This window comes from Pygocentrus nattereri, chromosome 14 (genome assembly GCF_015220715.1).
Source record: "Pygocentrus nattereri isolate fPygNat1 chromosome 14, fPygNat1.pri, whole genome shotgun sequence".
Taxonomy (NCBI): Eukaryota; Metazoa; Chordata; class Actinopteri; order Characiformes; family Serrasalmidae; genus Pygocentrus; species Pygocentrus nattereri.
In genome coordinates, this window is record NC_051224.1 from 10,123,226 (window position 1) to 10,184,339 (window position 61,114).

Consider the following 61,114-nt stretch of genomic DNA (forward strand, 5'->3'; position numbering starts at 1 on the left):
CAGAGAGAGAATTCAGTGTGTGTGTGTATATATGAGAGAGTGTGCGTGTGACAGTTGTACAGAGAGAGAATTCAGTGTGTGTGTGTATATATGAGAGAGAGTGTGCGTGTGACAGTTGTACAGAGAGAGAATTCAGTGTGTGTGTGTATATATATGAGAGAGAGTGTGCGTGTGAGAGTTGTACAGAGAGAGAATTCAGTGTGTGTGTGTGTGTAAATATGAGAGAGAGTGTGTGTGTGAGAGTTGTACAGAGAGAGAATTCATTGTGTGTGTGTATATATATGAGAGAGAGTGTGTGTGTGAGAGTTGTACAGAGAGAGAATTCAGTGTGTGTATATATGAGAGAGAGTGTGCGTGTGAAAGTTGTACAGAGAGAGAATTCAGTGTGTGTGTGTATATATATGAGAGAGAGTGTGCGTGTGACAGTTGTACATAGAGAGAATTCAGTGTGTGTGTGTGTGTATATATGAGAGAGAGTGTGCGTGTGACGGTTGTACAGAGAGAGAATTCAGTGTGTGTGTGTATATATATGAGAGAGAGTGTGCGTGTGACAGTTGTACAGAGAGAGAATTCAGTGTGTGTGTGTATATATATGAGAGAGAGTGTGCGTGTGACAGTTGTACATAGAGAGAATTCAGTGTGTGTGTGTGTGTATATATGAGAGAGAGTGTGCGTGTGACAGTTGTACAGAGAGAGAATTCAGTGTGTGTGTGTATATATATGAGAGAGAGTGTGCGTGTGACAGTTGTACAGAGAGAGAATTCAGTGTGTGTGTGTGTATATATGAGAGAGAGTGTGTGTGTGAGAGTTGTACAGAGAGAGAATTCAGTGTGTGTATATATGAGAGAGAGTGTGCGTGTGACAGTTGTACATAGAGAGAATTCAGTGTGTGTGTGTGTATATATGAGAGAGAGTGTGCGTGTGACAGTTGTACAGAGAGAGAATTCAGTGTGTATATATATGAGAGAGAGTGTGCGTGTGACAGTTGTACAGAGAGAGAATTCAGTGTGTGTATATATGAGAGAGAGTGTGCGTGTGAAAGTTGTACAGAGAGAGAATTCAGTGTGTATATATATGAGAGAGAGTGTGCGTGTGAAAGTTGTACAGAGAGAGAATTCAGTGTGTGTATATATGAGAGAGAGTGTGCGTGTGAAAGTTGTACAGAGAGAGAATTCAGTGTGTGTGTGTATATATGAGAGAGAGTGTGCGTGTGACAGTTGTACAGAGAGAGAATTCAGTGTGTGTGTGTATATATATATGAGAGAGAGTGTGCGTGTGACAGTTGTACATAGAGAGAATTCAGTGTGTGTATATATGAGAGAGAGTGTGCGTGTGAAAGTTGTACAGAGAGAGAATTCAGTGTGTGTGTGTATATATATATGAGAGAGAGTGTGCGTGTGACAGTTGTACAGAGAGAGAATTCAGTGTGTGTGTGTATATATATATGAGAGAGAGTGTGCGTGTGACAGTTGTACATAGAGAGAATTCAGTGTGTGTATATATGAGAGAGAGTGTGCGTGTGAAAGTTGTACAGAGAGAGAATTCAGTGTGTGTGTGTATATATATATGAGAGAGAGTGTGCGTGTGACAGTTGTACAGAGAGAGAATTCAGTGTGTGTGTGTATATATATATGAGAGAGAGTGTGCGTGTGACAGTTGTACATAGAGAGAATTCAGTGTGTGTATATATATGAGAGAGAGTGTGCGTGTGACAGTTGTACAGAGAGAGAATTCAGTGTGTGTATATATGAGAGAGAGTGCGTGTGACAGTTGTACAGAGAGAGAATTCAGTGTGTGTGTGTGTATGAGAGAGATAGAAAGTGCGCATGTGAGAGTTATATAGAGATAGAATTCAGTGTGTGTGTGTGTGTGAGAGAGAGAGATAGAGAGAAAGTGCGCATGTGAGAGTTATATAGAGATAGAATTCTGTGTGTGTGTGTGTGTGTGTGTGTGTGTATGAGAGAGATAGAAAGTGTGCGTGTGAGAGTTGTATAGAGATAGAATTCAGTGTGTGTGTGTGTGTGTGTGTGTGTGTGTGAGAGAGAGATAGTGTGCGTGTGAGAGTTATACAGAGATAGAATTCAGTGTGTGTGTGTATGTGTATGAGAGAGAGAGTGTGTGTGTGAGTTGTACAGAGATAGAATTCAGCGTGTGTGTGTGTGTGTGTTTGAGAGAGAGAGAGTGTGTGTGTGAGTTGTACAGAGATAGAATTCAGTGTGTGTGTGTGTGTGTATGAGAGAGAGAGTGTGTGTGTGAGTTGTACAGAGATAGAATTCAGCGTGTGTGTGTGTGTGTGTGTTTGAGAGAGAGAGTGTGTGTGTGTGAGTTGTACAGAGATAGAATTCAGTGTGTGTGTGTGTGTATGAGAGAGAGAGTGTGTGTGTGAGTTGTACAGAGATAGAATTCAGCGTGTGTGTGTGTGTTTGAGAGAGAGAGAGTGTGTGTGTGAGTTGTACAGAGATAGAATTCAGCGTGTGTATGTTTGAGAGAGAGTGCGTGTGAGATAAAGAAGGTTTTTTTATGTATAGAGTAGTTTGGAACTGGGTGTTTGATCTCAGTACACAAGCTTCTCCAGTGAAGCTGATACAGTGAGACTTACTGTTGTACAAATTTCCTGACTGGTATCCAGATCAAGTCATACTGCGTGTTTTGTGTTTGATGGAAGCAGGTATTGTTTCATAGATATATGATCCATTAGTGAATTTGTGAGTGTGAGGTGAGTGACAGTCATGGTGTTTTTTGACATTCCAGTTCATGAGGAAGGTTTTCTTGGCGATGGTCAGGGCTGGGAGCAGGGTGATGGAGCTTTCCTTTGTCATATTGATTGCTGATGTGTCTGGGGATAGCAAAACGTAAGTTTAGGTAAGTTTTAGCTAGAATAAGTATTGTTTATCATATATATCTGGTTTTCCATGCGTCTGTCATATTTAAAGTAACCAAACATCACATTTTCATGTACCAAAATAAAGCCTGAATAGATTCTTACAATAATGTGCATGGTGACATTTTGCCTCAATTGTTTAGTATAATCACAGTGACAGAAAACACACGTCAGTTTCTAGTGATGTGCAAACGGAACAATTCAACAATTCACAGCAATATCATCTTTGAATTTAGCCAAAAAATTTTTAAAAAAGGTTTTCAGGATTGGACCAAGTCTTTAAAAAAAAGTGATTTTTAATATAGAATATTACAATTATTCAAGACATACTAGCATTGAGGGGATGAATTGTGTTTGTAAATTGGTTTCCATGCCAAAAACTGCTTATGGACAGCTGACAATTTTATTCTTTTATTTATCTATTTTGTAGTTACACATTTAAAGAAACGGAAGACCTTCCAGCTGATCAAAAATAAATTTAGAGATTTAATGAATCCGCTCTGGTTAAATATCCCAGTGGCTGAATGAATAATGTTAAATCTGCTAAATGTAACTGTAACTGAGATAAATCTGCCGGTGGCTGAGTGAAATAACTGTTTTTAAACTATACTTGGGCTTCAAGTGACTTGAAAATGTTGTCTTCCTTAGCAAATCTAGCTGCAGTAAGTGTTGTGGGCTTGGTCATTTAAACCGTCAATGTGTGGATATTCATTATATTGCAGCGCTTACTGCTTTTAAAAGAGACCCAATTTCCACACAAGTCATGGTGCTTTATTTTCCAGCTGTCATTGGCCACAGCCACACCATACATAGACAGAGTTTTTCCTCTAGCAGCTTGCTGTCTAACCAGCTCACCCCTCTCTCTCTCTCTCTCTCTCTCTCTCAGCTCTGCATGTTTGAAAAATCTCCAGGCCTTTGAGGTTTGTAACAAACACTTTGAATGTCTAAATGAAAATACAAGGAGTAAAAAGTTAATGTAACTGAGTAAAAGTACACATTTTCAACTTCAGTAGTACAAATCTTCCATAATAATACTTAAAGGGGAATTCCACCTCTGCATAATTAAACTGTTAAAATGTAAACAAAGTCTGATGTGAAATACTCTGGAAAGTTACTATGGAATACTCTGGAATCAGAATCAGAATTGCTAAAAGCTACATCACAGAAAGCTATTACATGAAGTTAAGAATACGCCATCTGATGCCTGATACATGCTTTACAATAGGTTTGAGATAAAGTTTCAGCCTAAAATGTATTTTTAAACCCAGGGTGGAGCTGTGCATGCAAAGAAAACCTCTCTATTTTATCACCAACACCTTTACATATAGTAACATTAGACATGTGTAGATTCACTGGTTGTTTTGGATAGCAAAAAACATGGCTATATCTGCCCTATAGACATCGTCACCCCTGAATCCTAACACCATCACCGTAGAGACATTTGAGTCGCTAAGTTTCTCTACAATGAACAACTTCACATGAAAACACATTAACTTTCACATCTCAACAACTGAATTCTGAAAAAAATATCCTCTTTAAGAACAATTAGTCATTTTTAGCCCTTGCTAACAAGTATGTATTTAAAACCAAAACCTGTTAAAACCACAAGTGGGATGGCAACAGGGGGTCCCTGTCATGATTAGGACACATAATTGGCAAAACAGATGCAATTACCTCCAGTGATCTGATTTTTGTATTGTGTACATCACATATTCTGCAAATTGTTCCAACAATCAAAAAAGTGTTATCTGAAATAGCTTACAAGACAGATCAAGTTTGAAAGAGTTAGAATGCCAAAAACACTAACATTTTGACTGGTCAGCCTACAATGTCAATGTGAATCAGACATCATGCATTCCTTTTGTATTGTGATGCATCTCCGAGTGAAAAACAGTATCAGGGAGGGTCTCTGAGCTTTTCACTTAATAAAGTACAAATTGCTTAATAATTGCAAACTGTGCTTAACAAGACACAAACTAACGATGTAAACAAGGTAACAAAAAAAGGTTAGTTTTGGTTTCAAGTTGACTTCAAGTACAGTGCCCTCCACAAATTCTACTAAACTGGTAAATATGGGCGAAACGCGCAGTAAAAAACAAGCTGTACAAAATATTCCTAATTCCTAATTCCTAACCTGTCCTTTTGATCTTTCATTCAAAATATTAGCAGATATCAAACATTTATTTGAAGTACAATGACTGAAAAAACCTAGATCAAATTTATCTGTGCCACAATTGTTGACACCCTTTCATTTACCACTTTGTGCAAAGATAACAGGTCTGAGTCTTATCCTGTAATGCTTAATGAGACTGGAGACCACATGGCAAAAGATCTAAAACCATCTCTCCACACAGAATCTGTCTCTGTCAGCTTCTGAGGTCCACACTATGGACTCTCCTCTTCAGCTCAATCCATGGGTTTCCTATGGAGTTTAGGTCAGGGGACTGGGATGGCTATGGCAAAAAAACTAAATTCTATGGTCAGTTACCCAAATTTCTGCTAAAATAAACTTGACGGAGTCTGTAATACCATATATCCTAATAATCATAATACCTCAAAAGGTAAAGAAAGTTCCAGTAATATCTGGTAAGCTGTAGGCACTTGAGTTTGTTGGTCCTTGACAATAGAGGCCTCTTTCTGGGCAATTCCCCAAACAAAATATAGTTATATAGACGGTCTTTAATTGTGGACTGGGAGATGTTCTGACCCCAAGAACTAACAAATATTTTATTTTCCATCTGTGAGCAGTGGAAGTCCTATGTCCACTTAAACTATCCTCTTCACTGTGCATCCTCTTCCTGGCAGATTCTTAACATTTCCAGTGGTTTTAAACTTCTTAATTAGTTTTGATAGTGGAAATGGGCATTTTCAACTGTTTATCTACTTCCTTGTAGCCATTTCCTGATTTGTGCAGCTCAGCAACCTTTTGTCTCACATCATTGCAGTTTTCTCTGGTCTGTCTCATAGTGATGGATGACTAAGGAAATTTTTATCTCATATATATTACACAGTGAAATAAGGATAAATGGGAAGATACCTCAGTTACATTTCACTCTTAAGAATTTTTAGGGGTGCCGACAATTGTGGCACACATAGCTTTAAGAATAATGACATCATTTAGTTTTTTTCTTTCAATCATCATACCTTGAATAAAGGTTAGGTTTTTAAATATATTTTGAATATATTTTTTAATATTTTGAATTAATTACTGAATATTTTTTACTGTTCATTTTCCTAATGATTACCAGGGGTGCCAATGTTTGTGAAGGGCACTGTACACTCACCGGCCACTTTATTAGGTACAAAAGGTTGGACCCCCTTTTGCCTTCAGAACTGCCTTAATTCTTCATGGCATACTTTCAACAAGGTGTTGGAAACTTTCCTCAGAGATTTTGGTTGGTTATTTGAGCTACTGTTGCCTTTCTATCATCTGGAACCAGTCTGCCCATTCTCCTCTGACCTCTCACATCAATAAGGCATTTTTGTCCACACAACTGCCGCTCACTGGATATTTCCTCTTTTTCGGACCATTCTCTGTAAACCCTAGAAATGGTTGTGTGTGAAAATCCCGTCTGGCACCAACAACCACGCCACGTTCAAAGTCACTTAAATCCCCTTTCTTCCCCATTCTGATGCTCAGACTGCACTTCAGCAAGTGTCTTGACCACCTCTACATGCCTAAATGCATTGAGTTGCGGCCATGTGATTGGCAGATAAGCAATTTGTGTTAACAAGCAATTGAACTACCTAATAATAGTGTACCTAATAAAGTGGCCAGTGAGTGTATATAACTAACTAATATTGGAGTAACAATGCAGCTGTGATATTGCAGTACAAAAATGTAACAATGTGAATCACAGAGAAGGGACATACTAATTATGACATATAATGCAACTGTATTGTTTAAACACTGAATTAACAGCACAAGTCAACAATCCCACTGTTGTCAGTAAGCTGCCAGTAAGTCATTTAAATTACAAAAATATTGTGAGAATCCCGAATCCAGTGAATCCAGTGTGGTGAATTTAATCAAACTGGGGGATGAGCATATTATACCCCTACTGAATGCTCAACTAAGTGAATAAGTAAATGATTCAGCCGTTGTTTGAATTTAATTTGATTATGCAACACATTTCCATCAGACTGGATTGAGCATGTGTGGACTCTATCACAATTAATATTTCAGTTTGTCAGTCAAACTACCCCCTTGGTTCATTTTCTGGCTAAGTAGAGTGTAATACTGGAGTGGGGGGGTGCTCCAACCCCCAGCTGAGGCTCTACCTGCTGCTTTTTGTGGAATCTGAAAGGTTGTCATGATCAGCTTGGTGGATCAATAGAGGATGTGTGACTGGGAGCATGGTGAAGCACTCAACTCACTGAGCATTTAGAGGAGAACTCTTTCTTTCTCTCTCTCTCTCTGTCTGTCTGATAGATAGGAACAAGTGTTCAGCAGGCATTTTCAGCTGCCTCTGTTCTCCGTTGTAGAAAGTAGCTTTATTTGAAGTGTCATTGAGATGCTTTTTTCTAAGACATACCCAAGTATTAGGATTGTTACTGTGGAGTTCAGCTTTGCTAAGCGTTATGTAACATTTGTGCGTTTGCTTTTACTAAACTGCTTTGCACAGATGTGCCAAGAGCTTTCTGGTTGTCTTTTAAAAAGTCTAATTTCACTCTAGTTTAGTTTGAAGTTTGAAAAGAAAATATTTCATCAGATCTTGCATAGATGATTTTTTAGGTTTTAATTAGACAACCAATAGCTTTGGAAATGTTTAGTAACTGAGTAAAACATGTTGCAACTTTTTTGGAATTCAGGTTTGAATTAAAACTGACTGTACTTAATAAACTATTCAGTGGTCATTTAGCCAGCCTTATCCACCAACACCAACACCATCGTCGTTAATCGCCAATTAGCATTGCACACGGCTGAGAGAGAGAAATCTGCATTGCATGACAGGCTGTATAAGCCAGCGCCGTGCCCTTTATATTGCATTATTTTTAGAGAGGTTTGTTAAATGAAGCACTTCATATTTGTTCAAACGCAGCTCCAGAAACTGTGTTGGATGTATGGATGTAACTGTCCACTATGTTAGGTCACTGTATGTTCTCCAGATACTTGCCAGCATGCATATCCAGATGTTCAGAGTCCAGATGTTCAGATATTTTGAAGGACGAAAAGCATTTTCTGACTTTTGCTGAGATACTGTACAATTAACCCCTTATTCGCTGATGTAAAAGGAAAGGTCAGCACTCACCCGCAGATCTGTCCCCTTCTTCAGAAACTCCATAATTAGCTGTTTATGCATTCTACCACATTAACTACCAAAAGCAGTGTCTTGTACCCACTGAAATAAAGGGTACTTTCAGGAGTGGATTTAGTGATTCTGGGGAAACTATGCAAAAATGATGAATAAACAATACATGTAATATTTCTCATTTGTAGATTGTTGTAAAAAAATATTACTTAAAGGGCACATCGATTTTTTTCTTATCACTGCTCATCACTTTTATTTATTTTCATGTGGCAAAAATAAAAAAGTCATAATTAATTTTTACATTACCATTTTCTGACCTCTACCTGTCCCTTAGAATTCACCAGGCTATTTTTTGTTACATTTAGAGCTGATATACACTCACCGGCCTTGCTAGTAAAAAGGTTGGACCCCCTTTTGCCTTCAGAACTGCTTTAATTCTCTGTGGCATACTTTCAACAAGGTGATGGAAACATTCCTCAGAGATTTTGGTTGGTTATTTGAGTTACTGTTGCCTTTCTATCATCTCTAACCAGTCTGCCCATTCTCCTCTGACCTCTCACATCAACAAGGCATTTTTGTCCACACAACTGCCGCTCACTGGATATTTTCTCTTTTTCAGACCGTTCTCTGTAAACCCTAGAGATGGTTGTGTGTGAAAATCCCAGTAGATCAGCAGTTTCTGAAATACTCAGACCAGCCCGTCTGGCACCAACAACCACACCACGTTCAAAGTCACTTAAATCCCCTTTCTTCCCCATTCTGATGCTCGGTCTGCACTTCAGCAGGTTGTCTTGACCACCTCTACATGCCTAAATGCATTGAGTTGCGGCCATGTGATTGGCTGATTAGCTATTTGTGTTAACAAACAATTGAACAGGTGTACCTAATAAAGTGGCCGGTGAGTGTATGTTGATTATACAAGCAGATGATTTGTAACCATATTTAAAAAGAGAAAGGTTTGAAGAATTGAAGAATACTATCCTGTAGAGGATATGGACAATTCTGAATCAATTCACAAATGTCAAAAATTGATTTTCTAAATTTTAATTGATGACGTAATGTTGACAGAACGCAAAAGGTGGAACTTTGCAAAGTGCGGAGGTGCAGCGCCCGGACAGTCTGTGGTGTGCATGCTACATTAAATGCTAGGTCAGGGGACGGCAACCCAAATGTAATAAGAGTCATTTTGTCCTTTCAACAAAAATCAAACCACCTTAGGACCTACGACATTTTGAGTACATTTTACCATCTTGGCTGCACATGTGTACATGCTAATATCCTAGTGTAGTCTAAAAATATAATACAAACAAAAGCACAGACTGACTTTGCTCTGCTTTAAGCTTTAGCTCATCTCTAATGGCTTTTCTTGCATCACCAGGTAGTGAAAATAGAATAGTTTCTTGTAAAATGTCTCTCAATGTTCAACTTTTCACGAGGCTGAAGTCAGCGTCTCATTTACCAGCTTCACATTTTTCCATTTGACCCTAAATTGTGCCTGAGCTGCCAGAATGTAACTGCTGTACCTTTTAAGGTGGAAAGGGACAATTCAAACAAGAAGCTGGAAAATGAGATACTGCCTTCAGTTTCACAAGGTTTTTAATGTTTGAAAGTTTCTCATTGCCGATGAAATGTATCAGGAAACCAGCTGGATTGATTTTAAATGCAAATAAGTCTGTTTGTCTCCAATCATCCATGTTCCTCTTAAATCTTTGTCCTTGCCTTTTTGTTAGCTACTAGGTGAACTAGCAGTTATAGGCTACAGTAACTCCAGCATTTAAGACAATTTAGTGTTAAAACTGTGTTTGAATAATCAGCAGAGCTTTATTTTCCTGTAAAGGAGCATTATTTTATTTTTTACCTATAAATCTATTTCTGCTGTGGAGCCGTGACAGGCCTTGAGCTAGCAAATGGAAGCACTTTGGCTTCTATGGAGTTGAAGGTTGTCTGGTTGTAGATGTTGCCAATAAGAGGACCATCAATCAAGCGATGTCAAAGCTTCCACCCAAGTAGGAAAGGACAAAGTGAGCTACAAACTCTATCACAACTTGTATTGCCAAGGATTTGCGTCCGTACTCAGCACTCTGAGAACCAGGGCTTTCGTGCTATGTTGCCCACTTTGGAGCCGAGATGCAGCGTCCCAGCGTTTTTGACACGGCAACCCCCCACTCTCTACTCTCTCTCAACGACACTAGCTGTAATCTGCTGTGTGAGCACCCATTGATACACAATCTTATTTCACCATAACTGTGCATTTATCACAGATGAGTGGCAGCAGTGTCTTATGTGCTCCTAACAGCACAAGCAGTGAATAAGAGCCTTCCAGTTCACTTGCCACATCACTTCCATTTGAGTTATTAATTAAAGATATGGGAAGCACATTCATAATGGATCATTGCAAACACTGTGCTTTATAAGTTCCAAATTGTCACACAAAAAGAAATTCTGTATAGAAAAAAGTTGCATCAAGATGCATTGATAATCTTTTTGTAATCGCATCGCAGCCCCCTGAATCGGAATCAATTCAAATCGCGAGGTGCCTAGAGATTCCCACCCCTACTTTCCTCCCGATGGAATATCTGCTTACATTAGCCCTATACATCTTGCACATTGCCTGGGTAATGAACACTCCTCTCCTTAACACTCCTCCCCTTAACACACGCTCCACACATGTGCAGGTGTGGTTGAAATAATGAGGCATGGTTAACGAAAGATGCCTTTGCTGCTCGCTGTTTCTCTGTTTGAGTGAAAATGGAAGCAAACAAACAACAGGTTGGGACTGTAATGCCGTCCATTCTGGCTGATTAGTAAAATAATCCACCTCTGAATAACGTTTTGCTCCCAGGAGAGTGTGAGTAGCCTCTCCATGGGCCTGGCAAGAACAGATTAATAGGCTGATTCATTAGCTTGATGCAGGCGGGGATTCAGTAAACAATGGAATTTTAATGCTTCCCAATGAGGGATCTGCTTAATTATTCTCCAGACAACAGTGCCAAGGCATCAAATAATCTGAAGAGATACATTCAGTCAGAAGCAGTCAAGAAGCAAACGGTCACTGTAATCAGTTAATAATGCTTTGTTTTGGATCAGTGTTTTAATTCAATGCAGATTTCGCAAAACGATCACTGGTATCATATATGAATTCACATGAAAGGAGATACTTTAACCAAGTATACTGTACATTAGCTACATGCCCCTTCTCTGTTTGGTTATTATTGGTTACTATGTTGTTATCTGTTGTAAAATAAGCAAATAGATTCTGCATTTATACCCAAAGAAACTGAAAGTAATCGCCTAACATATCTTCTGTAAGGCTCTGGGCCAGCAGGATTTTCCCAATATGCCTCTCTGGTGAAAGATGTTCAGAATTTTTCTACATAACTAATGTGACAATTATTGTTCTTGTGAGCATTTTACACAAAAAAAGAAAACAGGCTTTCTTAACTAACCAGATAAGAAAGCATAATTCCTTAGTTAACTAGATAACAAAACAGAATTCCACAATTAACCAGATAATAAAGCACAATTCCTCAGGTTAACCAGATAACTAAGTACAATTCCTCAGTTAGCTAGATAAAAAAAGCATGATTCCTCAGTTATTAACTAGATAACAAAACAAAATTGCACAGTTAACCAGATAATAAAGCACAATTCCTCAGTCGACCAGACAACAAAGCACAATTCCTTAGTTAACCAGATAATGAAACACAATTGCACAGTTAACTAGATAACAAAACATGATTCCTCAGTTAACCAGATAACAAAGTTTAATTCCTCAGTTAACTAGATAAAAAAGCACGATTCCTTAGTTAACCAGATAACAAAGCACAATTCTTCAGTTAACTAGATAACAAAGCACGATTCCTCAGTTAACCAGATAACAAAGCACGATTCCTCAGTTAACTATATAACAAAACATGATTCCTCAGTTAACCAGATAACAAAGCACGATTCCTCAGTTAACTAGATAACAAAGCATGATTCCTCAGTTAACCAGATAACAAAGCACGATTCCTCAGTTAACCAGATAACAAAGCACGATTCCTCAGTTAACTAGATAACAAAGCACGATTCCTCAGTCAACGAGATAACAAAGCACGATTCCTCAGTTAACCAGATAACAAAGCACGATTCCTCAGTTAACTAGATAACAAAGCACGATTCCTCAGTTAGATAACAAAGCACGATTCCTCAGATAACTAGATAACAAAGCACGATTCCTCAGTTAACTAGATATCAAAGCACGACTCCTCAGTTAACTAGATAACAAAGCATGATTCTTCAGTTAACTAAGTAACAAAGCACGACTCTTCAGTTAACCAGATAACAAAGCACGATTCCTCAGTTAACCAGATAACAAAGCACGATTCCTCAGTTAACCAGATAACAAAGCACGATTCCTCAGATAACTAGATAACAAAGCACGATTCCTCAGATAACTAGATAACAAAGCACGATTCCTCAGATAACTAGATAACAAAGCACGATTCCTCAGTTAACTAGATAACAAAGCACGATTCCTCAGTTAGATAACAAAGCACGATTCCTCAGTTAGATAACAAAGCACGATTCCTCAGATAACTAGATAACAAAGCACGATTCCTCAGATAACTATATAACAAAGCACGATTCCTCAGTTAACCAGATAACAAAGCACGATTCCTCAGATAACTAGATAACAAAGCACGATTCCTCAGTTAACCAGATAACAAAGCACGATTCCTCAGTTAACTAGATAACAAAGCACGATTCCTCAATTAACTAGATAACAAAGCACGATTCCTCAATTAGATAACAAAGCACGATTCCTCAGATAACTAGATAACAAAGCACGATTCCTCAGTTAGATAACAAAGCACGACTCCTCAGTTAACTAGATAACAAAGCACGATTCTTCAGTTAACTAAGTAACAAAGCACGATTCCTCAGTTAGATAACAAAGCACGACTCCTCAGTTAACTAGATAACAAAGCACGATTCTTCAGTTAACTAGATAACAAAGCACGATTCCTCAGTTAACCAGATAACAAAGCACGATTCCTCAGATAACTAGATAACAAAGCACGATTCCTCAGTTAACTAGATAACAAAGCACGATTCCTCAGTTAACCAGATAACAAAGCACGATTCCTCAGTTAACTAGATAACAAAGCACGATTCCTCAGTTAACCAGATAACAAAGCACGATTCCTCAGTTAACTAGATAACAAAGCACGATTCCTCAGTTAGATAACAAAGCACGATTCCTCAGATAACTAGATAACAAAGCACGATTCCTCAGTTAACCAGATAACAAAGCACGATTCCACAGTTAACTAGATAACAAAGCACGATTCTTCAGTTAACTAAGTAACAAAGCACGACTCCTCAGTTAACTAGGTAACAAAGCATGATTCCTCCATTAACCACACAAAGCACAACCTCTCAGTGAACCACATAACAAAGCAAGATTTCTCAAAATGTCTTATTCCTAACCAGATGGGAGCCAAGCCCATGCAACAGGAAAAGAGCCAAAGATCATTCCTACTGCAGAATCCTCAAATTCTGTCTTATGTTATTCGGCTTACTGAGAAATCCTACTTTATGAAATATGACTCAGGGCGGGTTTGGGCGTCCTGCCGTGTTGTGCTCCTCTGTGTGGTTGTGAGTTATATGAACAGAAGTGTTTCGTTAATTGTTTGGCCACTCGAGGCTGCCAGTCACGGCAGATGAAGTCATTTCTGGGATATCAGCCTCGATTCAGCTGTACCATTAACAGCCCACCTCTCCCATCACTAAAGCTTTCGAGGGGCTTATCAAAGCTGCTCTCCTGCCATTGGCTCAGTGGGCTGAAGGTGGGGTTTGGGTCCGCGCCGTCAAGAAGCCGATAGCGACGAGGTGGCGAGCCTGAGTTTGGACAACGACAAAACGGCCAAAACTGGGAGAAGCCCGACCAGCTGCTGCTTTAATAGAGAAGGAAAAAAATGAGGAAACACACCGGCCATGTCTGAAGCCGAGTTTAGAGAGTGCGCGCGCCCCGCCCACCCCCTCACCGTGGCCGCGAGCGCGCCGCGTTACCTGAAGCCGTAAGAGCGACGGGAACAAAAGCGGAGCGCGAGGAGGCAGCAACAAGAGGGAGAGGAATGCGCGCGCCGCTCTCGCGTGCCCCCCAAGACGCGCCACGCGCAGCGTTATGAGGCGCGATGGCCCGGTGCGACCGCGCGCTCCAGACGCTGCTGGCCACGGCGGGCGCGTTCGTGGCGTTTAGCCTCATGAGCATCGCCGTGGGCACGGACTACTGGCTGTACTCTCGCGCGCACATCTGCAACGCGACCAACATCACGACGGACGAGACGCAGACGCAGGCGAGGAAGAGCCGCGGCGACCTGACGCACTCCGGGCTCTGGAGGATCTGCTGTATAGAAGGTACTGAGCGCTTCCGTGCTGAGGTTAAACCGCGCTGACGGGGCTGGAGAACTTACCGGCTTTGTTTCACAGCTCATGACGCGCTCGGTGGGCTTTTGGTCCTCGCTCGTTCTGACCGCTGGCAGTGAAATGAGTGAATACAGGGTGGTTGGTTTTAGACAGATGACCTCAGAGGCTTCAGGACGCTGGAACCAAACTCTCTGTGTATTTTATTATGGCCATCTAAACATACAGAGTCAGTCCCGAGAACTCCGAGCCGTTAGTCTGCGTGCGTAACTGTAGCTTTCACGGCGAACTCATGATCTCCTCTCCTCCTTCCTCTCATCTTTCTTTTTCTGATCCACTGTTTTTCTCGCTCCTCTCTCCCTGCCCCGTTCTGTCTCTCATCTTTTTCCCTCTCTCATTGTCTCATTTCTTTCTCTCTGATTATCTTTCTTTTTCTCCCTCTTTCTCTTTCGTTACCTGCCTTTCTTCTGTCTTCTACTTTTTCTTCCCCTTTCTCTCTCTCTCTCTCTCTCTCTCTCTCTCTCTCTCTCTCTCTCTCTCTCTCTCTGTCGCTCACATGATCTTTTTTCTCTTTTGCTTTTGTCATCCTCTTTTCCTCTCTGAAAATCTTCCTCTACTTTCTTTTTGTATCTCATCTTTTTTCTCCCTCTTCTTGTTCCCTCTTTTCTCCTCTTTCTCTCTGATGATCTTTTCTTCTGTTTATTTTTGAGTGTTCTGTCTCTCATTACCTTTTTTGCCCCTTTCCCACTTCTCTCCTCTTCCTTTTTATATCACGCCCTCTCTTTACTTTCCTTAACTCCCTCTTCCTTTGTATGTCTCATTATCTCGTTTTCTCTCGCTCCTCTCACTTTCTCTCTGATTAACTCTCTCTTTATTCGTTTTTTCTTCCCCTCATTCTCTTTCTTGTATGTTCTTTTCTTTCTTGATTTTCTGTCTCTTTTTCTCCCTCTTTTCTCTCATTATCTATTTGTCCCTCCCAGTCTCTTTTTCTTTCTCTCTTACATCATTCTCTCTCACCGTCTCTCTTACATCGTTCTCTCCTTTTCTCTCAGTCTCTTCTCTTTCTCTCAGTCCCCCCCCCCCCCCCCCCCCCTCTCTCCTGAATGGACTGCAAAGCGTATGCAGTCAAGAGTCTCCTCTTAAGTATCTGCCTTCATTCATGTCTTTATTGTATTTGATGCTGTTGCTTGGCAACAACATGTCTGAAATCGCTATGGTAACATGGCCAAGGTTTAAAAATAGATGAATCTGTTGCTTCTTGTCATTGTCCACCAAAAATGAGACACGTTCTACTTTTTTCCACTTTTTTACTTGATGCAACGTGAGTCTTTGCCTGACCCTCAGCCAGGAGGACTTGTGTCCCACTCATCGTCTCAGATGTGAACACACAAGTGCCATTCTGTCACGAAACCATGCATAAGCTCTCAAAACTAAACTACCCAATACAATGCAAATGACAAATCTGAAAACTGTCTGAGAGCAGCTGCCTCTCACGACTGAAAAATTGATGCCTGTTGTTCTAGCAGACATGAGCACTAAAGGTAGGAGATTAGATCTGTCCTGGTGGAGTGGTACAGTGCCATTTTGATATAATGGTGCTTTTATCAGGCCTGGGAGCTTGAGGTTAGCAGATAGCGATGCTGTCCACTCCTCATGGTGCTGAAATGTTGAGGCAAGAATTCAAATAAGTGAGTAGACATATTCCAGTTAACAATATCCCTGTATAGATCTCAGTATGACCTGTGAATACTAGCACTATCATGAATAAAACATTGTAGCTGCTTTTATTTTTTACTCATTTGAAAAAGCTACCTGCCCTTTACACTTTACACAGGACATATGACAATGAAAGGACCAACATAAAAGGCCCAAAGTTAGTTGGAATAAAATCTTGTTCTGTCAACAGTCATTAAAGATCAGAATGTTTTGACCACTTTAGAGATATGAGGTGGACAATCTAGTATTTCAAGAAGCCCTTGACGATGATCTGCCATCATGCCTAATTTGTGCAACATCATCAAAAACATTGTACTGACCCTTAAAGGTCACTCATCAACCAACAAAGGACAAAACGCCCAAAGCATCAATATGTTTTCCATCAACTGAATAGATCACAGCCCCGTGAGGTAACATTTGCTTTAGTTCTGTATGGATCTGAATCTTGAGCGTTTGAGTTTATATTCCACTGGTGGCATCGTTCCCTTCGCCAGGCTGGGGAGGTTTCGAGGGGGGGGGGTGCTGTCACTTTGCCACTCCCAGCGTGCACCACAGATCTGTAATTAAAATGCAGCTCTAAAAGGCCACGCAGTCTCTAATTAGCCACCAGGCTTGAATTCTGCCACCATACCACACTGAAGAGTGTACTGATAACAAGCCAGGACCAGGTGCAGGCCCTCGACCTCTTGACCCTACCGATGCAGGATATCATCACATAGTGTTCATTCTCAGCTCATGTGGGGCTTGCAGCATTATAGCCCAAGAAGAATTCTGGCTGTCATCCCTACAAGCACTCTCAAAAAAGATGGTTGTTCAAATGTTCCTCAGTAAAGACAATGGATCTGTATGGAACTCAAAGAACACTTTGCATGCTGAAATGGTTCTTTGCATCATGAAATGGTTCCTCAGATTGATAGACATTGTAGTATTTATGGTTCAGTATAAAACCTTTTTGAAAAGGGTGAAGCTATTGTTCTGAAGCTTGTAACAATAGAAGAACCCTTATTGGTGCTACATAGAACCCTTTTCAAAAAGGTTCTATATATAACCATATGTAACACATTCTCAACCAATCTAAAGAACAATTTCACAATGCAAAGAATACTTTAAGCATGCAAGTGGTTCTTTTGGACATACAGCTCATGGAAAACCTCTATTTCTATCATTTATATCTATTTATATCAAATATACCATTGCTTTTTTTCCTTGGTGAGGACATTAAGGGTTAAGGATCATCCATTAAGTCCCATGTCATGCATTTCTCCTGCGTTGATATTTTTTTCCTCCTGAAGTCTGCATGTGAAATTTGTGTGGTTTTATGTACCAAATACAGCAATAATATATTTTAGCATGACCATTTTCCAAACTGTTTTTATCTTCAAATTCAACAGGCTATTTTTGTTACTGTGTACTGAATTATGTAATTTATCTCTGTTCTGATTGGCTGCCCTTTATTGAGTTATATTTAGAAAGTAGTCCAGGCTGAAACATTCCTTATAACATTCCGTGGTGCTAAACTGCTGTTGGCTGAATAGGCAGACGTATGTATATACTTTGGTTTTTGTTACATCATAAAAACAGTGATAACAAATTGGGCTGTTTTTGCTGCTAAGTTCCCATATATGGACTTTATGGACTGGGAGTGATAGCTACATTTTGAAACTATAACTTTTACATACTATATCAACCATTCTCTATGATATGGACCTTTTCAAGAACTGAAAGTAGCTCTTCTATGCCATCTTTCCAAGGACCCCTTTATGACTGGAATGGCTGATGTTCATAATTTTTTGATAAACCATTGCAATATCGATTGCACCAATTAGATAAAAATGTTTGCCTGTTTTTTTTTTTACCAAATGCATCACTTTAATTCAACAAGGCCTACAAGAGCAAAACAAAAATGAGCTGCTGTTCTTTGATTAGTGTTGCTGTCATTCCATTGTCTCCATTTTAAGTTAGTGAAAGCTGTACTTGCCTATTACATTGTGTGAACGTTTCATGACCAATGGAACAATGAAAATGGTCCTCAGTTCCTTTTTTATTTAAATCTCACTACATTACCTACAAGTCAAAGGGGTATTTCAGCCTAAAATGAGTGTTTTAATGTCATTTGCCATGTTACGTGTTATTTTGTAGTGCAGCATTGCAGCTTGACAGAGTGTAATTTTTGTGTTTTTGTATGTCAATATGCACTTGCCACAGTACCCAGCGTGCATTATGCAAATATGTCAATCAACAGTAGGCCCTTTTCACATTTCTGGACTTTTCCTGTGGTTGGGTTAAGCTGCTTCTACCGAAACAAGAAGTTTCCAAGAGTCTAAGATGTAAAAGCTAAGTAAGTGTTTGAGCTTGAAGTAAAAACAACATGTCCTCTTTTTGGCTTCTAAGCTGATGAGAAATAGCAAAAATGAGTTTGTGCAATTAAGAGGGAGGATGGAATAAACTTTGTCATATGGACAGAAGGTAACGTTACCTTTATTTCAACACTTCGCCCCTGCTGACTAAACATACATGGCAGTTTGCGTTTTAAAGTTTGGGCTGTTCCCAGCTGCTTTCAGCGGAGGAGTTTTCACATTCCCCATCAAATGCTGTTTGCATTTGAGAGCGCCAGTCATTCATTGGAGCTGGCGGTTGTGGAAAACGTCTAAAGTGGTGCTACAGACCGTAACTAGGCGGCACTCCCCTCTGTCGGTATGTGTGCCTTTTTGCCAACTAGTTTCTTGTTAGCAAGCTGTTTAAACACCTCCAGCTAAGATGGCTAATCTAGCTTTTTGGTTGTAGTTATTTTCACATATCCAACATTTTATCATGCTGTACATGTTAGCTGAGGTTAACGTACTCTGATAGCTATGAAGGTATTCTTCCATGAAAAATGTATGTCCTTTGTTCAGCTTAGACTAACACATTGTTATGTGTTTGGTGTTCTCCAACAATTCTGGATACAACTTGAAATTTCAGGCTTGGCAACTATAAGACAGACTAAGTGATACTTTTCCATGGTGAGTGAACAGTAGTATTACTGAGGTTAATAACATACAGATACAACCCACCCACGTGATGTATCTGCCCCCAAGAGCTCTAAAGCTCTTGTCATTTTTCAGAAGTTCCTCCTACCTTTGAAATACATCATCTGAAGGGAGTTTTCCTAGCCTTTAAACAAGAAAATCTCATATTTATGACTATTGTGGTTGTGCTGTAGGTCAGGAGGCCTGTTTACAAGAACAATTTGTTTTTTATTCACTTTGGCCAGAGCGCCCCTTTCAGAGCATTGTGTCTCTTCTCCTGTGAAGATGCCATTGTGGGGATGTGTGATTTTGTAATAACAACAAAAACATGAATACATCTTGTGCTACCAAACAAGGTGAGCCCCTAACAGCGGCATGCAAAACCACAACTGGTTGAGGGCGCTTTAAAAAGCTCATGATTGGCCATAATTCACAATAACAATAATGTGATTCTTCCTAGCAGGCTGAGGCACCTGGGACAGCTGCTTTGGGATCAGTTTTGGCCCTGCATGTGTGAGACAGGGAGGTGGGTTTGGTAGGTATTGGTGGGGGGTGGAGGTGTCTTTGCCTGCTGCATTAAACCACAATGAAGATGTCAAAGGCATCCTTGGAGACATTATGGAAATCAGATGGTTGAAGCAGCCCTGAGGTTGCCATGGAGAAGATGTGCTCAGCAGAGAGCATTGTTACCTCCAGGCAGGCCTGAGGGACTGGGCCGTCGCTTTTTGTCTCACACACACAGACACATGCACACACACACACACACACACACACACACACACAGACACTCTCTCTATCTCTCTGTCTCTTATGAGTGTCTGTGTCAGTCAGGTGAGAGTTTTATTTCTTCTTTATGAGACTGGGCACAACTCAGACACTGGGCTAATAACCGCCACTCATAAATCAACTGTCTGAGCTCTCAATCTGATTCCTCTTCACTCACAATATTCTCTAGTAAACCACACACCTGATGGCTCTTAGATAGTCTATAGCGTTTCTGAAGAGCCGTGATATTTAACTGCTTGGAAAAATGATTCTGAGTCCATTAGAAAGATGTAGATGTTAAGTGCAGAAAGATAAAGATTTAAGCCTTTTTCTAAGAGTTGAAAATGTAAACGTTGATACAGAATTTACCAAAGGCAAATTTCAAGTGCCCACATCATAGAAAGCTAATTTCCTTTATTTATGTATTTTTAAATTAAAATGTTAAAGTGTTGTTGACTCCCCAGTCGACACAGTCCAAGTATGGAAACTGCAAAGCAGCCTGTTTTAATATTAATTTATCATAGCACAAGAACCAAAGCAGTGACATATATCCAGCGATTTACCCTACAGTTAAACCCAACCATTCCTGTTCAAGTTATGAGGAGTATTTCAGCCTGGACTGTTTTCTGAATGAAAGCAACTAATCAGAAGAGAGGTCATTTACATATTGCAGTCTTAAAGAGCCCATATCAAGGCACACATTCCCTTGTCTTTATAATTACATAGTTTGATGTAATATGTAAAATGTAAGTTTCAAAACATACCACTTACTACTTACACAGTCCATATATGCAAATTAAACCTTAAAAATGATTGCGTTTTGAATTCACTGTTTATGGGATGCCACGAAAGTGAAAGCACTTAAATATGTCCACGTATTCAGCCACTACAAACTAAGCTCTGTCCATTCATGCTGATGTTATGAGGAGTATTTCAGCCTGAACTGCTTCTTTAAACAAGACAGGGTACCAGAGTAGAAATCACTTACACAAGTCAGCTTTAAAGGCACAGGAACACAAACAGCCCATTTGAGTTATGGGCTAATAAGAGGTTGGAAAAATTATCATGGAAAAAGGACTTGAGACTATTTTTGGTACATAAATATACACAAATGTCATAAGCGGAACCTACAATAGAGTAAGTGGCGAACAAACAGAATATGGGCCCTTTAATGCCAAAAAAACTCTTCTCCCTTTAATAACATGCTTTCTAAAATATTTTTCTTTTACATTTATTTTCATATGTGAAGAATAAGATCTAACAAAGCTGTTCTTATTGTTTTATTTGGGTCACAAACAAAATAAAATTTTGGACATGAAAACAGATCAACAGGGATATACTGAACACATCGGTCATCTTTTATTATTACTCTGATAAAACAAATCAATAAGTGCTTCAGAAAGTATCACAGTGCATTCATCAATAAAGGCAGCAATGTGCCTCTTTTGCATAGAAAACACATTGGTGCACAGACGGCTCCGATTCCACATGCTGATACAGTTTACTGTCCATAGTGGGCACAGGCGACCCAACTACTCCAATTTCTGATTTGATTGAGCTAAAAGGGGACAAACATCTCCGAATGCATAGTATTCGGATGATATGTTCAGTAAAAAAGGGGTTAACTGTTAATTGCAGCACTCGGTTGTCTTCCTTTGTTGACCGAATACCATATGTCACTGACTGGTTCAGAAATATGCTAATTAGACTCATTTCTCTGGCATGTGATTGGCATGCTCACACACTTCATAGATGATACAGAATACTAAGCCTACTAAACATTTTACAAGCTATAGGCCTGCAGGTCCTATGCAGAGTCTCTTTTCTGTTCATTTATATTGTATTATGGAATACTAGATATGAATGATGCAGTAGCCGTTCACTTACATCATGCTGGTCTCGGTATCAGAGGACAACTCACAGAACCTGAATTAGGGTGTTTTTTTTGTTTTTTTTACAATGACTAGACGAGAAAACGTGGCCCAGTTTCTCAGACCTATTTAATACTAATTAATTTCATGCTCCTTTTTAACCACTAGACCCAATTAATGCCACGTTGGGCCACAGAAGCTGTGTCACAGGGTATAGACAGCCTCCCACCTCGCCTAGAAAAGAGAGGGAGAGAGGAAGAGAAGGAGAGAAAGAGAAGGAGAGAGGGGGAGAGAGAGAGAGAGAGAGAGAGAGTGCAACTGCATCTACAGTATTACTGACTAAACATCTCAATTACCAAACTTACATTCTTAAAATAAAGGTGCCAACAAGGGTTCTTTTGAGTGATGTCATAGAAGAACGCCTGTTGGTTCCCTAAAAACCTTTCAATGGTTAAATAACCATTTTTGTAAAGCACATGTGTAAGTGCTACGAACGTAATATACTAGGGATACACTGATATGGGAATTGTGGGCCGATGGCAACATCCTTTATTTTATGTCCACTGGGAAACTAGGAGTACATCTACTAGATTAGCACTACAGAGAAATGTATGTTTGTTGCGGCAAAGAAAAACCATCTCACATCAATCTCACATCAACAATTTTTTCCCTACATCATTTGAGTACAGCAACTGTCTTTCACATTGTGTAAAAAGTTCATGTTGAAAGACTAGTGGTGAATAAATGATGAATAGACTTGGTCCAAAAAGAAATCTGCATTAACGTACATTAAAAGTAAGATACATACTTAACAATTTATTTCTATAGGGGTACAAAGGTAGTACATTGAATAAAATCCAGACATTTTAGTACTTTAACCAAACATTCTGCTTTTCCAGAGTACAATCAATACATCGTTAAATATTCTAAACATCTGTCTTATGCCAATGTATTTTTTCAGTAAATATCCCCAGTCGCTGATCTGATTCCCTCACCATCAGAATAAAGAGATGTTGGAAGGCCATGTACAAACAATCTGCAATTTTAATATTCATAATGTAAAAGTGTAAAAAGTTTTTAATAGAACTGTATGTCCAGGTAAACAACTGTTTAAGAAACTGATGTGTAACTACTTGGCTGGCAGATGATAATCACCTTGGGGGCCATGATGCAAAGGCATGCCCCTTAAAGTCTTTACTGGGCTCTTTATATAGATACTGACACAGTTATACATCCATGACTCACTGAACAACAGTATACCTCGCCAGTTATCTTCCATCAACACTACACAGACACTGCTGACATTTATTTCCATGTTAGTCATTCAAGGTAACCATTTTCAAATGGATCCTTTAAAACAAGATGCAACATGATATATTCATTACTTACCAAAAATCAATAAGATGAATCTATTCACATAATATATGTATAAAATACTGATGATATACACACAGCAAAGGTTCTATGGAATCTATGAAGCTTTATTTGGTTAGTAAGTCTTAATTAGTCTTAATATAAATTATTAGGTTAATGTTACATGGCAGTGAGTGGAATGGCATGGCATGTCATAAAATTGCAAGTACAGTGCATCCGGAAAGTATTCACAGCGCTTCACTTTTTCCACATTTTGTTTTGTTACAGCCTTATTCCAAATTTAATTATATTAATCTTTTTCCTCAAAATTCTACACAAAATACCCCATTGTGACCATGTGAAAAAAGTTTTCTCGAGAGTTTTGAAAATGTATTAAAATTAAAAAACAAAGAAATCATATTTACATAAGTATTCACAGCCTTTGCCATGAAGCTCAAAATTGAGCTCAGGTGCATCCTGTTTCCACTGATCATCCTTGAGATGTTTCTACAGCTTAAATGGAGTCCACCTGTGGTTGATTGGACATGATTTGGAAAGGCACACACCTGTCTATATAAGGTCCCACAGTTGACTGCATGTCAGAGCGCAAACACCAAGCATGAAGTCAAAGGAATTGTCTGTAGACCTCCGAGACAAAATTGTCTCGAGGCACAAATCTGGGGAAGGATACAGAAAAATTACTGCTGCGTTGAAGGTCCCAATGAGCACAGTGGCCTCCATCATTCGTAAATGGAAGAAGTTCGGAACCACCAGGACTCTTCCTAGAGCTGGCCGGCCGTCTAAATTGAGCGATCGGGGGAGAAGGGCCTTGGTCAGGGAGGTGACCAAGAACCCAATGATCACTCTGTCAGAGCTCCAGCGTTCCTCCGTGGAGAGAGGAGAACCTTGCAGAAGGACAACCATCTCTGCAGCAATCCACCAATCAGGCCTGTATGGCAGAGTGGCCAGGCGAAAGCCACTCCTTAGTAAAAGGCACAAGGCAGCCCGTCTGGAATTTGCAAAAAGGCACCTGAAGGACTCTCAGACCATGAGAAACAAAATTCTCTGGTCTGATGAGACAAAGATTGAACTCTTTGGTGTGAATGCCAGGCGTCATGTTTGGAGGAAACCAGGCACTGCTCATCACGAGGCCAATACCATCCCTACAGTCAAGCATGGTGGTGGCAGCATCATGCTATGGGGATGTTTCTCAGCAGCAGGAACTGGCAGACTAGTCAGGATAGAGGGAAAGATGAATGCCGCAATGTACAGAGACATCCTGGATAAAAACCTGCTCCAGAGCGCTCTTGACCTCAGACTGGGGCGACGGTTCATTTTTCAGCAGGACAACGATCCGAAGCACACAGCCAAGATCTCAAAGCAGTGGCTTCAGGACCACTCTGTGAATGTCCTGGAGTGGCCCAGCCAGAGCCCAGACTTGAATCCGATTGAACATCTCTGGAGAGATCTGAAAATGGCTGTGCACAGACGTCTCCCATCCAACCTGATGGAGCTTCAGAGGTACTGCAAAGAAGAATGGGCAAAACTGCCTAAAGATAGGTGTGCCAAGCTTGTGGCATCATATTCAAAAAGACTTGAGGCTGTAGTTGCTGCCAAAGGTGGTTCTACAAAGTATTAAGCAAAGGCTGTGAATACTTATGTAAATATGATTTCTTTGTTTTTTAATTTTAATAAATTTTCAAAACTCTCGAGAAAACGTTTTTCACATGGTCACAATGGGGTATTTTGTGTAGAATTTAGAGGAAAAAGATTAATTTAATTCAATTTGGAATAAGGCTGTAACAAAACAAAATGTGGAAAAAGTGAAGCGCTGTGAATACTTTCCGGATGCACTGTACGTCCTGCAAATTGCATTGTCAACTTTTATTCATTTAAAGTAATTTTATAGGGCTCTGTTATTTCTTTTTTCTCTGGGACCAATAAGATTTTAAACACACCACTGTTAGAACTTTTGTCTTTTAATTCTAGTTCTTCAGCTGAATGAATCTGGATTTTCATGGTAGAACTGACATGCTCTCCAGTGAAATAGGAGAGATGGTTGGAACATCTCTTCATCATGACAATTTCTTTATAGCGATTTCTAAAAATACAATGAAAAAAAATCACTGAGACCCAACAGCTTAATGGCACAGTGGAAGAACCCCTTCTCTACCTGCTGACTAATGCGTTAACAAGAGAATTTGAAAGGACTTGAAAGACACTTTTATTCTTTAAATTTCACCCAAGGACTAGTATTAAGTCCAATGTTTCCTTTTATAGTATTTTTGAGACAGGATCTGAAAGAGATCTATATACCCCATGGACACTATATACCATAGCATTATGATGTATGTGGAATGTTTGAAACAGTACAATTTATAATACATTTTATTCTCTGAGTCATAAATAAACTTCAGTATTCTTCTTTATTCTTTAGGCCTCAACAAAGGAAGCTGCTACCGTATTAATCACTTTCCAGATGACAATGACTACGACACTGACAGCTCAGAGTACCTCTTACGTGAGTGACTTTCTCTCAAGCAACATTCTCAAGTTAAAACATTGTTCCACTCCTGTTTATACATGTGTCATTCTGGTAAAACAGTGTTCGAGCTCTCTGAAGACTCACCTGGGATCTGGTCTTGTGTGTAGGTATAGTTCGTGCCTCCAGTGTGTTCCCCATTCTCAGTACCATTCTGCTGCTGCTGGGGGGACTGTGTGTGGGGGTGGGACGCATCTACAGCAAGAGGAACAACATTCTGCTTAGTGCAGGCATCTTGTTTGTGGCAGCAGGTAAAAAAAAAAAGTTCATTCCACACTGGTTACATGATGACATAAAATAGTTTATGAGTAACCTGCATGTAACATATATATATCACCTAACATCCAACTTGGTGGGGTGGGAAGCCATTTAAAACAGAAAGTTAACAAGTGTCATTTGTGGGCACAAAAATGAAGGGAAAGCTTCACAAAGTTGATGCTTGCTATAAACAATGAAATAGCACAAGCATCCCAATTTTTTGCATACTTCTTTTGGATGCAACAGGTCTGAGCAACATCATTGGCATCATCGTCTACATCTCCAGCAATGCCGGTGACCCCAGCGACAAACGCGACGAGGACAAGAAGAACCAGTACAATTACGGCTGGTCCTTCTACTTCGGAGCGCTTTCCTTCATCGTGGCTGAGGCGGTGGCCGTCCTAGCTGTGAACATCTACATTGAGAAGAACAAAGAAGTGCGCTTCAAGGCACGTCGGGAGTTCATCAAGTCTACCTCGTCCTCCTCTCCATATTCACGCATGCCTAGTTTCCGCTACCGGCGGCGGCACTCACGATCCAGCTCTCGCTCCACAGAGGCATCCCGTGAGGCCTCTCCGGTCGGCCTGAAGATGGTCAGCTCCGTGCCTCTGGGGGAGATCAACATGTACACACTGTCCAGAGACCCGCTCAAGTCAGGCACGGACAGCTCCTACAGCCCTGAACATGACTCCGGATTTCTACAGGTGCACAACTGTTTCCCTAAAGACTTGAATGATTCCGTCAACAGGAGGACAACGCCAGTATGAGACACCTACTTAACAGGAATGTTTTAGAAGTACAGTGTACAATGGCCCTATAAAACAGTTACCAAGACCTGACAGCTTAATCACATAGTCGAAGAACCACTTCTTTGGTTATGACGATGAACAAACTACCTAATACAAGGGAATTTGAATGGGCTTAAAGATTTTATTCCTTAAATTCCACCCCTGGACTACTGTTTTGGTTCAGCGTTTCCTCCTAGAGTGTTACTGAGAAATGATCTGAGAGACTGGCACAGCTACAAGATACATCTATATAGCCAAATCCATACAATTTGCAGAACCCCATGGACAATTTACTCCAGACCATTCTAATGTATGTGGACTTTCAGTGAACCAATATATTTTCATTTACAATTCATTCTCCAAACGAGACATATTTAAAATTCTAAACTCCTCTCAGTACACACCATTTAAACATGACTACCCAAATATAAAAATGGTGCTAAAGGAAGTAGTCTAATAGCTCAAGCCTTTCTCTTCTTGTGTATTTTGTACATACTTAATTTGAACCCTGTATGCCTTTTTGTGTCATATGTTTATAGCCACAGCTGTCTTATCCTGTTCTGTGTGCCTGTTCTGCTTATCAGTATCAACAGTGCTGGTTGACCTAAACTGTAGGTACTGATTGCAGAGAATACTGTGTTTGGTTCTTTTACTGTTGTGAAACTAGAAATCACATAGAGTTTTGAGAATCAAGGGGGCAGTAGACCTGTCTGTGCTCCACCCACAAATATGTTCTTCTGTAGTCGCTCTGAGGGAGAATGGACAAGCTTTACAATGTTGGTTGTCACACAAGTCAGTCATACTAGCCCACTACAACAATTTTTTAGTCGTAATCATGACATTTCCCGTTTAAAATGCAAGCTGAAATGTGCTGTTGTAGCTACTGTAGAATAAAGTTGGAAAGGTTGGAAAGGTAATTAGCTCAGTTAGATGAAAAAACTACACAGATCTATCTTAAAGCTACACTGTTCTTCTGACCCATTTCTCAAGCAGATCTTTGCATTTGAGAGCTAAACATCGAGCTGGACCTTGTCTGTGAGGCTGTGCAAGTGATATTAATGATGTCCAATCTAATGCCTCTGGCTTTTAAATGAATAATTCGAGCTTTACAAGGTGATTTACAGCAGCACACAGATACCATATTTAAGGTGACATGACAAAGGCAACTTATTGTTCTTTATTAATTTATGTTTTTGTACCATTCTATAGGCCACAATTCTTGAGCTAGAACCACAAAATTTTGAGCCTGTACCGCTTTTGTGACTGATTCCACGTGTAGTTTTCAAACATTCATTCAAACACAAATTTTTCCCAATAGGAAATGAATACAATTTAAATCTAACTGCCACAAGTCTAATCTCTTACACTGTCCCTCAAAGACATTACATAGAGACATACATGGGATAAAATCTGGTATACCATAGCAATGGCCTAGCAACACCTTGGCAAGCAACTAAGATAATATAGCAACACCTCAGTAACAGCCTGTAATTTCATAGCAATGGCTTTGTCAAGCCAGCTTAAAGTTTGTTCTTGAACTTTCCCCTTATGGTTTACTGTTTCTTCCTCCTGACTCAGAAGTAGTACTTATTTTAATTTAAATAAAAAAAAAACTTACATAGGGCAGCTTTAAGTGTGATCATTCAACTGTATACAGAATACTACATAATAATAATAATCACAAAAACTTGTGAACTACAGTTGATCATTAGGTTGAAATAGATTTCCACCAGCATTTTGTGATGCTTGTCCAATCTTGCAGCATGAAAGAACACATTTGTAGGTGGAGCATGGGCAGGTCAGGGAAAATTTAGTGGTATAGCCAATGAAGGTTTACAATATTATTTTTTTTCCTTCAGTTTTGACAATGATAACGTGTCATCAGCTGTCAGTAGAAAACCAGCCAGTATCATTTTTTGTCATAGTGAATGGGTTGAAGATTAATGTTATTCCTCTGCCATCGCTGTCACTTAGCACCAAGGACTAAAACGTCAACATTCCACTAAAAAGTGGGTGAATCTTGACACTTCCTCCACCCCCACCCCCCATGAATGTGAATGATGGCCGTGCTGCTGCTCCATGCTACAGCAGCCCTGTGTAAATCTGAATGCTGTGTGCCACCGGGACTGTGACATTGTGCAAGTCTGCAGATAAATGGAGGGCTTAGAAATGTCAGACATCCAAAAATGAAAGAGCCTTTTTTCTTTTCTTTCTTTTTTTTTTTTTTATATTAAAGCCCGTCAGCACCGAGAAGCATTTCAGTGGTAAGGCCTATTTGCTGATAACAATCAAGGACAAAGAAGAATGAAAGACTGTCAGTGTCGCATCAATGTGGGCAAACCAGCTGTTCAGAAGACCATCCGTGTCTTAGCTTTTCAAAGCCTTATGCTTGGAATTCCCACCAAATCAGCATGCCAGCCAGCCACATACTTTGTCACTGTTTATTTTTTCACTATAGCAGGGTCTCTCTGGTTCCAGGAGGTTCTTAATTTCTCGTTCTCATCTATTAGAATTCTGTTATCTGTCAGAGCGGTGAGAGAATGCCGTACAATTTTTGGTCAGATGCCTATTGAAGTGGTTCCTTATGCACTCTTAACAACAAAGGATCCTAAATGATTATCGCCATGCACGCATGGTTCTAAAAGAAACTAGTAGGACAAAACCTGTACATTAAGGTTCTTTCAACACTTACAAGTCTCATTTAAAGAATGGTTCTTTAAAGAATATATTCATTTAGGAAAACAGAAGTGACTCTGCTCCAAAGAACCTGTTTTGGAACCTTTATTTTTAAGAATGTGGAACAAAGGATCTCAATTACTTGTACATATATGGAAGATGCTGGGTTACATAGCATATACAGCTGCATTCACTTAGTAAATCCATTTTTTACATGAGCTTAGAGCCATGCCTCCGTATAGCATGGTGTATGGTAGGTAGTCTTGAATATTGACGTTTTCTATGATCCACTGACTGTGTGTGTGCTTTAGATATTATTTACAGAGTGGCTTCAAAGCCTTTCTCTATGGTGACATAATCACTATTACCTACCTGTAACGCTCTTCGTCTTTCTCAAGGAAGACATGCTACCCTCCTCAACTTCTCTTTATTTGCTGATGTTGTTGTTCTCAGTATTACTCTCTCACCAACAATGTCACCATATTGTTGCTCACTTGAATAAATGAAGTCAGGGCAAATGTTGTCTTGCTCATGCTTGCGCATTCTTCCTTGGCATCACTGGTAGACTCTGATATAAACTTGTGTCCTGTGGTGTAAAAAGAGTATAGAGAAACTGTAATATATTAAAATATAGGTATTGCATCAAATTCTAGTTCAATTAATAGTGAATACACTGAAAGTCAAGAAGTATGAACATTCATACAGTCATATGCAAAGATTTAGCACACCAGCCAACTTGCATGCATTGTTGGCTTTTAAGAGTAAACTACAAAAATAAGCACAAATCCTGTAAAGAGAACACACATCTGCACATTTTATTGCACAATTACAAAAATGTGTAATTTGACCAGGGGTGCTCAAATTTTTTAATACAACTGTATATACTCAAGTATATAAATGTCAAAACAAAATGCTTTAACAGATAAACCTAGGAGTACATCCTTAACGGTTTGCCATATTCAATCCTTTTCAGAAAACTTTTAAATGTTTGTAAAGTTTAAATACAAGCATACACTTCACATGGCATCATTGAGTGTAGTGTGGAAACTGATGGGAACAGAAATGTTGACTGGCAAATGAATACTTCATTTGTAATGAACGCTTTGCAGTGAATACTTTGTAATGAATACTCTAAAGATCTTAATGGGAGTGCAGGGAATAAAAAGTACACTACTGTTTAAAAATGTGTAATCACCATTGAAAGGTTTCACTGTTCTCAATAATATAAATCCGGTTTTGTTAGATACATGTATACAGTGATCCAAATATGATGCTTATATTCTACAGATTTCAAACAATGTGTAAGAAGCTACGCTGTTGGTATTTGTGCCAGATCTGACAGCTTTTGTTATCATTCTCATTTGTTGCTTTAACATCTGGCCATACAGCAGTTTACATCTTACATCAAAAGAGTCACTTTTAATTCATGTGGGGCAACAATTACTTAAAAATAGAGTTCTAAGATTCAGACTGAACAGGTTTAGAAATCACATTTCTAATGTTGAGGAAGCGTGTCCAAATCAATAATCTACCATAGCTAGTCTACCGTTTTAGCTAAATAAAAAAATACTTTTAAACTAGCAAACTACTGTCGGGTAAAAAAAATAGTAATAGTTCTATCATCCAATTTACTCTTGGCTAAATGTAACTACCAGCTTTGATTGAACTAACTTCAGTAAAACCTCAATGTTCTCAAATCTGCACTGAATGCCATGCTCATTAACACCTTATGACATGAGGGTAACTATACTATGCACTACAGTAAACATACAACTAAGTAGGGTACAAAATATGTACTATCCTAGGAGACAGAGGTTGGTGTAGTGTAGTGGTCACCAAACCCTGCTCCTGGAGATTTACCTTCCTGCAGCCTTTAGCTCCAACCTGTTAGAAATTCGACAATAAGTGTCAGGAGACTGGAGCTTCAGCATTGACTGGAGTTTATTTCCACATACAGAGTATGGGTATAGCATGGTCGATCAACAGCCAATCAGCAGGATCAGGAGTCAAGACTAACAAGAATATTTTAGAAGAACCTTATATACATTGAAAAACTAAGGAGGGGGAAGGAGGAACAAAAGGATTTTGAGGAGGGATAAGGAGGGGTTGTAGACAGGGACATGAATAGGGATGTAAGCGGTAGAGATAAGTGGGGGGTGGTGATGGTATCACCTTAAGGTTGTGAGATGAAGGGTCATTTAAATACAAAAAGAGGGAGGGGCAATGTGAGAGTGTGAGAGGTATCACCACTTCGGCAAGCAAAAGACCATTTACTAGAACTCTACAAATAAATGATAAACATGGTTAAGATTATAAGAAAATAACAGATACAGGAGAACATACAAAAAGAGAATTACATTAGAAAGGAAAATAACATATGGTGACAATATTGTTTCTCAAACCCTAATCAACCCCAAGTACTTGATTAGCTGAATGAGGTGTGTTAGTTTTGGGTTGGTGGTGAAAAGTGCATCTCCAGGAGAAGTTGGAGGTTGTTTATCACTGGGGCAGTAGGTAACATTCTAATATTGTAATTCTTGGCTTTATAATGACTTTACTTATAGCAGCTTTTCTCTAACAACTCTGATTACACTTGTGTATTCAGCTAGCAGAGATCCAATACCAATACCAGTAGATTATTTCTTCTTTAAATATTACTAAGATTTAAAATGTGCTGTTTTCAATGAAAACACTTCACTCAAGATGAGTATCTAGAACTAGGTTATCATTGTCAATGAGCATCTAAAAGTAGGCCTCAGACACTAAAACCCGCAGATAGAAATACACAATGTGAATATGTGCCATTACAGGATAGATTTGTTACAGGATATGATCAGATTCATTCCCTTTTTCCATAATCAATCTGTATCAGCGCCATCTCTTACTAATTTTGCATGCTAAATGGTGTTTGGCTACACTGCTGCCAAAGTGAATTGTAAAAACCAACTCAGTTTGTGTTGGCTTTGTTTTAGCCTACACAGCATGGTCTAGCATAAATAATGCTACCCACCACTAGGAATACATTGTAAGTATTTCCTATCTCAGGCAGCCAAATTCCACTTTCTCCTCTACGCTCTTAGCTAAAAGGGATCTATAGAATGTATGCATATGACTTATAATAACAGCAGAACCATTTTTGAATAGAATAGAATCATTCTTTCAAAACCACGCATAATAAGAACCATTTAAAATTCAACTTTGACCAAACAGTCCTGGTCATTTTAAGCACCTTTCATCAGAACATTTCAAAGACTACGTGTCCAACAAAACATAATGACTACTGCCCTCTCTAAAACATCTTCTGATTTGTGGCAACATCACTGTGTACCTGGTGGGGCAGGTATGTTTCATCACAACTTCCCATTACCCTCACCCATCATAAAATGAAGCTAGCTCAGAGATCCTCCCTGATACTATGACAGGGCTCATAATTCTACATCTAATTGTTGTTTTTACTAAAGAACACATTTTTAAAGGGTTGAATAGATCTCAGAGATGTTCAAACGTTGATTCATGTGAGTTTAAGTCAGGTCTTAAGTCTCTAGAATGGAGTCCAAGTCTCGAGGCTTTAGCAGAGAATTTGTTCATCTCATTATTAGCTGCAGGCATTGCATTTTATATAAGTAAACTGCTTAGAAAAACACTTCAAGTAACAAGCTGTTTATTACAGAAAACACCTCTGAAACATTCAGTAAATGCAGTGTTAGACTAAAGAGACTAAACAACTTAAAACATTTGGTTAGCTTTTAGGTTACATAGCATGTAAGCCAGTTGGTGCAATAGCTAATCCAGCTGAAACTAATAAAATTTAAAGGAATATGATCTGTAACTTAATAAAACTTCAACTAGATTAACTGACAACTTCAGTTAATAGCAACTGCACTGACTAACATACCTGCTATACACTTGCTAGCCAACAGTTTCAAGTTTTGTCTTTTAGACATCACATTGACTGTTAGTGTTTCATTCTGTCCATTAGACCGAAGGTTTTTCCTATGAAAGGCTTTTTATAAGTAGTACATGATGCTGCTGTGGGCTACAAGATAAGGGCATTACAGTAATGATTGCTCATAGTCATAGTAAAGTCACACATGCAAGGTTGGAAACAAAAGATTGTATTTATTTAATGCATTAACGCTGGCTGCCCTGATTCTCAGGCTGAAATTTTACAAGCTGTAAGTCTCAAGTCTGCGTCAAGTTGCGAGTCAGAGTAGAGTCAAACGTCAGTCAACATATGTAACTTGAGTTCCCATCTCCAATACACAAAACGGGTTTCTACTTCAAATTCTCTTTCCATCTGGAGAAAATAGTTTGTGTTCAAAAATATATGTTTCAGGAGATGACAGCGATTTGTGCTAGAGCACGCATTATGAGGCCACTTCACACATACACAGTGAGAAGCACTGAAAGGCATTGAAGGATCGCCGATTTAGGATGAGTGTAAGGTGGTTACACACTGGCCTCAGCTGTGCTCTCTCTGCTTGTCAAACAAAAGCCAAGGTGCCATCGTGTTGATGCTGATTGTTAGAGACTGGGTGGGATGTTTTCCAGCTGTCAGTCAAGCTGTTGCTAGTAACCCACAGGGCCTACATCCAGCAAGTGTGTCAGGAGCAAGAGCTGCTGCGCTAGGATTAGATTTACCTCAGTCAGTGCTGCCCGTCTTAGTCTCTACAGCAGTTTTGTTTAGGCCTCATTTCTCTCCAGGGCTTACTCTTACTGCCTGTACTACAAAGAGAGGTCATGTAGAGGCTGAAAGAGGTGAAAACAACAACCATTTCATTATAGACCTTTCAAGTAAGTAAGGAAAGTCTATTGTTACGATCATGGTTGGATTTTCTTAGTTAACCCTTTCACAGCAGCCTTAAAATACAATTACGGCACCATTCTTGCAATGCCCGTGGAATCCGGTCATTTGTATAAATGTATTAACATTCATTACATTCCATTTTCAAATTTGTTATAACATTAACAAATATTTTATTCATATTTTTAAATAAAAACTGTTCTGGAAATCATAAGTCAGCTGAATTTGTAATAACAAGATAACAAGCCTTGTTATATGCAGTGTCCCTGATAGCATAGCCCCTGAAGCTTTAGCACAGCCAGAAAGCCACCGCTGAATCAGCTAAGTAATAATAGATAAGTGCTAACATTAGCAGTGTAAGCTCATAAAAATGTTTTAGTAATTATGTCCGAAGACCCCTGGCTAATATACTTGCCAAACCAAAAAAACATTCAAAATGCAATGTTAGATAAAAGTAATAAATTACAGGCTATTAAAGACGATATCAACAGACCTGATTATAAAAATGTCCTTGGCCCATTAAACAAAGACGAGGTTTAGCTTGTGTTAATATTGCCCTAGACAGCTTAAGTGTAAATGTATATTGGCAAGCTAAAGCTTTACGAACAAACAATGTTTGCCCGAGCAGCTACGTCCGCGCGACTATCCTGCATCCAAGGCTGAAAAATAAATGATAGGGATTTTCAGATTTGAATGACTTCACTTTCAACAGTGCAGCGCACTGGATGATCCTGAGCTATGTTTCCTAAACGGTAATAGATTGTACCCCAGGGTAGGAAATCTTCTCAGTGCAAATTGTTCCATATTTGGCGCTCACAGTGTTCTGACGAGGCCTCTCTATGTTCTCTGTAGAAACTGAAGGCTGTGAAAGACTTGTCACTAAAAAAATGGGCCACAGTCCTGTAAAGTGGGCCATGGTACTTTATAAAAAGCAGCAAAGTAAACGGTGGGCTTTGCATAGGAAAATATTAAGATGAATTGAAGTAGAAGTGGTGATTACATTTAAGCACATTATGTTCTGTTCTGAGTGTAGACATTCTTAATGTGGGTATTTAATAAAGAGCCGGTCACATAAAGATGCTGCTTTTTATAAACTCTAAAAAGATTTGATTACAATCAAAGTTCCTCAGTTGGTAGGCGATACAGTGGTCACTGATACAGTGAGGTCTTCAACTCTGGTTCTGTTGATCCACCACCCTGGACAGCCAAAGCACCTGACACTAATATGCAGATGCTCCTGCAGGCTTTAATTAACTTGATCAGGGGAGCTAAATTCTCCAGGGTGGTACATCACCAGCTGGGTGATTAGCCCTGGTGTATACTATTCATAAATTTGAACACCTATCCAATGGAATTGATCCACTTAATCCAGCTGGTCTAATTAATGAAAAAAATGACATCACTAACACAGAGTAAGATTTGAATGCAATGTCAAACCCTTTTTCTACAGTTATAATTTGGTTATTTATTTTAGACTTACTATTTAAGACTTGTTATAGAGAAACTACAATGGCCCAAAAATATTAACACTTTAACCATTTAATCAATGGTAAACATTCATTAACTTTTTTAGATTATTCTTTAAAATGGTTAGCAAAATGATATTTGTTTCAACAGAAAAACACTTTGAGCACAGTATCAGACTGATGGTAGACTGTGGAGAAAGCATGGAGAAAAATTCCAACCAGACTGTACTAAGTGCACTGTAAAGCAGTTAGGTTGGTTTGACATTTGTGTCCTAACAGAACGAATATCATACATTTTTAGGAATGGCACAAATATCCAAATACTTTTTTGGGTACACCGTATTATTAACTATTATGAAACTAACATGTAATATGTAATCCTGGGACTGGCAACACATGGCTCCAGAATTACATTTTTAGGTAAAAATAAAATAATCCTCCTTTGCAGTAAAATAAAGCTCTGCTGATCATTCTAACACTGTGTTAAAAATAAATGGTCTTAGAAGCTGGAGCTAATATAGCTTATAACTGTTTAATCTGCAAAAAAACTCACTGAAACACTAAAAAGTCACAAAGCTTCTCTTTCACCAGCATCTTGTTTGAATTTGAGTTCCACCTTAAATGGTACAGCAGTTACATTCTGGCACATCAGGCACAATTTAGGGTGAAATGGAAAAATCTGAAGCTGGTAAATGAGAAGCTGACTAACAAGAAAATATTCTACTTTTGTTTCCTGTTGGAGATGTGAGAAAACCGGCTCTGTGCTAAACCTTAAAGAAGAACACAGCAAGTCTGCATTTTCATTTATATTTTTATCCTATACTATATTAGCACATACTGAGCCATATTTACAGCCAAGATGGTAAAATGGATATAAAATCTTTTGGCTCACCAAGGTGGTTTAATTTTTGTTGAAAGGACAAAACGGCTCTCATTTGGTTTGCCAACCCCTGCCCTAATCTTATTAAGATTATAAGAACTAGTGCAGCTGCATGTTTTAATCTCAACATATTTCTGGAAATTTTAATGCACACTTACTATGCATTTGCTGAAAAGGCCCATGTGGCTGCAAGTTTTCATCTCAATCAAGCACAAGGACACCAGGTTTCACTTTTTTAATAATTTAGTCTCAAACTACAAACAACTGACACTGTTACAGTGAGGGGAAACAAGTATTCAGATTTTTTTTAAATATTGAATATACTTCCTGTTCATGTATTCATTCAAAATATACACACACAAGATCCTTTGCTTTTGTGCTTAAAATACAAACAAAAAGTATGTTTTCATAAACATAAAAAAATGTAAAAAAGGACAGGGAAAATGTATTTAGAAACTAAATAACTAAATAAATAAATGATACATAAATCAAGTTTTAGACCATATGGAAGTGGAACATTAATGGAACCACAGCTAATCGTTCCCAAACGGGGGCATGCAAGATTTGTGCTTTCATATTAATCAAAAGGTGTAAGAGTTGCAGGCAAATCTGAGCTATTTTGGAAAAACATACTCTTGTCGAATAAAACAAATACACAACTCTCTGCTAATAATTCACTTCATCATGTTTGGAGAAAAAAGGGTTGCATGTATGATCCCAAGAACACCACACTTTCAGTGAAGTACGAGGGTGGGAGCATCATGATATGAGCCTGCTTCTCTTCAAATGGTGCTGAGGTATATGTCTTCAAACAAAACATGAATGAATCAAAATAGCAGGAAATATTAGAGGATCAGTCAAGTCAAGAAACTGATCCTGAGGAGAAGACGAATGTTTTGACTACACAAAGACCCCCAATCATACAGCCAATATAACTTGAGATAACTTGATTCTAAAAAAGAAGGTGTGTGGCCGATCTCCCAATTTGGATCCCACTGAAAAATTCTAGAAGATTTTGAAAGTCCATCAGGAGGACATGATGCACCAAAACAAAACAAAATAATGCTGCAGTGCTGCTAATAATTTCTTGCTGTTGAAAGTCTAAACAATAAGTAATAATACTAGTACTAATAATTTGTGATGTCTTATTAATACATACATTTCTGTTCATATTTATAAGCACAAAGTCAAACCACATTTGCATTTTAAAAGGACACTGAATTCAGCAAATGAACAGAAATTGTACACTAAAATTGGCAGAAAATGCAAATATCTCAAATAACAAAAACATAAGTGTCTGAATATTTGTTTCCCTCTATTATATATGAGGTGTGCTCATGCTTTGTTGGAATGACAACCGGCAAACCACACTAGTTCTTGAATAAGACTGGAGACCCCTGGTTTAAAAGGTTAATTCTAACTGGCTCCTAATAGTTTTCCTTCTTGATTAGCAACCTTACTATTTTGGCAGCAGAATTCCTGTGCATCGATATTAAGAGCCTCCACTTACTCCACTAATCTGTAAATAATGGCTTGCAGAGAGAGAGGAATGTAGCGATCGTTTCCTCCTGGTACTGGAGAAGAATTTGGGCACCCAGGTGGAGTCACTGCTTCACCCCCTCACTGATTGGGGGAAAGTAGATCATCCTGTATAAACGCCTACTCTACTAATAAAGACTGATTTCCCATGAGTCCCCCAGATGAAATGAGAGCTGGCAGTACAGGAAGTGATTAAAGTGCAACTGCCTACAAAAAAGCCGGGTACAATGTAAACGTGTAATTACTTCACGCACTTAAAGAAAAACAGGCTTATGTAAAAGTACTTGAGGACGGTCACAATAGAACCAGCTCTGTTATCATTTCTAATATCTCTGCTTCCTCCCTGAGATAATAGATGTTATCTATACATGACATTCACCGCTCAAAATGTGACGAAAATAATGTAATGACGATTAATGTTGTCCGGACAACAGAAAGGTGTGCTACATTAGTTAATGTAGTTCCACAGCACACCTCACAAAGGCAGTGCGCCTTAGCCACAGCCCACCACACTGAACACCTTACAGGGAGGGAGAGGGAGAGGAAACTAGGGCACTGTTATCTGGCCCCATTTTTTCCAAGCCAGAGCAGAGATCTGTGGACAGCGAGCAGCAGTGAGGAGGCTGTGAGTTTCCGTGTTGAGTTTTTTTTTTCCAGTTGCATCAAAACAAGGTGTATAGATTCTTTGAATTACAGTAGACTTTGCACATAAAAGAATAACCTACAGCCAGGTTTAAGTGAGCTTGTCCCACCACAATGCTGGAAGATAAGAAGACCAAGGTGAAGATCACTTTCCTGGTCATCCTGGTGGGCATCTCGTCCATGCTGGCCGCCGTGGTGACGGATCACTGGGCAGTTCTAAGCCCCAGGGTGGAGAAGCTCAACACCACCTGCGAGGCAGCCCACTTTGGGCTCTGGAGGCTGTGCAAGAAGAGCATCTTCATTGTGGAGGAAGACCCTCAGGGCAAAAGCTGTGGCCCCATCAGCCTGCCTGGAGGTAAGTTTACAGAGTTTTTCACCCCATTCACAGCATGGATAAAGTCTACTTGTGCTACTTTAGCTCAGGGCAAGTCAGTAGACATTAGTGGCAGAATTACCAGAAAACAGCAATCTTCATTTGAAGTGGAGCAAAGGTCAATCAGTGAGAAGAGAAAGTGGTCTACAGAGCAAAACAGGCTGAGGCAGCTCTCTTCACCTTTCTGTAAGGTCCAGGCAACAGGTTAACTGAACTCGCACCAATTTCCTGTACATGATGTCATGTATGTAAAAGAGATACCTTGAACTCTTGTATTGGTAGACATTTGAGTGCAGATAAATTGAAAGCAGATGGATCTGCTTATGAGAGTTAGATCATCTCATTATCCTTTATGGGACTCCGGGGAAGAAGCGACCTCATTGTTATATCTCAGTTCACAAGCCTGGATAAACGATAGAAGAAAGAGCAAGAAAGCAATGGGCAAGGTACAACCGGGACTGATCTAGACAAGAGTATGTGTTGTTCTTGCTATGTTAAATTAAGATTGACAAGAGAACCATTTCTGGGCTTGACAGCATGATACTCTAAAAAGATAAAGGTTCCTAAATGGTTCTTATCTTGAAATACACTTCTAGAAACTTTTAAATAATGTGGGATCTTTAAAGCTTAAAAAGCTCTACACACCTGCATATCTCACATATAACAATGGTTCTTCAAAGAACCATCATTCTAAAGGTTCTTAGGGAACCAAAGTGGTTCTTCTATGGCATCTTTATTTTTGAAAGGCCCATATCGTGGAAGACCATGGACATGGAAGACCAAATCTTCCTTAATTTAAAAAAAAAAAAAAAAAAAAAAAAAAAAAATCAGTTTGATGTACGATGTGAAAAAACCCTGCCAAAATGCCATGTAAGAGTTTTACCCTGTAGATAATTCCCAATGTTAACTTATTTTCAATTATTTTTAAAAAATCATTAAAAAAACGTGGGTGTTGAAACGTTTGCAGCCTATACCAGCTTGGGCCCAATCATTCACACTTAAGTTATAATAAACTGACTTGGCACAAATTTTTTTTAATGAGGTGCATCACAGAAAACAAATCAGAAGTTATTTACACGTATCGGTCTTAAAAGCAGAGCAACAAAATACAGCCAGTCTCATTCTAAACGATGAAGAGAGGTTGGAAATGGTCATTTATAAATGAAGTATGACTGTTTTAGCTACATAAACCAGCACAAACATAAGTATACACTTGGGGGGGTGAAGCTGTTGATTTCAGGTGGAAAGAAAAATGCTAGGCTTCTATAGTCAGAGTAACACAAGCATTGATTTCAGTAATGAATAAATGGCAGGATAAATGACTGGGCTGAGAGACAGAGTACAGATGAGACATCTGATGACTATATCAGTCTTTCTGTCCAGAGTGTTAAGCAATGCACTGTTTGAACAGTAATGTACACCCTCTGTCACTCCTCAAAGGTGATAAATGGAGAAATCACATACTTCTTGTATGCCACAGTGGCTGCAGGGTGTAATGGAGCGAGCCCCTGTGCTCCGGTGAATGTGCTGGGTAGACGTCCCTCAGGGCACGGCCCAAACATTAAACCATAACAATGGCAGCTGCCTCTTAGAGGGCCACAGCCGCTGCCCTATTCTACCCAACCATGGGCAGGTCCCCCAGGAACTTTCCAGGGGTATTGTATTTTTCTTTCTTATGTGGCCAGATCTCAGGGTGCACTCAGGATTTATCTTTAGGTTTCATGTTTTTCATGGTCAAAAGAATTTCAGTGATTTCATAAACTAGAACAATACCCTTCACCCAGTCCATACTGACCATATATGGAAACTAACCTGTAAACACAGCCCGTTTTGAACCTGTTTTTGTGAAAGGCATAATGTGTTCTCCGGCCTCCATGAACCCTCCATTTCCTATTTACCCAAAAAGAAATGTTGCAACAAACTACCCATCCTGGTAAGACGTAACATTGCTAAGTATTTATAGCACATTTTAAACAATTTAAAGTAGACAATCTGCTTCTCTTCTGCTTTTCACTCATCCTGTATTAATACAGTGCTCGGAGATTTATAAATGGGCTGGTTGCACCAAAATGTCTTCACTTAACTTACTACTCACTACTGGCATCTTGCCAACTGATGCTGCCAAAATAAAAAAAAAAGCATTAATAATTTAATTAACAGTAAAACCCACATATTGATTAAATTATACAGACACATTACAGCTAACAGTCACATTAAGGGATAAATATTTTCACAGCTCAAGTTAAAAATGAAGGAAAAAAGTGAACTTAGTCAGAGTTCAGAAGGTCAGCACACAGCAGAACATAGTTTCTCGACCATTCCGAGCTGCGACTATCCAGAGATGCGCTGTTGTCCACTCTTGGTCGGAAGATTCTATAACCCCAGTTCCAATGAAGTTGGGATGTTGTGTAAAACATAAATAAAAACAGAATACGATGATTTGCAAATCCTTTTCAATTTATATTCAATTGAATACACTACAAAGACTATATATTTAATGTTCAAATGGATAAACTTTATTGTTTTTTGCAACTATTCACTCATTTTGAATTTGATGCCTACAAAACATTCCAAAGAAGTTGGGACAGGGGCATGTTTACCACTGTGTTAGATCACCTTTCCTTTTAACAACACTCAATAAGAGTTTGGGAACTGAGGACACTAATTGTTGAAGCTTTGTAGGTGGAATTCTTTCCCATTCTTGCTTGATGTACAACTTCAGTTGCTCAACAGTCCGGGGTCTCCGTTGTTGTATTTTGTGCTTCATAATGCACCACACATTTTCAATGGGAGACAAGTCTGGACTGCAGGCAAGCCAGTCTAGTATCCACACTCTTTTACTACGAAACCACGCTGTTGTAACACGTGCAGAATGTGTCTTGGCATTGTCTTGCTGAAATAAGCAGGAACGTCCCTGAAAAAGACGTTGCTTGGATGGCGGCATATGTTGCTCCAAAACCTGTATGTACATTTCAGCATTAATAGTACCTTCACAGATGTGCAGGTTACACATGCCATGGGCACCAACACACCCCCATATCATCAGAGATGCTGGCTTTTGAACTTGCGCTGATAACAATCCGGACAGTCCTTTTCCTCGTTGGCCCGGAGGACACGACGTCCATGATTTCCAAAAACAATTTGAAATGTGGACTCGTCAGACCACAGGACACTTTTCCACTTTGCGTCAGTCCATCTCAGATGAGCTCGGGCCCAGAGAAGCCGGTGGCGTTTCTGGGTGTTGTTGATATGTGGCTTTTGCGTTGCATGGCAGACTTTTAACTTGCACTTGTAGATGGAGCAGCAAAGTGTGTTCACTGACAATGGTTTTCTGAAAAGTTCCTGAGCCCATGTGGGAATATCCGTTACAGAATTATGTCGGTTTTTAATGCAGTGCCGCCTGAGGGATCGAAGGTCACGGGCTTTCAATGTTGGTTTTCTGCCTTGCCGCTTACTTGCAGAGATTTCTCCAGATTCTCTGAATCTTTTGATGATATTATGGACTGTAGATAATGAAATCCCTAAATTCCTTGTAAATGCATGTTGAGAAACATTGTTCTTAAACTGTTGGGACTATCTGCCTCACCCCATCCTTGCTTGTGAACGACTGAGCCTTTGAGGGATGTTCCCTTTATACCCAGTCATGACACCTGTTTCCAATTAACCTGTTCACCTGTGGAATGTTCCAAACAGGTGTTTTTTTGAGCATTCCTCAACTTTCCCAGTCTTTTGTTGCCCCTGTCCTAATTTCTTTGGAACGTGTTGCAGGCATCAAATTCAAAATGAGTGAATATTTGCAAAAAACAATAAAGTTTATCCGTTTGAACATTAAATATCTTGTCTTTGTAGTGTACTCAATTGAAATATAGGTTGAAAAGGATTTGCAAATCATCGTATTGTGTTTATTTATGTTTTACACAACATCCCAACTTCATTGGAATTGGGGTTGTACTTACAGCCCACACCAAATAACTTTTCTACAGTCGTAAAATTTAATTTCAGCTTTTGTGTTTACAGTGAGCACACCAGCAGTAAACAACAAAGCAAAGCCATAACATAGCGATATCCAATGCTGAAATCTCTTCTAAACCAGTGCTTCAATAATCCTCCCTATATAACCTATGTGGTATGTTAGCATCAAGCTAGCAGGATTAGCTTGGCGCTTTATCTGATTTTGATGTCAATTGTAGCTTAAATAGCCATTTTAAGCCCGTAATAGGCATGTAAGTAACATTCTTTACTTTTCATTTCTAAATTTAACTAACCCATTTTTTAAGGCTTGAACGTTAAGTGTAAACTTTAGCTTTCTAGCGTTAGCCTGTTAGCTTTCTGCTACCCTGTCAGCCTACTCTACTACGGGGGAATATATCCAGTGTTAATCAGTTTAATAGAGTCTGTTAGAAACAACCAGTGATGTTCAATTGGCAGTTCCTAATCTGGTTGCATTTTATGGGTTATTCAACACTTCAAGGAATCCTTACAAAGCTACATTCACATGTCCGATTAAGCTCTGCGCTTTATGTGCTCGTGGCATCGCCGTTCATACCTAATTTTACCTTGACTCTGCTGTAGTGACAGCCACAAAGTGCACAGTGTCACAGAAACGCCTCAGAAACCTAATGGGACAAAACAATAACTTAAAATACAGTGGTGACGTGAAAAATAAGCTGGATAACATGGACATTACCTGGGGAAGGACGTATCTGCGGACTGTCGCCTTCACAGCACAACAAAAACAACCGCTTACGTCGCTAACGGCTGGCTGCTCTGTGGGCGTCGCTAAAATACGGGTCAGTTCAATAAGTTCAGCTGTCCGAGTAATAGTTTTAGGCTAGTTGTGTGCTCAGATGAAACGCAGGTGAGAAAGTCGTAATATTCTCTTTTTTAAAGTGAACTAATATAAAACTCTCCACAAGCTTTCTCCTCCGTCTTCTGTCTGACCTTCGCTTGTAGTTTAAATGTGGACATGACACGCAACTTTTACACTTTATCAATCTGATTGGCTGCTCTGTGAAACTCGCTCCTCATTTACATAAAGTGGAGAAAAACTGTTTTTTACCGCTCCCACAATCCCTCGCGCTGCCGCCTGTCGACATAGAAATGTGGCTAAGAGAGGAAAAACGGCAGTCGCCATTGTATGTAAATACAGCATTAAACACTTGTTTACGTTGCTAGTTCTGCTTCTGCTTGTTCAAACACACTTTTAACAATAAATTGTCTTTAACGCTGGAGTTAATGTAGTCTGTAACTGCTAATTCACGCTTTAACCCTGAAAGTTGGCACGCAGACTGCTGGTCCTCACAGCAACGCAGACAACAACCTCACTTAGCTAGTTAGTAGCTAGCTAACGAAAACCATTTGCATTCATAAGCAGTCCAGCTGGTTTCCTGATGCGTTTAATCAGCAACGTGAAACTGTCAAACACTAAAATGTGAAGCTGAAGTCAGATACTCACTCACTAGCTTTTGGTTTGAATTTTTGCTGTTAGCTACATTCTGGAGCCTCAGGCACCGTTGAAGCTGAAACAAGAAGCTGGTGAATGTTTAGCTCACTTCAGCCTTGTAAAAATATTGAACGTTGAGAGACATTTTACAAGAAAATATTTTACTTTTGAGGAAGTTTCCTGCCAGAGATGAGAGAAAAGCTTAAAGCAAAGCAAAGTGAGTCTGTTTTTTCATTCATATGTTATTTTTTAGCCTATACTAGACTAGGACATTAACACATACTGGGACATATTTACAGCCAAGATATTAAAATGGACATACAATGTTGTAGCTCCCAAGGTGGTTTGTTTTTTCTTAAAAGGACAAAATGGCTCTTTTTTTAACATTTCTGTTTTCAAGTCACTTTTTCAAAATGTATGGGAATGCTTGCAAAACTAGATTATTTATAGTGGTTATAATCAACGACAAAGGAGAAAAGGACAGGAATTTGAATTTATGCCAGCTAGACCACAAAGTTACACCCGTTTTTTTGTTTTTTTCATTCAGCTTATGAATTTAATTAATGCTTCCAACTTTGAGGGAACAGTTTGAGGATGGCCCCTTCCTGTTCCAACATGACTGCGCACCAGTGCACAAAGCAAGGTTCATAAAGACATGGATGTGAGCAAGTTTGGTGTGGAAGAACTTGACTGGCCTGCACAGAGTCCTGAGTCCAGCTTATTCTGGGAGTTATGCCCAGAAAGTTACAAACAGCGTAAGTCCAGGTGTAAGCCCTGTTAGTGCAATGAGCCCTTGGTGTGAAATTTTATTTTCTTACCTAAAAATCTGGTTTTGTTAGGTATATATGACAGAGTTTCATCTGAAGACTTCCAACTCTCATTCAGGAGGGTGGTGAATGTTTACACTGGTAACATCAGCCTTGGAGCTTATTTACTGGGTGTGTTACAACTCTCCATAATCTTGCTCATCAGGACTTACAGAAAGGCTTCTTATATTACCATTGCAGAAACAGGCCTGTATATTACCCTCTATGGATCTGGATCTATGCTCAAGTTTTTGCCACAAATTCAGAACTCAAAAAGGCCAGAACCCTCCAGTTTTCCTGAACTCAGAACTCAGGAAGTACAAGTAAGCAGATCAAACAGTCTGGCTTTTGGAATACAGGAACCTTTAAAACAAGCAAGCTATGTATTTGTATTTGGTCCAGCCAAGCACTACACCCCCTGGTTTAGGTCATTTACTCACATTAAGTACTGATTAGTTCAATCAGGTGTTTGGCACAGAACCCAATTGGCGCCACTGATTCCGAATGCTCCTGCAGTTAAGGGTCAATAACGATGCTGGAGCCTTGCAGATGCCTCAGAACCCAGCAGGTTTGGAGGGGGAAACTCCCAGCAGGCCAGGTGTGATCAATTTCACACCCGCTCAGCATCCGCATGGCCTGGAGGAGGCTTGGTTCTGATAGCCTCTTCTGCCGCACGGATGAAGCCATGAGTAAACACGTTAGCACTTAAGCAGTCACTTTCCCCCTACTTCACACTTACTCACGCACTTTCATGGCTGCACTCCCAGAGCTGCCTCCAACTGAGACAGGCTCTACTGTCTGACTGTGTATGGCTGTGTATAAGAGAGCAAGAGAGAGTGAGCAAAAAAGAATGAGAGAAACTCAGAAAAGAAAGAAAATTAAAGAAAAGTTAATAAAAGAAGGAAAGGAAAAATGAAAATGAATGAAAGTGAGTGAAAAAGGAAAAGGTTTTCAGAATCTCCCTAGAAACCTATAGGTAGCACTTAATGAGATGCCTGAAGAAGAGTCAACAAGAATGATGGAGCACCAAGAAAGAAGGAAAGAAAGGAAGGAAGGAAACAAGAAAAGGAACAAAAGAATGAAGGAAGGAAAGAAAGAAAGGAAGGAAGGAAGGAAAAACAAAGGAAGGAAAGTAAGTGAAGCTCCTTGATTGCTGCAATAAAACCACCCAAAGAAGAGTCAACAAGAATGATGGAATGAAAGAAAAAATGAAAAAAAGAAAGGAAGGAAGGAAAAGGAAGATAGGAAGGAAAGAAACGATAGGAAGGAAACAAAGAAGAAAAGAAAAGGAAGGAAAGAACAAAAGAAAGAAAGGAAGGAAAGTAAGTGAAGCTCTTTCATTGCTACAATAAAACCACCCAAAGAAGAGTCAACAAGAATGGTGTAATGAAAGAATGAAAAAAAGGAACATAGGAAGGAAAGTAAGAGAAAGGAAAGGAACGATGGGAAGGAAACAAAAAATAGGAACGAAAGAAGGAAGCAAGGAAAGAATGAAAGAAAGAAAGGAAGGAAAAAAGAAAGTAAGGAAAGAAAATCGCTTTGATCGCTTCCATAAAACTACCCAAAGAAGAGTCTTCAAGAATGATGAATCACTTAGAAAGAAAAAAAGAGTATAAAAGAAAGAAAATATAAAATAAAGAAACCAAAAAATGTTAATAAAAGAAAGAAAGGAAGGATGAAAGTGAATGAAAAAGGGGCAATGTTTTCAAAGTCTCCATAGAAACCTAGATGACACTTAGAGACACCTGAAGAAGAATCTACAAGAATGATGTCCACCCAGAAAGAAAGTTTTAAATGCTCCAGTGAAACCAAGAAGGTAATGCCTGAAGAAACACCTGAAGAAGAGTCTACTAGAATAATATTCACCTAGAAAGAAAAAAACAAAAGAAAGAAAGTCTTCCTCCAGTGAAACACTTGGAGGTGATGCTTAAAGAGACACCTGAACAAGAGTCTATAACAATGAAAGACCACCTACAAAGAACAAAATGAAGAAGGAAAGAAAGAGAGGCGAAACTCTTTGATTCCTTCAGTGAAACACTTAAATGTCAGGCTTAAATACTCCTAAATAAGAGTCAGTGACAATGATAGACAAATCCAAATAGAAAGAAAAAAAAGAGAAGAACAAAAGAAAAAAAATGGTGAAGTTCTTTGAATGCTCCAGTGAAACCCAGAAATGAAGACTTAATAAAGGTACATGTGAAGAAGAGTCTATGAGAATGACAGGCTTTCTAGAGAGAGAGAGAGAGAACGAAAGAAAGGCTCTTTGAACCCTCCAGGAATGCCCTGAAGGTACTGCTTAAAGAAGACTCCAGTAGAATGATAGATCATCTAGCTCATATAGAGCACGAGTCAAGTACAGCAGTCACAATTGTACCCCTTTTTCCTCTGGAGGCTTGGCAGCAAAAGTTCTGCACAGGCCCCGGTGGAAGGCGCTTTGCTGGCGCGACCCAGATATTGCCTAACTTAGCAGCTTAGCTGCTTAAAAAGTGTCCTCCATTCACATTGACCCAGAATCCGACGGTCATTCTGCACATGGACAAAAGAGGACACTCCTGTCTTCGTGAGCTTTGGCTTTACCTTTAGCAGAGGCCAGCAAAACACAGAGAGCTAACAGTCAGACAACTGAAGCGCCCTGAGATGTGTGCATGTGTGTGTACACCGATTCCAAGGGTGGTGTGGGGAGGGTGGGTGGGGGGGGTGGGGTGGGGTGGTTAATCAAGAACTAAAAACCTAACGTGACAGCCACTGCAACCTAGTAATTGACTTCCTCCCTGGAATAAGCGTTTCCATTAACAAACCTGCAAGGTCAATGATACGGCCCAAAATGTTATTTTCAGCTCCCTGTTCCTCACTCGTCTGAGTCAGGGAAGCCACCCAGCTGGTTTCGCTTGCTTTGGACTTCATCCGCAGCCATTCCTGTACACAGATCTGACTACACACAGAACAAGGCACAAGACATCAGGTCCGAAAATGCCAGAGTTGTCAGCAGCGGCCCTTCAATCTGCCCTCTGACTGACACGAGATCAGTGGCTTCGTGTCTCTGACTGAGAGAAGGAGGAGAGACAGGGCTGCTGAAGCAGGGACAGCTGAAGAAGAGCACAGAGATATCAGAGGCATCCAGTGCATGGGAAACAGCATGCTGCAGACTGATCATGGCAGATATCGCACAGGGGTTTGATTGCAAATCTTCAAATCAGGAAATTAGAATTCTATGAGAATTCTAATTTTGCCAAAAGGATCAGTACACAAGTACGTTTTTTACTGGACGTCATCATAATGGTTATAGCGAATTATTTTACCAAGAGTTGTGGTTCTAAGATCAGATTGGCTGAGACATGTTTATGTTTCTAAAATACTCCATATAGATACAGCACTGCGCAAAAGTCAGAGACCAGCCTTAATTTATTCAATTTCCAGTCAAAACAGCCATTAAGTACAAGTTATTCCGTTTCCAAGATATATCTCTGAGGGAGATATATCTCTAGAGAGAGAAGAGAAAATCAAGGTCCACTTTTGCTTCAGACCTGAAACATTCACAGGTGTTTCTTTCCACTGTGAGAAGACCCCTTGGTGTAGGAAGGATGTTGACAAAAAAGAAGAAAATTTGCAGGAGAACACAAACTGGTGAGCAGCAAAAAATGATGCAACCAACCTCTAAGACTGAACTTTGGAGGTGTGAAAAAATATCCCTTTGAAACTGAAAGACAGTCTCCTGAAAGGAATGAATGGCAAAGGATGGACACATACTAAATATTTATATAAAAATATTATTTTATTATTTTCTTTCTAAAACTGAAAAATGAATAATGTGCACTTAATGGCTGTTTTGACTGGGATTTAAATAAATGAAGAATGGTCTGTGGTTAATGGAAAGTACTGTAGATGAAATCCTTGTGACATTGCTTTATTCTAACATTCTAAAATGAATGCAGTTACATAGCCACTTTCAATAGTCAATGGATTTTTACACACAGCTATAAAGAGAGTCCATGGAATTCCATTAAAAGGGACTTTCACTGATCGTTCATGCTATATGCATAATTCAATCAGTAAGATGTAAACAAAGTTATTCATAGTGGTTTAATGTGAAATTATGACAAACAAAACTGTTCATAGTGGTGGTGAAAAGAACTAGATGTCCATTTATAAAACCTTTATATTACAGTAAATGTCTGTAAATGCCAGAGACACGGTTTTATTGTAGTTTGGACATAGTTTTGGCTGAAAATATATTTTTAAAAATCCATTCATAGAAGAGACGTTCATGCAGGTAAGTAGTCCCCAAAGAAAATGTACATTTTCAGATTTTCCTCTGTTTTACAGTTGTCAACATTACATGTTAAATGTGCAGGTTCACTAGTCATTTTGGATAAAGTGGCTTTACTTTAACCTTTTCACATCAAACCAGTCTGAATGACTTTGTTGACTCTCTTTGATTGAAATACACTATAGTTCCAAAAGTATTCGCTTGTCTGTCCCTGACATCCCATTCTTAATTCATAGGGTTTAATATGATGTCGGCCCACCCTTTGCAGCTATAACAGCTTCAACTCTTCTGGGAAGGCTTTTCACAAGGATTAGGAGTGTGTTTATGGGAATTTTTGACCATTCCTCTAGAAGCACATATGTGAGGTCAGGCAGTGATGTTGGACGAGACCTGGCTCACAGTCTCCGGTCTAACTCATCCCAAAGGTGTTGTATCAGGTTGAGGTCAGGACTCTGTGCAGGCCAGTCAAGTTCTTCCACACCAAACTCGCTCATCCATGTCTTTATGAACCTTGCTTTGTGCACTGGTGCGCAGTCATGTTGGAACAGGAAGGGACCATCTTCAAACTGTTCCCACAAAGTTGGAAGCATTAAATTGTCCAAGAGCTCTTGGCCTGCTGAAGCATTAAGAGTTCCTTTCACTGGGACTAAGGGGCTGAGCCCAACTCCTGAAAAACAACTCAACACCAAACTTTACACTTGGCACAATGCAGTCAGACAAGTACCGTTCTCCTGGCAACCGCCGAACCCAGACTCGTCCATGGGATTGGCAGACAGAGAAGCGTGATTCGTCACTTCAGAGAACACGTCTCCACTGCTCTAGAGTCCAGTGACGGTGCTTCACACCATTGCATTCGACGCTTTGCATTGCGCTTGGTGATGTAAGGCTTAGGTGCAGCTGCTCGGCCAAGGAAACCCATTCCATGAAACTCTCTACGTTGTTCTTGAGCTCATCTAAAGGCAACATGAAGTTTGGAGGTCTGTAGCAAGTGACTCTGCAGAAAGTTGGTGACCTCTGCGCACTATGCGTCTCAGCATCCGCTGACCCCATTTTGTCATTTTACATGTCCTACCACTTCATGGCTGAGTTGCTGTCGTTCCCAATCACTTCCACTTTGTTATAATACCACTGACAGTCGACTGTGGAATATTTAGTAGCGAGGAAATTTCACAACTGGACTTGTTGCACTGGTGGCATCCAATCACGGTACCACGCTGGAATTCACTGAGCTTCTGAGAGCGACCTATTCTTTCACAAATGTTTGTAGAAGCAGTCTGCAGGCCTAGTTGCTTGGTTTTATACACCTGTTGCCATGGAAGTGATTGGAACACCTAAATTCAATGATTTGGATGGGTGATTAAATACTTTTTGCAATATAGTGTACATGGAAATTCAGCAAATTTTCTCTTAATGTTATGTTCATACCCTGATGTTCATGTTTCCCTTAGCAGACCCATGCTAGAACACATTTTGTTTCACACCTCTTCTCCCCCTCACTGTTCCACCCCAGAAGTTCCAAGTCCCACTGAGGCCCAAAAAATCCAGAAAATCCCCAGAAGTAAGGGCTTGTGATAGGAGCGGTCAAACATGGTTAATAAATGACGCCCTAAAAGCAGCACAGCAGACCCTTCTCTCAGTGTCCTCATTGAGCCTTAACTAATAACATAGCTAGGAGCAGCCTGTTGCTAGGTAACCTCCTCACAGCATGTTTCTCTCTGTCTCGTTCTGCCCCTGACGGAGGTTCTAGGTCCTGAGTAACAAACAGCTCCTCTGTTGCCCTGTCTGATTTCCCATCTCTCTTCTTCTCCGGACAGAACGAAGCTAGGGGTTGTTTTATGAGTTTAATCTAACAGTGAGGTGTCAGACTGTCTATACTCCTCCATAAGCAGACTACTGAGCTTTCCCCCACAGGACTCACAAAATGGAAGCATTATCTACAAGCTTTGGAGTGGCTGCTGGGCAGCTTTGTGGAGATGTGCGTGGGATTGTGTGCAGCCTTTTGGCCTTAATGGTAGAATTTAGTAAGTTTATAGAATTACTTCAAATATTCATTTGCCTTATCACATTCAGCTCTATTGTTGAAAAGGCAGATAGAAGAAAATAGAGACCTACAAAAAATATTTGATGAAGTTTGATCATTGACATCTTTACCAAACAGTGAAATCATTTGAATCATTAGTAGGTCCTGATTAAAATATATTTCCTCTGCTCATATATGTTAAGACTACCACTCAATTTAGATTCATGATCCACAAAAGAGCTTCTTAGATGACTACTCCACAACATTTGAAAAAATAATTTAATAATGCATCGTCAACTATTTTTAAACAACTTTAAAATATTAAAACTCTTAGATAGGATTTGATGTTGTAAAGTAAAGAGATTTGCAGCCTTACAGTCCAATATAAAGGTTATGCGAGGCCACAGCCCTATTCTTCACCTCTGAATCAAGCAGCAGATGTTTTGGGGGCAGGGTTTTGGTGCAATGTGGTGAAGTGTCGACACTGGTGTTTCAGTTTTCCTGGAAGGTGAAGAAGGTGATAAAGCAGGCTTCAAACTTTTCAGAGGTAAATATTCTTTCTAAAACAAAGGCATAGAAAAGAATCATAACTGTTGATGTACAATTACCATTCGTGTAGCTGGCATGGGAATAGTGATGGACTGAAACACTGTGCAGGGTTATTGGACCAAAATCAGCTACGCAGAAAGGTCATCAGAAAGTAACCTTTATCATGATCCCATCACAAAAGAAGAAATAAGTGCTGTGGACTGAAGTAAAAATGCAACACTGCAATCGCCAAAGGTATGATTGGAGCAGCATTTGATGAAAGGAACACTTTGCCAGCTCTAAGGCATGTTGGTGATCTGTTATGCTTTTGGTGTTGTTTGGCAACCAGTGGCCCAGGAAATGTTGTGGGGACAGAGGGGAAAAAAGGATTCTACTAAGTATCAACAAATCCTGGGAGCTAGTGTCCCACAATCAGTGAAAAAACGGAGAAAAATAGGTTTGACATTACAAAAAGACGATGATCCCAAACATACATTCAAATCATTCTTAAACTATTTAATAAAACAAAACAGATTAAGGTGAAACATGCAAAACAATGTCATAAGAAAATCTCCAAATCTTTTTTCATACTTTTTTTCCCCCCAAGGAAAAAAACCTTAACTTTGATGTAAATTAATAGCAAGAGTTTATTCCAGTTATTTTGGACTACCTCCATTGGTGTATCCATTACATCGTATTCACATAATATAAAAGATGGTGTTTTCAAATTGTTTAAAAAAAAACTAATACTTAAACTGGAAACAGGTTTACATGGTTTGCATATGACAGTGATGATAAGTAATCTGTATGAGTGCAATCACTTATGTGCTGCTGAGCACAGTCCACAGCAGTGTTTGCATTCAAACCTTATCTTGGCACGCTGTCAACAAAATGAAAATGCCTGCAGAAAATAAGTACACAGATATGCCCTCTGCCCCACAATGCGCTATATTCACAGTCGACCCAACCGACTAGCCTGAATACTTGGCTAGTGTCTGAGCTCCAGCATCGTTCTCTGGAGAAATGGCAGCGAGGCTCATTGGTAGTGCAAGTGCATCATAACGATGGGCTACTGCAGCACCTGCAACCCTCAGCTACAATCACTGTTTTCATCTCTTTTTGCAGTGAAGAACTGCTCCTACTTCAAACACTTCACATCAGGGGAGGAGGCCGAAGTGTTCGAAGTCAAGACTCAAAAAGGTAAGTGGCCCTTCTACTTCAACCTTGCCTCACGTAAGGTACCATATGGACACTGCACATCAAAGTGGACGTGGCCCAACACACTGATCTGAGACTAGTTCCACTCTTTTATTTTCTCACGCTTAAGTTAAGGATTTGAGGAGAGAAGGCTGATCTTAGAACAGCATAAAGACGGAAGCGTCTGCCCGGAGCTGTCAAAGCGGTGGAGGACGTGGAAACATGAAGATGAAGGGCTGAAGTGCATACTAAAGTGCTTCAAAGAGTTTTGCCACAGGCTGCTTCAAAACTAGATCCTCACACATTTTGACATGTGTGGGCATAAGGAGCATGTAAAAGGCACATATAAAAATCCTATTTATTTGCTCAGTTTAACATATTGGGAAAGCATAAAATATAAAATGTGCCATAACTTTGCACAGGCTATATTAATGCTTCTAAACTTCAGAAAATAAACAGCAATGTGCATTAAAATGTGCAGAAGTGTGTTCTCTGTTGAGGATGAGCTTTTTTCATTTAGAAATTCAAAATCAGAAAATTCTAAAATCGGCCTCGAGTGCTTTCTGAATGAGTCACAATACAGGGCAGACAATCACAACAAAGGTCAGTTAAATATATCTGGCTTATAGTTGTCTTACAGCCTGTTTCATTCTAAACAATATACAGAGGTTGGAAAATGGTCATGCATTTCTAGGTTGTATGCAGCCTAGGCTTTAGAATGCAGCTATTGATATGAGGTACTGCTCTCGAGCATAAAAAGCTATTTCACTCGAAATGCTGCACCCTTGTGGAAAGCTTTCTGCCTGCTAAATGTGAGTGAGTGAGCTACAAGCAAGTTCTAGGAGATGCTTCACAACTAAAACTACAGTACAAGAATAATGTAGTTCATAGCTACTTTAAAATTCCCCTTCCACTGACAAATGTCCTTAAAATGCATGACACCAAATTAGATGATGTTTGAGGGAAAAGCCATACGATACTAGCTATCATTTCTGACCCTCAGCACAGAACTTTTCCATTTTCCTATTTTTTTTCCCCTAATTGGCTGCTATTTATGGAAGCAGCCCTCTCTCCTCCTCCTGGCCACACTCTCCCCTTTTGACCTATATGTTAGATGTGATGTTTTCAGCCAAGTTGTACCAGAAGGCAGGGTGATCCAGCAGCTAAAGACTGTCTTCAGCCTGGAGACAAACAGAGTTACTCGAGCAGAGAGGATCCTACCTATTTCACGCTTCAGAGCAGCCATACAGTTAAGGAGCAAAAAGACTCTCCTTATCTCAATCTGACAACGCTGCAGACGCGAGATGCGACTCATTGTCAGGCACTTCACATTCTCTCGCCACTTTCTAGAAACGTCAATAGCTGTTCTAACAATCAAAACGTCTGTAGCCTATTACTAATTAATGACACATTAATCACAATAGCAGTCTGGAGGTCAGACTGATTAGGGATCTAATCTGAATTAGTGTGGTAATTGAAGCCATTCCCATGTAATCAAGTTTAGTCAGTGTAGCAAAATTTGTGGAAATGACTTATGGCTGTAAGCATATGAATTAAAGCTTTGAGGATTGTTGAGGGTCTTTTATCAGGACTTGGAGTGAGCCTTGGAGCTCAACATTAACAGCCACTGAGCTCTATTTTGGCCTCAACATAACCAAATGAGATGATGATTGTACTGATGCATAAAAATAAAGGCTCTTAAATGGTTCTAGGACAGACCTTTAGCAGAGAGAAAAAAAAGCTTTCAAAAATAAAGGTGCTGAAAAGAGTGATGACATTAAGGCCACAAAACGTAAGGTTTCTACACCAACTAAGGTTTTCAAATCTGGACCTTGAATCCCGTCTCCAGCCCTGCGTTTTGTAATGGGGCTGCTTTAGAAGATCTCACCTGGCATCGAATCGTTACATTTCATGGAACTTCACACTTACACCTTCCATTTACAAAAATAGTTCTTTAAAGAAGCATCCATTGAAAGGTTCTTCAGTGAACCAAATGTGGTTCCTTAATGGCACTGATTTAACCCTTTGAGGTGCGTTTATTTTTAAGAGACTTTGATCATGAATCCAAAAGACTGACTGCACTGAAATCCCATTTCAGAGTACAACATCTCAGCGGCTGCCATAGCCATCTTCAGTCTGGCCTTCATGACCCTGGGGAGCCTGTGTCTCCTGGGAGCCTTTGGGAAGGGCAGAGACTACCTGCTAAGGCCTGCTGGCATGTTCTTTGCTTTTGCAGGTGAGAAAAGTGCTTGAATTAGACTTGTTTCATAGGATAAAGTTCATACTTAAGGCTATGGTTGGTCCAATGATGAAGATTAAGGGAATAGCTCCACAAAGAATAAATGAGATAACTTACTTAGCCTAACTTAGGCTAACTTAGCCAAAATTGTTATCTAAAAACAGACAAGAGTATCAATAAAAGTCAGGATTCAACATGTCCTTTTTTATAGTTAACAGTATTGCATACATTAGCGCACCTACATTTGTCTATTTGAGATTACTAATCAACTTATTATAGTTTGAGGCTACTAATGGGCTAACCTAATGGGGTATAAGCTTCCATTACTTGTTAGCTACATTAGCTTCATGGCTGTAGTGCAAAACTAAAGAAGCAAACCAGATATTAATCATATCTGGACTAAGGCTGGGCATTGAAATGCAATACTTTTTTGGTACTGACCAAACTAAATCAGTGGAATTCCAAGACATTCAACACTAAATGTCAATACCTAAAGTCAATAAGCATACTTGTTTTGAAATCAAGACGGCCAATCACATTTTTTGAGTGTCTTAAGCCATCGCCTCGCTATGTTCTTTGCTAGGGTGGAGCAAAAATTAGGCATTTAAAGGTGATCTTGATGCAATGGGGTGACTCGTGGTTTTGGCGAGAGGGAGGAGGGATACATTCCCCCTTTATACAGACAACAGAGACCAGAGTCACATACACAACAGTGAGGACATTCTGCCTATTTCACCAAATTTTAGAGATGTTTCCCCTGCAGATTACAGAGCACAAGTGGCAGTTTTGTGATTGTTAGGGTTGTGGGATTATTTTGAGCCTAAACATGCATTTTCTGCTGAGCTGATTTCAGAAAAAAAAAAAAAAAACAGCGTTGTTCAGCCAGCTGCCAGGTCTTTCCACACGGTCTGCTGCTGTTGCCATGGGAGATGGTGGGAGGGATGAAGTGGATGACGCAGGACTCAAGCAGAGATTAACTGTATCACTTTTCGTCTAATTGACTTGAATAAGCAAACACTATCTACCATCTTCGAGGCATATTCTACATACCTTTCCTCCCCAACCTATGACAAAATTAACCACTGCCAGAAGCAAATTCCTTTTTGCATGGTTCCACATCTTCTCCCATTCAAGTGTTTCGCTTTTTCATCAGGCAAATGTCACCCACTGCAGTTTTATTAACATCAGCACTCCGTGATTAGTCTGTATTCCAATAGTCAATAAATACACCCACTTCCATCACTTCACTTCACATTCATTTCTTCCCACCCACATCTGGTTTGTAATTAAAGGTGCAGTGTGTAAAGATTTAGTGAGATCTAGGGGTGAGGTTGCAGACTGCAACCAACTGAATACCCCTCCCTCACCCTCCAGTGTGTATGTGTAGTAGAATCTATGGTGGCCATCATGTTTTCCGTCAGTGCCTGTCCTGATTTCGTTTTGCTGCAACCTTCATTGCTTTTTCTTGTGCTAAATAAGTATTATCCTCCGTTTGTCAAAACATGGGTTCTCAAAGTTCTTGCAACACATCATGTTAGCCAGCACTGCCAGCAACCATTACTTCTTTTGTCTACACCTTCCAACTGGTGCTATAGTCTGACCAAATTTAACCTGCCTCTTCAAAGAAAAACTCAAAAGGCACTCTCTAGTGTTTGGATTGTCTGTTCTGGGCTACTGTTGAAATATGGCAGCTCAATAGTGGCCTCTGTTGGAATAGGACCTGATCCATATGTAGATATGAAAGGTTCATTCTAAGCCAGTGAAAACATGATTAGTTACAGGTAATTATACACTAATAGGTTTATTATGCTATATTCTATTTCTGCTTACAGATCTCCCTAAAACTTACACACTGCACCTTTAACATCTTAAAACCCCCTTTCTTATACATACTAAGACTTATTGTTCAGTAACTACACAGTAACTACATTGCAAACTGGCTGAGTTATTATTAGGGTATAGAAGTGGGTAGAAAAACTTTGGACCTGCCAGTTGGTCCTGGCCATTTAAGGTGTAAAAGGAAGGTATGGAAAGTAATATCATTCTGAAATTTTCCCAATATCAGTATTAAAATCTTTCCAGTCTTGCGTACACTTAGGTTGAGGAGACAACTGCACATATCTGAAATTTTTGCCACACTGTTCCTTTAAGAGACATACACAGTACAACTTTAAAAGTATTCTAAAAGTTTAAGGGACTTATGAAATATCTCACAGACAGCGAGAGACAACACAGAGGATTTAGAGGATGTGGAGGTCACCCTTAGCAAACCTAGCTTACTTTATATATAAGAGAACAGAGTGGTGTAATCCAATGTGTACTGATGCCGTTCCTGATCCTCTGAACCTTCCCTCAGGGCTCTGCATAGTCATTTCAGTGGAGGTCATGAGGCAGTCCGTCAAGCGCATGATTGACAGCGATGAAACCATCTGGATCGAGTACTACTACTCGTGGTCGTTCGCCTGTGCCTGCGCAGCTTTCATCCTCCTCTTCCTCAGTGGCATCAGCCTGCTGATCATCTCCATGCCTCACATGCCACGGAACCCCTGGGAGACATGCATGGATGCCGAGCCTGAGCCCATGGACTAGCAGAGTGCCTAGTAAGAACGCACAACACAACTGACAATGGAATTCTGTAGTAACATGCAAGAAACAAGATGAAATGTCAGGAACGCTCCATCTATATTATAGGGGGTTTGTAATTGCCCACAGAATATTTAGATCATTGATTTTGTATGCTGTTTTTTCTGTTCTCTAGAAGCAAATCCATGGACTGTATAACATGCAATGAGTTTCCGGTTTACTAAGTACACCTACCCGGCTCTACAGTCATTGGCCATTTTATCAGAAACACCTAATATATGCAGTACTGTGCAAAAGCCAGAGACCACCCTTCAGTTATTTATGTCCAGTCAAAATGGCCATCAGGTATTTACTTTTCAGAATCATGTGTGGGGGGGGGGGGGGGGGGGGGGGGGGGAAGAGTGTATATTTAACAGAAAACTACTCTGAAGCCTAAACAGCTAATTAGATCATCAACTTTTTAGTATGTAGTGCACCCACAGTTTGTACAGCTTCCATTCTTTTCTGGAGACTTGCTTTCTTTCTTTTCTTTCTTTTTTTTTTTTAAGAAATCTGCAAGGATGTTTTCCCCACAAAGTTCAGTGTTACAAGTTGTATTTTCTGCTAAGTAATCTGGAGCACATTCAAATGAAGCCTCATGAAGGGCTAGAGGACAACTAATGCAGATTGTTCAAGAACTGTACTCTTAGTGGTCAGTAGGTGTGTGTGTATATATTATTGTATGTATATATAGTTTAAAAATCACAGCACCACTACTTTACCTGATGGATTCGTACCAGTCCAACATACAGTTTAACTACTGTGCTGAGAATGCTCCACCACCTGAGCAATATCTGTTGGTCTCTTTCCACTAATGAATGGAATAGAGGGGGGCTGATAAATTGTGCACCAATAAATAAGATACAATCAAGTTCACATATATATGGCGGGTGTTTAAGATAAAGTGTCTGAGTGTAGGTACAAGGTACATTAAATGTTTCAAAGTAATCAGACACCTCTTCTAATTTGCGAAAGCAGCTACTTTAAGGTGCGCCCATTGCTGACGCAAACATTTACTTGTGCGCACCCACTGGCAAAACCTCAATAGTAGAACATTGCCAATATAATGGAATGCTCTGCAGCAGCCGCATAAGCACAATGCCAAGCATCAACTTGGCCGGGCTGTGGAGCAGCGGAACTAAATTCCCTGAAGTGATGGAACCATTATTAAATACCTACGGAACTAATATTTGACCTCAGTAACGCTCTCGTGTCTGGACGCAATCGAATGCTCACAGCAATCTTCCAACATCTAGTGTAAATCCAACTGTTACTGGAGTAAGCAGAGTGAAACTCTTAATACCCTTGTTTTCAGAAGAAACACTGGATGAGCAGGTGTCTACAAACTTTTGGACATAGTGTAAGTGTACTTGAAGAAAACTAAGAAGTGTTCTATTCCTACAATTCCCATATTATAACATGTACACCCTTCCAGTGTAGGCAGTTAAGCAAGATTAACTCATTACAAACTGTGGGTGAGATGGATAAGTTCAATGTAACTGAAGCAAGTATGCATTCTGAAATATCTTCTCTAAGCATTCCTTTAACCATATTGATATTTTTAGTAATGGTTTATAATTTAAGATTAAGGTTGTTTTGTGCAAGTGCACCACTATATGCATAATGATATGCTACAAAAGCCTTCTGTAGAACCTTTGTTCTCTATATAAGAAAATGCCCTGCCTGAGGTGTCTTAATGAATCATTGTGTATATGCATACCATATCAAAAACTGCTTTACAGTTTCTAGGTTTAAGTGACTCAATCACCAGGACAAAATAATGTCTGGTGTTTTCCAGCAAGCCAAGCTCCATGCAAAAAAAAGAAAAAAATAACACTTAATGGGTGAAGGTGTCATAGTTCACGTGTTTCTTATGAAAAATGAAACAAAACAGTCTGATTATGTCTCTGTAAAACGTGGCTAAAAGGTTCGCAATTTGGCTGCAACCTGTTCATTACAAACACCTGTTAATTCTCAATGATTATGACAAACTACTATTGAACGTGAATGATCTTCCAATTCGTCATTCATAATTAAGGGCATTTACTTCAAACACTGCTTGCTGGCCAAACCATTGGTTTAAGAAATTCGTTGTAACAGTGTTTGGTGTCCGAAGTTTGCTTCTTTGGTTTTGCACTGGACCTACAAGGCTAATGCAGCCAACATGCAATAGAAGTTTATATTCACTTGTTTAGCACTGTATATACTCATGATCTCATCACACATTAGCCTTGAACTGCACCAAGTGATCTCAAATAGACTAGCTAATATGATGTACCATTTCCCACGAGAATAGACAGTACATAGCATAGCTAAAGGTAGTAGCAGCTACCTTAAAGCCTTAAATCTGCCCATACGTTTATCCATTTTTATGTCCTACGTATCCGAAGCCATGTTTGACATTACACAACAGCTCTAAGCAGTTGGAATGTACATAGTGATTTAGAGATGCAGCTTGCAAGATGCACCATGCATTCTTGGCTATGTTAGCCCGTAGCTCCAGTGGAAAACTGAAGAAACAAACTGTTTGGGGTCATTGGAAAATTATGTAAAATGACAAACACTACAAAAGAAAGATGACTCAGCATATGTGAGCATAAATGTCAGCAACAGACATTTGCTGTAAGCACACCGTGGTTTGCCTAATCCCAAGTGAGCAACTATATTGGGCAGCTTTGCAAACTGTTTCTATTGTATAAGAACATTGACATCTCGCCTCCACTGAAACCATCAGAAATATGCAGAGATGCAAATGTGATAAAATATAAAT

At 39.6% G+C, this 61,114-nt stretch overlaps 2 protein-coding genes across 2 annotated transcripts; both read left to right on the forward strand.

Annotated features, from left to right (window-relative positions):
• Positions 1 to 13,848: 13,848 nt before the first annotated feature.
• Positions 13,849 to 30,036, forward strand: cacng4b (calcium channel, voltage-dependent, gamma subunit 4b). Its single transcript, XM_017685065.2, has 4 exons — positions 13,849 to 14,535; positions 25,692 to 25,775; positions 25,907 to 26,047; positions 26,301 to 30,036. Exons 1-4 carry the CDS (start codon positions 14,313 to 14,315, stop codon positions 26,819 to 26,821), a joined length of 969 nt encoding a protein of 322 aa, XP_017540554.1. The 5' UTR covers positions 13,849 to 14,312; the 3' UTR covers positions 26,822 to 30,036.
• An 8,747-nt stretch (positions 30,037 to 38,783) lies between these two features.
• On the forward strand, positions 38,784 to 58,671 carry cacng1b (calcium channel, voltage-dependent, gamma subunit 1b). Its single transcript, XM_017685077.2, has 4 exons — positions 38,784 to 39,204; positions 53,412 to 53,486; positions 55,582 to 55,719; positions 58,079 to 58,671. Exons 1-4 carry the CDS (start codon positions 38,964 to 38,966, stop codon positions 58,309 to 58,311), a joined length of 687 nt encoding a protein of 228 aa, XP_017540566.1. The 5' UTR covers positions 38,784 to 38,963; the 3' UTR covers positions 58,312 to 58,671.
• The last annotated feature ends 2,443 nt before the right edge of the window (positions 58,672 to 61,114 follow it).

Bases quoted from the DNA above. Each gene is read 5' to 3' on its own strand.
- cacng1b (XM_017685077.2), top strand. From the start codon at position 38,964: ATGCTGGAAGATAAGAAGACCAAGGTGAAGATCACTTTCCTGGTCATC. The intron at 53,487-55,581 runs GTAAGTGGCCCT...ATCCCATTTCAG, and splicing joins CGAAGTCAAGACTCAAAAAG to AGTACAACATCTCAGCGGCT. The intron at 55,720-58,078 runs GTGAGAAAAGTG...ACCTTCCCTCAG, and splicing joins CATGTTCTTTGCTTTTGCAG to GGCTCTGCATAGTCATTTCA.
- cacng4b (XM_017685065.2), top strand. From the start codon at position 14,313: ATGGCCCGGTGCGACCGCGCGCTCCAGACGCTGCTGGCCACGGCGGGC. The intron at 14,536-25,691 runs GTACTGAGCGCT...TTTATTCTTTAG, and splicing joins GAGGATCTGCTGTATAGAAG to GCCTCAACAAAGGAAGCTGC. The intron at 26,048-26,300 runs GTAAAAAAAAAA...TGGATGCAACAG, and splicing joins CATCTTGTTTGTGGCAGCAG to GTCTGAGCAACATCATTGGC.